The sequence below is a fragment of the Amblyomma americanum genome, chromosome 8, assembly GCF_052857255.1.
Source record: "Amblyomma americanum isolate KBUSLIRL-KWMA chromosome 8, ASM5285725v1, whole genome shotgun sequence".
Lineage (NCBI taxonomy): Eukaryota > Metazoa > Arthropoda > Arachnida > Ixodida > Ixodidae > Amblyomma > Amblyomma americanum.
Window position 1 is genome coordinate 118,184,804 of NC_135504.1, and position 72,089 is coordinate 118,256,892.

Here is a 72,089-nt window from a genome sequence, read left to right on the forward strand (position 1 = left end):
CTGCATGACAAGGTCAGGCCTAGAGCCCTTGGACACTCGTACATGACAGAAGTTTACTCCTGGGTGCGCCGTTCGAGCACTCTATACAAATGTGTGGACGAATGTAGAGCCTCTAAAGAAAATAAATTTTCTTAAAGACTAAGTTGATGGTAACGAAAGGGTGCTTCATTGTGATCAAAACTACCAACTTTCAGAACCCAATGGCCCCCCATATCTCAAGGCAACTGCCGGATGTTTTTATTATCTTCCGTGGAACCCCTCTCCCTTCCCACAGCATAAGTTCGCCGTTGAGAGACGAAAACCGCTGAATTCGAAGGTGTCACCTCAAGGCGCCGTAATCTGAACAATTTTCGAAAACTTATGCCTAGAGCAAGCAATAGAGAATAATGTGATGTATCCCCGCAAAAATTGCCTGGATTGGTGACAAGTCATGGTAGTTATAAATCTTGCCATATTGAAACATGTCACCAAAAAACACAGTTTATTGTTATTTCTGTGCTCTAAAGACACGTCTTCTCAAGGGACACAATTCATTCTTTGTCTTATTGGTCTCGGACCACAGGCAGTCTTCGAAGCCGTGGACATAAGTACAGCGATAGCACGCAGTAGCGAGGGAGCAAAAAGATGTGGAGAGCCTGTTTCCCACCTCCAATTTGACCCGGCCCATCTTCACCAACGTGCGTCGGGACAACACCCGTTGGTCGAGGAGGGAAGTCTCCCTCATGGGGGAAAGGGAACGGCGACGGGAGCGCCACCTCGTAGGTTACGCGTAATTCTGCGGGACCGGAGAGAATCTCTTCGGGATCCGGCCAGCGTCGTGACCGGTTGCAGCGACGCTCTCGTCACCTTCCGCGGCAGGCGCACGGGGATCCGTTGTGCCTTGCCGCTGGGCTTCTGGTTCCAGGCAGCGAAGCGAGTGCAGCAAACGCGCGCTCTGGTCGCCTTCCCCAGCAAATGCTAGGGAATGGCTTTGCCCCAGGAACCCCCGGCCGCCATTATCGGCGCATACAAACGTTCGCCGCCGATACCTCCAATGTACCTCCGATAAGTCGGAAGTCCTTCTTACGTAGCCTCTATTTCCGATGAATTCCTCGTTGATGTTTTGTAGCTAGCTGGCCCGCTCTGTGTATTGAAAGCAAGTGTAATAAATAGCATACGAGTGTTAACGCTGTGTCATCCCTTCCCTTTGTCCCTCGAGCACGAAATCAATCCGCGGTTAGCGAGCGGGAACGCTGCATCCGCGGAGTGGGAGTGCGGGTGGGGCGGAAGGCTGTCCCCCCGTATTCCCACAATGAACACGCCTTTTTTTTCACGGTGCACATCTCACATTCGAGCCAATTTGTGTGTTTTATTACGAAAATCCCCGTGTGAACTCATTAATGTCAATTTAAGCGCGAGGTAGCAATATTCCTGCTAGAGAAACACTACCACTTATTTAAGACATATAGTGCCAAAATGTTGGCCTCATAATAAATTCAGAATAAATTAGGCATATTTTACTATCAGGTTAGAATTTGACGGTTGATTTGTAATAATCGACTTCAAGCAGAGCATAACATGCCCTGCCATTTCGTCAGCAGCTAATGTTTTCGTCACTACTCACATGATAACTTTGAACATGTGGTAAGCGCCCGACTTCTTTGACATTGTGATAGATTTATGCTAATAGTATTTAAGAAAAAATTTTTTGCTACACTATAAGTGGGCGTTGTTAGTTTTCTACCAATAAAAACGACGACTGGCGGTTGCAGCGATGAGATAACAGTTTTAGCCGTGTTCGTACTTTTTATTCGAAAAAAAAAAATCAAAGATCAAGAATATGCAATGCGCCAGCTGCGTAAGTTTTGTCCCTACAATGCAAATAGATGCTACCAACGCCCGATACCCTCTGACATACAGAGTGTAAAAGCTTTCGTCTAGAGGGAAACTATTGGTTTTTGCAACTACGCCGTCATGTCTTTGTTATGTCACATATTATTAGGTTAGCAGAGGACTTCAGTAAACATTTCTGCTGCAGCTAATACCGCAAAATATTTGTCAGCCTCGACGCCACCAAGCCCAATAACAATTTTGATTGACATGATACTATTTCACATTCGCGCTCTGTGTGAAGTCATCAAGTTTCTTCCTGCGTAAAACTTGATGTTCCAACGATATTCACAGTCCGCGTAGTTCGGATAACTATCACCGATTTCAGTTTTATTTCTTGACACAAAAAACAACCAGCAGAACCTGATGCAAGCATTTATGTCTTACCGCAAATGCTTCAAATCTGATTATTAATACAGCTACAAGCTAGGGTCAGCTGGCCAACAAAGTTTTTTTTTTTTATATAACCTCTTTACCATGATGCGGCAAGGCAACAAGCTGGAAGCGGCTGGATCGAAAAAGAAGCATTCATTTAGAAATAGTGTCTTGGAGCCATTGGTCTGAAAATTATCCATGCTTTCGGGGGCCATACCATTAGCGCCTTACTGGCCGCAGATGCGTTTCCAGTGCCGCCAGGAAACGAGAAATACTCTTTTATTTTGCATGCACCGTCAAAGTTAACTGTGTGGGCCGGGTAAGATGGGATTAATGGTTTTCCGTAATGGAGCTTAAGGTCATGCGAGAAACGCCCGTGAATACTGCCATTCGCGGTGCTGCAAGGTTCGTTGAGCAGTTCCGGCATGATGCGAAAGGGGGGCACAAATGACGCAAAGCACAGCGCGGTACATAATGGCTTGCGACCCGCATAAGCACCACTTTATGATTAGCTGAGAAAATGACTGCGTTTGGTCCATCCCTGAGGGCGCAAGGGAACGGTTCCCCTCTCAGAACCGCAAGAATGAACCGAACTAGAAAAAAGAGTGGCTACTGTAGGCTACGGCCTTGGTTAAACATTTGGCGAGAGCCTTCATTTAGTTTATTTCCCTTTTCTGTCCTTCCTCCTACTTCTCCTTACAACCCCAGCTAGTCAACCGACAGTCTAGCCCAACTTCCAACCCTTACGCAGCGTATAAGTGAGCGCTTTACGGGCTGGCATATTACTTCTAAAAATATTGCTTCATACGTTTGGGTTTATACTTGTGTCTGTCCTAACTTAGCCATTCCGAAAACCATTCTTTTTTAATACAATTTAATCAGACAGTACTGCCCTGCGTTGAGCACAGGAAGGTCAACATAAAATTTATGAAGAAGCTTCCTTGGACTACTGTTCTAATTGTTAAATTTCAATCAATCTGTTCTCACGAGAAGAACCTCTTTAGGAAGAATCGACAATTGTGGTGACTTCAGGTTAAAAATATACGGCGCAATTTGTGGCTCACTTTGAGCTTGACTGCGCAAACGTAATGAAGGCGCCGTAGTTATACGTCATACCTTTCATTTCTTGCTGTGCCAGTCTTTGGTATTGAAGGTACGGTGATGTACTGTTGACTGCATTCCATAGACGTACACCTATAAGCAAACAAAGTGAATACTATAGGAGTGCCGTGGTCGCAATCGGAGATATAACACTGTCAATAGATTTGGGCAACAATCATTCCAGGGCGGTGGCACTTCGCTCGACATAGCAGCAAACTTTTTTCTCTCAACTGCATCTTCTTACGGTGAACCTTCGCTTTTATCGATCTTTTCCGTGCATGCAGTCGTCGTGAACGGGAGAAAGCCGATGTCCTCCAATCAATGACAAGAGTTACCCGGGGCTCAATGAGCATTCCCCTGAGGGCCCTGTTTATGTCGGGGATCTCTTCCGGTTCTTAGTGGGAGGCAGGTAAGGCATCCGCGGTGGCTTCGTGGTTGTTCCGTAATGCGAGACAGTGCTCAAAGCGGTTTAGCGAGCCTTACATCCAGCAAGGGAATGCAGGTACGATAGGTAAGAGGCCAATACGAATGGTCCTCCAGCAGGAGAAAAGAAGGAATGCGTCCTTTTCTTCCCCACTGCACAAGTGATTTGTTGCGGATGCCGTGGGACCAGTCACAGGGCCAGGCAATTACTTGGAAGCTCTCTTTATATGGAGTATTGAAAGGAGGAAAGAGTTGGTCCTTTGGCTCTTGAATTCTTAGTAGTTGCCGTATTAGTGTAGGAGGCCCGCTCTGGAAACGCTTCCTTGAGAAAGACATTGCCAGAATCACAAAATCGAAGAGAATAAGAATGAGTTATGTCCTTAAAATACAATTCAATTATATATAAATTATCGGTGCAGGGCCTCGATAACGTCAGAAACACCACGCGAAATATCTGCTCACTGATGTATTGCTAGGTTGTTTTCGACATGTTCCGAGTCCTCGTAGAAAGGGGGCCCTAAATTCGACACTCTCTGTCCCGCAACATGTGTTGATATATAATACTAGCCATGCATAACAACGCAAATCTATTTATACCTTAAAATTCACAAATAAAAGGAGCGGCTCACAAGAGGTAAAGAGGATCGAGTGACAATGACCGTTCTTGGTCAATGCGTTTTTGTGTGGAAATAGTGTTGGTCAAAAGGTTGAGCTGGTCAACCAAAATAATTTATGTCGCAGTTTCTCGACAAAAAAATTGAAAATAGTAAAATTGTAAGGCACTACTATATAAATATTGAATGCAATGGTCCAACATTCTGATATTGAGAAAAATATCTCTTTTAAAGTGTTTCCAGCAATCGCATCGAAGAGTTTAGCCTGCCATGAAAAACCAGTAGGGTATGATTTGGACGGTAGCAGAAAGATTAATATGAAAAAAATACAAGGCTGCCACAGGTTGATCTGCGGAAATTTCGATTGTTATAGTGAATTTTTACATTATATGAAAATGTTGTGTTCATAAACGGTTTCGCGCTGAAAAATGCTTTTGTCCTGAATTGTTGGGTATGTACCTATCATTTAACTTGCGAAGGTTTACTGCGTCGTTCAACCTCCTATTTTTTGTATGTGTTGCACACTTACACGTGTGCAAATTGCGATTTTCATCCAAATTTCTGATTTAACATGAGAAAATGAACTTTTTCTAGTGCCCAATAGAAACCAACTGCTAGCGTCTTGATTTCGTTTTGACCATCCCTCAGCTTTTCTATGCTAAGTTATAACCAAGAAGTTGAAATTCACTTCTCACTGTGGTACCAAAAATGTCCATCTTTTCGGAAAACTCGTAAGGGCTTATTTTAGCAGATCTGCAAAATTCCAAGTTCTGGAGATACAAAATGGCTAGATCAACCTCTTATATGCGTTCATGAAAACCATAAATACATACTCCTAGCGTTCTACGCAAGATAGATAAGCCGATATACGCGCGCGGCGCATCCCGCAGGGCTACCTAGCGCCATAGCACTAATTTAGGCTCCGCTCCAGGGTGTTTCTGGGGAGAGCAGATTTCAGTGAATGGCCAGAGGAATTAAGCTGATGCGAGGGTGAATGACACTTAGAAATGACACTTAGGCAACCGCAGCTATCGATCAACGCCCACGACGGTCGTATTGTTATATCACAAGGAATTCAGTTAACATCTCTCTGACATCCCAGAGGACGCAAATCACTATGCATTCTTCTTAACTGCTGGAAAGCTTGGCGACAGGTGTGCAGGGTCTTTTCACTGCCCTTATGAGGTGATAAGTTTGATCTTTTATAAACAACAACGAGTATAACCTCCATGCGAACTCATAAATAAAAAAGACCCAGCTGCCGGAAATGGCCAGCCAAAAATGATAGGACAGAAAATGATTTTGCTGATACCCTCGGTTGTAACCAACATGATCATCTTCAGCGTCGAATTTCAACCCTTAGTATATTTTCTTCCTTCATCCCATATTGCGCGTTCCAGCCCACTTCGAACGCGCAAACACTTTTAGTGATTATTCTCTAGTTCACGCGGACGCGAACAAATCGAAAAAGTTTCGAAGTTGTGGCCTCATGCCCGCAGCTACTAAATTAAACCATTTTTCTTCCATTGTCTATCTTGGTCGTCAGTATAAACCGTGCCCTTATTTCGAAGCGAGGTGATGACAGTGCTACATACAGCGCGATTTGTCGCCAAAACAAAGCTCTCAGTAATTTTTGAAAAACCGAGCATGCATATATTTTCTTTCTACAACCAAAAACACTAAAAAAGTTTAAACAGCTTTTGCATTCAGTGTTCAATAAAAGGCATGGTCGTCTACCTCTCGCCGTTCGCGGCAGCTAAATCTGTAGGTCATCCTCCAACTCTCTTTTTGGCAGCCAACCAGATCTTATTCACTTGATTGGCTCGTCCCTGCTGCAACAGCATCAAAGCCAGAAACACAACCACGAAGTCCTGCCGCTCGTTCGTAAGGATATGATAATCTTTACCAAGTCTACTGGCAACATTCCTACAAAACTTGCTCACACACCTCTTCCTTTTAACCTTTCCTCACATGTAAGCACGTTGACTGATAATTCAGGTAACGCCGCCCAACGAGCGTGCTTTCGGTTATGATCTTCTAACGCATTGGGCACTGCTCTAATAAGGCACTAGTTTTGTCTTTAGTTAGACCAAGCTGCACTTGGAAACCTGCATCATTTTCAGATGACTGCTCTGGCGGTTTTTTAACTATTTTATCGTTAGTTGTACGGACTATTTATCACACTGTGGGCTTAAGCCTCTGGAGGAGTCTGATACGCTTCGCTGCTTCAAGCAGGAAGTTATGACGCCCGTCCCAATGTCACCGTTGGATGCCCGCCGGTAGGCAGCGCTTTAGCCCGAAAGCCGGGACACAGAACACGGTAGCCTGAGATGTTGTGGAGCCGAAATTTGCATAAAGTTGTGTGCGTGATGTTTTACCGGCGATCTTTCTGCGCGGTAGATTAAACAGCAAATGCAGCTTTGTCAAACCGTGCGTAGTAGCATTATATGCTCATATACAGTATATGTATCAAATTTATATTTTTAGTTTTTGTAGAGCGACTTAGCCCTTAATTAGTAAGAGACCTGTTATACAGCCTAAAATTTAGGTATTTAGAATTTAAAAATTTGGGAATTTCTTGTAGGCGTTTCTCTTTGTTATTTTATGAAGAAAAGTTGCCAACTGGTTACTTTTATATCCCGCCAGGTGCTACTATATGAACCTGGCTACGACGACTAAATATGGGCTCATGCTCCGTATTCAGGTGTCTTCTGAAAGGCTAATAATAATAATAATAATAATAATAATAATAATAATAATAATAATAATAATAATAATAATAATAATAATAATAATAATAATAATAATAATAATAATAATAATAATAATAATAATCAATCAATCAATCAATCAATCAATCTTTATTTTTCGGTGCCCAGGAACAACCCAAAGGTCTTGGTGCTGGTACACCATTCACATAATAATAATAATAATAATAATAATAATAATAATTTCATTGCACAAAAGAATTCAAAGTACAAGAAACGGGCCTGTCAAAGCCACCAATGGCTTGAAGGAGTTGGCCCGGCAAAATCAGCGGACGAGTGTGCAATATTCACTCGACACATAACAGGGTGAATGCAGGGGTATTAACAGTTAAGAGGCTAAACACAAACAACGAGCAAATCACGAGACAAGAATCAATACACATAAGATAAGATGAACATATTTCAGAAGTGATGACCAATACTTTTTAGAAGTATTGAAACAACCGCGTTACAGTGAACAAATAATCTTTTTCAATGCCTTTTTTGACTGAATCGGAAATGTCTCATTTGGCAAATCGTTCAGAATTTTCGGCGCATAAACACAGCGTCTAGCTTCACCATATCTTGTTGAGGATCGCGGCACTACATAGCGAACACTATTACGAAGGCCTCGGGGGGCTGTATAGCACGTTTTAAAATCACTGAACCAAAAATGCCGTAGCACCACAGTTTGTACAAACAAAGACCAGAAGCAAGGCAAGCCAAGCGCCGAGAAGTTATGATTTTTGAGTGACGGATTATTGTAGGCTACATTTCTCAGTATGTTCGTTAACAAAGAATCCACGCGGATTTGCCATCGGGTAGGGCAAAAAGCAAAGACGGTAATCCCATATCGAAGGGTGCTGTAGACCAAAGCATGTGCTATCATTTTTTAATAATAATAATAATAATAATAATAATAATAATAATAATAATAATAATAATAATAATAATAATAATAATAATAATAATAATAATAATAATAAAAATAGTCAGGTGTGTTGAAAAGGCGATTTCGAGGGTACGGACTCCTGAACGTAGCTGAAAGATACCCGATATAAACGTGCATTGCACTTTTTCTTTCACTGCAACACAATTGATATTCGTCGCCAGCGGCTAAGATTGACCCTTGTCGGTATATAACACTTACCTCTCGTATACGACGAGTGGCGAGCACTCCCATCTCGTCTCCCTTGGAGAGAAACTACAAATTAAAAAAAGGCATCCCCTACGCTCCTTGGATTCAGTGACTGCTAGCTTACGTCATGTATGTCATAACAATCCCCTCTTTCCATTGCTTTGTCTTCTGCTGAATAATTTGTCGATGGCCTTGAATCTGGCAGCCTTGATGGCGTAGGTAGTATAGGTGGGTTCTCGCACAGCTTCCGCGCTTACCGATCGACCACGTTCCTCCGTGGCACTCGCAGTAATACAGGACGTACTACGTCCGCCGCTATGGACGAGGGTGGCGCTGGTGAACACCCTCAAGGTTAGGTTACACTGCATATAAATGCCACGAAAGCAGAAGATTGGACAGTAGTTACGTTGGTAGAGCACCGGACGCCAAATTCAGAGGTCGTGGGTTCGGATCCCACCGGCAGCATGTGGTTGTTTTTCTTCTGCTTTTATTAATCTCCCCTTGATCGATACTACAAATTAAAAAAAGACATCCCCTTTGCTCCTTGGTTTGAGTGACAGTTAGCTTCCCTCATGTATGTCATAACAAGCACCACCTTGCACTCCCTTGCGGGCTGAATACATTTCAACATATGTAACATAATGATACGTTCTCCTTGGCGCCTTCTCCGCGATGTCTCTTGGGAAGTAAACATATAAAAAAGGAAGCAGAGCACACAGAGTAACACAAACTGGAGAAACCACGAATATTCTCCAGCCGCTTTCGAGACAAACCGCTGACAAATGCGAAATGCGAGAATCGAATTTTGAAGCGTGCGTTGTTACACCAAAGATTTTCCGGACACAAAAGACGCGCTTCGCCTGGCGTTTAGTGGCAATTCAGGCAGGTCAGGTGCACGATGCGATTTAAGTCTCAATGTTCACAATTTCTGGTATTGGTCTTGATACACACAACATACACATTCCCACGCAAGCATGCTTCGAAAATTGCGATGACCAACCAACCATGAAATAGGAGCTGTGCGCTTGTATTCGATGCGATGCGCGCGTCGCTATGAGTGATGAATGGAGGTTAGACGCTGAGTGAAAACGGAAACGGGCCGTAGCTGAGGTCCGCTTTAAAATAGGTGGATGGATTTGCTTGTTCACACATATAATTTCCTCATATGTGCAGTTGCAGAAACTTTGTTTTGAGGGCTGATATGAAAACTGAGAGCTGCATGTTTCTGTAAACATTGGAAAGCAGCAGGTGAATCGAAGTTTAGAACCTCAAATTTTTTCCTGCAAAAGCAAAGTTAGTCAAAGAAATCGTAAAATGCATAATTCGCGTGCGCGCAATGCTGAAATATTAATTTATATCGGCTCGTTTGCTCTACAAAATATTGTTTCATCATAATGTTTTTGCTTACTTCGTACTTATTAACCGACATCGTCAAGGATGTACGCGGATCTAGAAAACGTTTTATATGCTCACTTTGCAAGAATCATAATCAAATTATGGATTCAAAATTCGTAATTGTAATGCGTTTGCCTTCGAGTAGAACTAGCGCAGATATTGATTATTAACTTTTCGCAAGGTAGTCTATGCATAAATAAGAAGATTTAATGATCCAAAATAACATAATATTTATTTAAACACGGCTTATAACCATTAACTTCAAGGTCAAGTTAACCATACCTGTATTTTCCGGTAATCGTGTAAACTTCCCGTTACTATGCATACCGTCTCTCGCGTTTCTGACGCAGCAAATGAAGAAGCCGTTTGTGTATTTTATGAAGTAACAACAGTTCAGGTGATTTCCGCGACAAGACCACTCGCAGCGACGACATTTTATAAATATATAATGCTTTAAAATGCGTTTATTTTGAAGTTCGATATTTCGAAGCACATAGCCAATTCAGAATATTTAAAAATTATAATCAACTTCAATCTTGCCGGCCTTCAATTTCTCCATACAATCTCGTCTCCAAAAATCAACACTAAGACGTTTATTGGATCAATTTCGTTAAATAATAGTATAATTATAAAGCTGTCACAGGTAAAAACCGTCCGCTTGGCTGTACAATTAACTTGCACAAACAGCATTGTTTTCTCCCTCACGCTTTGTGAAAAAAAAATTGCATTGAATAATTTGAAACACCCGATATGAAACAACCTGTTTTCCTTATCACAAGTCCATTTTCCTTAATGTGGCAAAACATTGACTACTAGGAGATTTAAATTTCTCTTTCCACTGACAATGTACAGCCAAAAGTAAAATCATCACGAAAGTGGAACCGGGTAATGCTTCAAGAGCTCCTAGCGCCTCAACTGCCTGACATTGTTACCTGGAGATAGAGCATGCACATCCTCTTACAGTTGAAGGCGATCAGGGGATTAGTGATATTCGGTGGGTTTAAATAATTTTATTCAGCGCACCGACATACGACACACTTTTGCTAGGCAGGGCTCCATTAAAGCCACGCTGTGCGTTTACCTTTAGTCTAGTAGTTCGAAATAATTAGCCCTGGATCTAAGGTAGAACAATACAAATTTGCTTGAAATATTTCTTAGATGTCGATTCCTGCCCCTCGAGAGAAATTTTAGCTTTTATATTTAACGGCGGTCACTCTTCTCGTCGGGCGTGCTTAATAGCGTCTGCTGTTCAAAGCAACGGCGTGTGGAAGCTGACATTGTGGTGCAAGTTAAAAACTCACCCACTTATTCGTTCATTTGAACTCTGACAACAAATTTTCGCGACTTGCTTTGCACATTTCAATACGATAGTATCATAGGCCCTGTTCTTCAGAAAAGCCGGCCTCCGTCAATCCCTGTCACTAAAAAGAAGGGATGAGCTCATAATGGTCGGGAGATTGACCGCCTTGTCGACGAGTTATCTGGGCTAAAGTGAGGCATGTGCGGGCGCTTGGGAAGAGCAACCTGTGTGTCTCGCAAACCCGCCACGGTGGCTCAGTGTTTAGGGCGCTCGACTACTGATCCGGAGTTCTCGGATTCGAACCCTACTGAGGCAGCTGCGTTTTTATGGAGGCAAAACGCTAAAGGCGCCCGTGTGCTGTGCGATGTCAGCGCGCGTTAAAATCCCCAGGTGGTCGAAATGTTTCCGCAGCCCTCCACTGCGGCACCTCTTTCTTCTTTCATCCTTCATTTATTCCTTTCCTTACGGATGGTTAAGGTGTCCAACAGTATATGAGACAGATACTGCGCCATTTCCTCTCCCCCAAAACCAGTTAATATTATTATTTTATTATTATTATTATTTTGTATTATTATTATTATTATTATTATTATTATTATTATTATTATTATTATTATTATTATTATTATTATTATTATTATTATTATTGTCTCGCAAGTCACACCGATGGCTGTCTTTGAAACAGCCACTTTTTGTGTTGTGACGAATCGCTAACTGCTTCGCCAGTAGTCACATGACGGCTCCCCGTGATCGTGGAATTTATGAAAGACAGCGAAATCTTGCGTGGGGGCGCTAGGCATCTCAAATGCTTTCGCGCTGTACACTCGTGAGCAGCTTATGAGTCGTCTAAGGTTCTTTCACGCATTTTCTTCCTTTTAGAACTCGCTGCGCGGAACAACGCCCACCTCTAGCTTGGTTACGTGTGTCCACGCTTTTAAAGGCGACAACTGATGCACGAGTTGGTGTAACAAGAGTGTGACACAGCGTAACATCAAAAGGCCAAAGAAAATAACTCAGAAGACTTAACACCACCATGTTTTCAATTTTGTTTCTTTCTCTTTTTGTTGTTGTGCTGTTTCACCATCAATTTTTATGAGAGGCTGCTACATTATAGACGTTTTCAGAAAGGGGCGTCATCATCAATGTGGATTAGAATAATTCGCCAATCTCTAGGAACGCATTTTGAGCTGCTATGTTTCGTTCTGCGTGCTCGTTAGGCTCTGCGATCATACCCGCCATCAGGACCAGTGAGAGCAAGCCGAAGGTCTTAAGTGCGACAGTTAAGCATGGTTTCAGCCATCTCTGTCTTAGGTATGATAACGAACAGCCGAAGCCTTGGTTCCTGTTGAAGACAGTTAAGCTGGCAGCTAAGGACCTCTGGTTCTTTCGCCCACCGAAACACGAGCTGGGGCCGAGTCCCCATTGGCAGTTCTAATCCCTTGATCCTCCGATTATGAAGCGCCTGACTACTTACAAGGTGTTTACGACATCCAGATGTGCCGTGGAAAGGGCGGACAGACAAAACGGGAAATTGCCTTCGAAGCGAACTATGCCATATCCGCTCACAGTTCGTGAGCCACGAAGCCTTCATATATTTGTTTAAATTGTTTCTTTTTGATTTCTTTTTTATTTTACGGAAAAACAGCGTCGCGCCTGATGAAACATTTTACTCGGCCTTCAAGTTTTTATTAACCAATCTACATCAAGTTTTCATTAACCAATCTGCCGAAGATTGCCCTCATCTCTAAATGCGAGTGCGACACCCAAAGTGGTCAGCGATGTGGATTGCTGCAGTTCACATGCGTGGAAATGCATTTAAACAAAAGAAATATAAATATTCCAAGCGCATACTTTATGCCCATGCTAATCATTCTGTTCGCGCTTTCTTCACTCTTATAGTCGTCAACGCAATAAGAAATTGTAGGCATTAAAAAATATAGCTGGCGACTGCATTCTTGCTTCTAGCGAAGATGTCAGGTTGGTATTGCGGCATCAAATGATTTTGAGGACAAGCTCAATCACGGATGCAAATACGGTAGTCTTTGTAAAAGCATATTAAGTTGTCCTATTCGCAACTTAGTGTAGCTACGACCACACATATATCACTTACTTTCTAGCTGCGGCATTCATCGCGGCTGCCTTTCTTGAATAACGCTCTTTAATTCTGAGTACGCTTCGCCATGCACCGATCTTGCCTTCCCTGCCGAGCCAGGAGAGAAGAAGCAAATTGAAGCGGAGGCTTGTAATGAGTTTTATTGGACTTACTAGAGCTTCATGCATGCTTTAAAGGGAGCCTGAAATGATTTCAGTGGGCATATTCTAGTGCAACAGGAGAAGGAAGGGGAGTGACTTTAATGAAACAGGAGTGGTCTGTCTGGTTTCCGGCCTGGCATGCTACTCCAATAGTGAAAAAGATCAGTAGAGGTGGTCCTTGTGAGTATTCGACTCAGATTTGAAAGCTCTCTGTGGACCTATAATTTACAATTAATTTAAAAAATCACTGCTCGAAGTAGCTCGCAACCGATTACGACGACCACCTCACCGCGCGTTCCCTACCGTGATGACGTCAGTGGGCAGACGAGGCCAGCTTGAAGGATGGCCCTCCTGTCCACTGACGTCATCGACGTGTCGCCCTAATCGGTTGTGAGCTACGGCAAGCAGCGATTTTTAAAAATATATTTCTAAATTATAGGCTATGCGCAGAGCTTTCAAATTTGACTCGAATACTCACAAGGACCACCTCTACAGGTCTGTTGCACTAGAATGTGCCCATCAATATAATTTCAGGGTCTATGTAAGCTTGAGAGTAATATCAGTTTTCGGCTGTAGCAAAAGTACTGAAATTAATTTTTTCCAATTGATACAATGCATTCCTTTAGCTCGTCTTGATCCCGGTTTTAAACACATGCAGTCTACACTGACGAGGCGCAGCAAAGAAGGCAAAGAGTGCAGTATGAACGAAAACCAACCAGCCCGCTTGTAGCGTTATTAGGCTGATAGTTTAACTAAGCAGTTGTAAACTGTTTTACGAGGTGTATTCCTGGGAGAACGAGGGACGACCAAATGTATACAGTCTAAAAGGGCTGTACATCATGCAAGTATCAGTTATGTGTAATTGAAAGTGAAAATTTCGCGTGCGTTACTATAAACTGAGGAGAATGCAATGCCGCCGTTTTTGAGGCTAACAACGAATGTTACGTCTAAATATATGGCGGTGAAAATGAAGATAAAATGTAGGAGAATCTTGAATGATATGAGTTATTTACATTTCCCATGTTTGTCTATTAGAAACCGTTTATTGCTCTCTTTCACCGCCTCCACTTTATTTAATAAACGTCCAGAGGAAAGGAATGCAAAACGGCGTGGGGATGCCGATGCCGATGCCTTCTCGTAGAATTGTGAACCATGTGCAGAGGAATTATTTTTTCGGCTTGTATAATGCGTAGTTCAACCGCTTCAGTAAAAATGCATTTTTTAAAGGAGTAAATGCCGAACGTTTAGCACGCAAACAAGAAATATTTGTTTTATGGGCGTGAGGAGGTCCCTTCTGTTAAGGTTTCGTCACAGTGTTGAGTCGAATGTCGATTAGTATTACTTTCAACGTTGCCCAAAAGAGCCACTCTGCCTTTCGTCCCGGATTGACTGCGTCCGCGAGCACTTCCCCCAAAATGTAACGTCACCGTTCACAAGTAGTGCTTGCTGGCAATGCCAACGTCATCAGGAATGGGGTAGTCTAAGCTGGCCGGTCAACTGTGACGTAAAGGTGCACTTAAGCGGAGGCGCCGACTTAGATCAAAAATGCCGATTAAGAGTCATTTGTAATTAATTATACACGCCGCGAGCTGTTATTTTGAGGTCATCTCCGCTTGCACCTGTCACAATTAAAATGTAAAGAAGTAAAGTATGCCCCGCGTACTGGTTTTACATGGTTCGTGCCGAAAACTTGGTCGAATTATGGTCGCCAATTGCTTTCTTACACTCATCCGCGCTCATTAAATAAGGCATCTAAATTGATGTATACTTAGGTACCATCGGCACTTCATCCAAATGAGATTTGTACTTATGTTATGTATTTTTTTCTCTGTGTGTTTACATGCTGTTTTATTTCCATATTCACGTATCACAGTGATCCTGTTTTGAATGTATGCCACAAGCTGTATGCCATTCTGGTGCTCCTGTCAAGTCATTGTAGGGTGCGTCAACCTCTGTCAAGTCTTTTCTCTGGATTTTGTCGGCGCACCCAATATCCTCAAGATGTTGAATAAACATGAATTGAATTCAATTACAAGGCCCGTAGGTTTGTCTCAGGACAAAATATAGGACACCTAAAAATTTTGTGTCGGTTCGTGATGAAGCTATTCAAAGCCATGTGTCTTTTACACGTGCGTTTGTCATGAGTCACGTTTTCCCTCACGTCAATGACAATGGTAGTTATAACACGTTTGTACACGTCTTCAGTCGCTAAATTTCTCATCGCGTTGGCAACTATGGCCGTGTTTATATTTTCGCGCTTTAGAAGTTTCTGTTAAGGGACATAGTAAACGAGGATTCTAAATAGTGCGATACCATTATAAGACACACCATGGGGAAAACCCGGTGTTGCGGTCAGTCACAAATATAGCTGATCGGTCGACACAGTTTTGACGTCACCAGGTTACGTGACATGCTACCTGTCACTTTTTCCCTTGCCTGTCTCACTTCTGCCAATTTCAACCCCATCCTCCTCTCCGACTGCATCACTGCAAACAGAAGCCTCATCATGAAAAAAAAAGCCCGGCGTTAAGGTTTCTCATAAAATCGGAGGGGAAAAAAGGTTGACTCGGCGGTCGGAAATGTGTCACCTCGGCTCCGCAGATTCATGTGGAAATCGGAAGGTTTCTCTGCCATCGAGAAGAAACATATTCGTGCGGCAGAAGGTACCAGGACCAAGTGGGTACCAACTTTGTGGAGGGGTGAGCCGAATTTGATTAATTATCAGCCTTTTTCTTAAAAGCGGCCGGCCGAGTTAAGCCTAACCGAGGCGCCGGAGCGAGCATGAAGCGAGACGCCCGCCAGGTGCGACGACGAGGCGGCAGCGGACGTAAAGGAAGGAAGAGACGACGTAGTAATCCCGAATACTAAGCAACATACCATTATGGTTGCTAAGACAAGCGTCCAGAGAAAAATGAAGTATGCAAGTCTCAAGACTTTGAAAAGTGAAGGGAAGAAAGTCCCTGTTTTCGCATACGTAGCCACACCGGAGGACTGTGGCAAGGGCGTCATACATGACACTGACGGATCCTTTTCGGAAGCGGATCTTATGGATATGCTGAACAATCAGATGAATCCTGAAGTTATCGGAGTTAGAAGACTCGGAAAGGAGTCGACGACAGTCTTGGTCCTTTTCGAGGATAACAAGGTGCCCTGGACGATTATGGTGGGAGGCTACCCAAGCAAGTGCTTTCCTTACAAGAAGTACGAAGTTTGCGACGCTGCGGTAGACTTGGTCACAAAGCGGACGTCTGCCCGGATCTGAGCAGGGTCAAGTGCAGGGGCTGTGGTATGGAAACCCCACCTGATGGCCACACGTGTACACCGAGATGCCAACTTTGTGGAAAGGAGCATATTCTTGGGGACAAGAAATGCCAACAAATCCATAGGACTCCCTACGAGCTCAAGAAGCGGCAATGGGAGAGGAAACAGAGAGCAGAGGAGGAGGCTGCAGCGAGATCCAGGAATCTGCAATCTGTCTGTTCCAGAGACTCGAGGAGGTGCGCCAACGAAACCAGTCTAGGGGAAGGAGTACCTCGAGGGGAGGTGCGCCTGGAGCAAAGGCGGGTGCGAGAGGACTTGCTACCTGTTGCGACGTCGTCACAGGACAAGTCCAGAAAGGTGGGCAATCCAATGGCAAGGCTTCCCAGGCAGGGGTAGAGATGATAAAGACAAAAAGATTGAAATCTTAGAGAAATAGAATAGGGAACTTTGAGACCAAGTGGCGACCCTAAATAAGAAAATGGATGAGATGATCATGATGATGAAACATGGGAGATGGGGCAGGATCAGTAGCCTGCCCAGAAGTCCTAATAATCCTACAAGCCCGGCACCCTTAGTTAAGGAAGGAATGGGGGATATTAGGGTTACTACGGGGAGTACCCCTCTCCCGCAAAAGAGAAAAACTAGAGAGGAGAAGAATGGCGAGGAGGAGTCTCTTGAGGACAAAATAACCAGAATAGTTGGGACCATGGTGTCGTTGGAATCAAGGCTTAAAGGAGCCTTCGCTAAGATAGATTATAGACTTAATTGCATAGACGAGAGCACAAGACGAGATGAAGAGATGGCTGCTATGAAGAGAAGACTAGATGAAATCACCATTCACATTCAAAATGGATAGAAGACCCAATAAGAAGTGCGTGGCTGAAATCTGGCAGTGCAACTGTCGTGGCTTCCGGCGCAAGCGGGGAGTGATGCAAAAGGTTTTATCAAGACTAGAGGAGAAGCCTCTCGCTATAGCCTTGCAGGAGGCAGGGGGGAGGTGGAATTAATGGGGAACAAGGGCTACCATAGTGATAAAAGAGAGCACTCGAGAGTTACTACCTTTGTATTACGTAATGTTGCCACAGTAATGCATTACCTGGGAGACAAATATGTGGAAAACGTCTTTGTTGAAATTCTTACTTGCAAGAAGGGGGACTCTAACACTTTCATTCTAAGCATATATAGCCCGCTTAGGCAACGAAAGACTAGGTTTAGGGCCATTATTGGAAAAACCTTGAAGATAGCGAGGAAACAACCCCTGATAATTGTGGGGGACATTAATGCATGCCACCCTGAGTGTGGGTATGACAGAGATCAAATTAAGGGGAGATTGTTATGGGAGGATTATCACAATTTGGGATTAACTCTCATGACAAATCTGGAGCTCCCAACGAGGGAGGGTAATAGTGTGCGCAAAGGCACATCCACAGATTTTACTTTCAGCAAGAACGTAGGGGAATGGGAGTGGCGCAATACTGGGCAAAACCTTGGAAGTGATCACATGGTACTGATAGTCAGGGCGGATTTGAAAGGTAATTTTAGTCCCAGGAAGGAGACCACATTGTAGGTGACAAAGTGGGATAGCTTCGGGGAGATTAGGAGCAACAGAGATGATGAGTACGAAATTCTGGACTATGAGCTCTGGTGTAAAAACCTCAAGAATGATGTTAAGGGCGCCACTAAGAAAATTGAGGGGGATAGTGTCACATATATAAGGAGCCTAAATTAAATTTTAAAGCAAAATGGTGTGAAGAAGACGACGTGAATTAACCGAAGAATAAAGAAGAGGAAGAAGCATTCGGTGAGGTGGAGAGAGATGATTGGTGGAGAAGCATTCGGCGAGGTGGAGAAAGATGATTGGTGGAGAAGAGAGGAAGACGACGAGAAGGCTTACGTGCACTAACACCGAGGCTATAAAAGGGCGAGTGAGAGCGAGGCACGCGGAGAAGAGCAGAGAAGCGGAGGCTCCGGCGGGTCAGGGACACTACTGCTCCGGTGAGATCGCGTTCTACGTCATCGCATCGTGGACTTCCTGCCGTGCCTGAGCCCGTTCCGGGGAGTCAGCGGAGGACGCTACCACCTGCTACGGCCAGCCCGGGTATCTCCAGCGCTGTTGCCATCCATCCGGGTGGCGCCCCCAACGACAGCAAAACCGGCATCACCTCCACGGGCGCTTGGACCTGGAGCTTATACGACGCAGCCAGCGACGCCGCCACCAAAGCCAACAACACCGGCATCAACTCCACGGGCGCTTGGACCGGGAGCTTGTACGACGCAGCCAGCGACGCCAGCCCGAGCACGTCGAACACTGCCAGCAACGCCAGCTCAAGCACGGCGAACGCCGCCTCGACGCCGCCTACTGGATCCATACAACGCCGCAGCCACACCGAACCAACCGTGAGAACGAACGCCGACTGCTAATAGAAGAACACTAGTAGTAGACGCTAGTAGCAGTGTGCCCGGGTCGTGTGTATTTATAGTCTGTGTTTTGTGTTAGTTTTGTTAGTTGTATTCTAGTGTGTGTGCCACGTAGGATATTAAATGTGCGTTAGTGTGGGTACACCCGTCGCCTAGTCCATTCTTTCGGTCCGAGTGTTCTCTGGAGAGATCCGTGACAAAGATAAGTGGCGAGCCTGTGCCAGGATACATTTCCTTTTTATTGTTTGCTTTGTCTCGAATTTTTCAGATCTCTCGACGGCAGAAAGTATGGACTTGACAAAAACGTTAGAGCTGGAACTCAAGCTATGGTTAAGCAAGGAAGAGGCGATGCGTCTCTGTGACGAGGAGAAAGAAGAGGCAAAAAGGCAGAGAGAGGAAAGGGCGCAAGCACAAGCAGACGCTCGTGATGCAGAAGAGCGTGAGGCGAAAAGAGCTCGCGAGGCGGAAGAGCGCGAGGCGAAAAGAGCTCGCGAGGCAGAAGAGCGAGAAGCTAGAAGAGCCCGCGAGGCAGAACAGGAGAAAAGAAGGATAGAACGTGAGAAGGAGTTTATTTTGTGGAAACAGGCGTATGTCGCGGGAGGATATGAGGAGATCACGGACAATGATCAGCGTTCCTTAGCGGGTACAGAATCTCCTAGACCAGCCAGAGTTTGCCCACGGAAGCTGATGGCTCCTTTTGATGACAAGAGAGATGATTTGGATGCATATCTGCAACGATTCGAGCGGAGAGCTTTGGGGAAAGGCTGGGAGCGCTGTGCATGGGCCACGGCATTGAGCATGTGTTTAGTCGGAGAGGCGCTGAATGTTTTTGGAAGGATGCCTGCTGCTGATTCCATGGACTACGAGAAAGTCAAAAAAGCACTCCTCCAAAGATTCAGGCTTACGGCAGAGGGTTTTCGTGACACATTTCGCACCGCGAATCCTGAGGATTCGGAAACCGCTAAGCAATTTTCATGCAGGCTATCCAATTATTTTGATAGGTGGCTTGATATGTCGAACACAGAAAAGAGTTTTGAAGGGGTGCGTGACAAGCTGGTCACAGGGCAATTTTTAGCGTGTTGCAGCTCAATGCTGGCGCTATTCCTGAAGGAAAGAAAGTTGTGTTCATTAGAATAGTTCGCCGACACTGCAGACTAATTCCTCGAGGCTCAAGGGCTAAGAAATTTGAGTAAGGCAAAGGAGGAAACCCAAAAGGCCCTAGAGACAGATGCGGCAAAACCAAGAGATTATGGCGGTGCGTCTAAGGCGCCAGTAAGGCGTTTTCTCTGCGTCAAGGTGGGACACCGTGCAGCTGACTGTCGGTCTAGTAGCGCTGCCCAGAAAACACAGGATGTGTGTGAAGGTTGTCAGAGGAGGGGCCATACTCTGGATGAGTGCCGATACAGAACGCAGGACCGAGCTGCATGCGTTGTCGACTCAAGGGTAGATCTTGTCACGCCACCCGAAGTTCCACAGCTGAAAGGAGAGAAAACGCCGCTAGAAAATGAGGCAGTGAGTGGAACACCCAAGTCGAAAGCAGCAATGCCAGTGATGGTTGGGCAAATAGGGGACCGTCCTATACTGGTGCTTAGAGACAGCGGAGCTAACACGGCCTTCGTTCGTAGAAGCCTAGTGAAGGACGAGGATCTTACAGGGGAAGCGTCTGCCGTCACTCTTGTAGATAGCACAGTGAGGTACCTTCCTGAAGCCAGGATCCTAGTGTCCACGCCATATTATACTCTGGAGGTAGTGGCAAAATGCGTAGATCAACCCATCTACGATCTCATCTTGGGGAACATTACGAGTGCAAGAGGTGTCGAAGACCCCGATCCCGAGTGGAGCATGCTCGACGTTGAAGAACATCAAAGGAGGAAAGGCCCGTGCTAGCTCAAACGGGTGCAGTCAGTTTCTCGTCGGCAGTGGAGACAAGTGCTCAAGCGACAGCCCGAGCAACGCAGCGTCCGCTCTCTGCTCCTCTTACGATGTGCCTGAGCGTAACACCAGGCGAAATTGCAGTTATGCGTAGTGGCGGTCTGTGCAACGATTTCGACCAACAGGGGATCTTTGGCGTGCACTGGCGTCACACAGTAGAGGGGCGCTTTTTTGCACTTAGGCCTCTAGGAGCACTGCCGATGGACGCGGGCGCTGTGGTGGTTCACTCTTAGGGCGGAGTTTAAGAATATACAAAGCTTCTTTTTCTGATGGAGAATGACAGCAAGTGTGAAAGATTTTTTGTCGGCACTTTTTCTCTCTCTGCCTGCTATCTATACTCCTTGAGCATGGTTGCCTTCCATGGCCATTTCTATTCAGTGTTTCATGTCAGGGTTATTTCCCAGTTTGCTACATGCACTGCTTGTTTGCCGGTTGCTTGATCTCTTGATCTCCTGCTTGCTATGTTGCTCTCATTTTCTTATGCATTTTCTTATGTTTTCATTCTTACTCATACCTGGACACATTTCTTATTGTGTAGATAGTTTGTACATATTACTTCTCCCCCTATCCTCTCTTCCTCTCTCCTCACCTCTTTCATTTCATTTCTCCATTCTGCCTGCTATCCTTTATTTCCGCTGCCCCAGCTCAGGTGCTTCAGTATCGATGGCAGATGCCGGGGCTAGCAAAAATCTTTTCCTTCCTTTTTACTATTATTTTTAATAAAACCACTACCACCACCAAAAGGAAGACCCGAGCCTGAAGACCTGCTTCGAAAGAGTCGGGGAAAAAGAAAAAAGAAACAAGAGTCGCACGTCCTTCGAATAACAATTGGTAAATGTTCTTCTGCACAGGGAATGCATATTTAGTTCAGGAAGGCGTGTCCAGCAGCTGGTGTTACCGAGAGATATGCGAGAGACCGTGCTACGCTTAGGACATGACGCCATTATGGCCGGACACCAAGGTGTTCAAAAAACGGTGTCTAGGATCACCGACTTCTTTTGGCCGGGTGTTCAGAGTGACGTTAAGCGCTTTGTGCGTTCATGTGATGTGTGCCAGCGCACAGTTCAGAAGGGACGAGTTGTTCCCGTACCTCTGGGCAAGATGCCAGCCATCGACCTACCGTTTCAGCGAGTTGCAATTGACATTGTGGGACCAATCTCTCCAGTATCCATAGATATGTGCTTACTCTAGTTGACGTGGCAACACGTTATCGTGACGCTATTCCGCTGAGAACTATTGACAGTATCCAAGTGGCGGAGGGTCTTGTGGAAATGTTTTCGCGTTATGGGTTCCCGAGGGAAATTTTGAGTGACCGGTGCTCGAACTTCACATCGGAGTTAATGAAGGGGGTTAACCGCATTTTGTGAGTGAGGCAGTTACTGACGACGCCTTACCATCCCATGTGTAATGGGCTTGTAGAGCGGTTCAACGGCACTCTAAATAATACGATAAAGAAAATGTTCCAAGAGAGACCTACTGATTGGGATAGATATCTCCCAGATCTTTTGTTCGCTTACCGCGCAGTACCACAAACGAGTCTTGGTTTCTCGCCCTTTGAGATGTTGTATGGGAGAACCGTTAGAGGTCCACTTACAATACTCAAGGAGCTGTGGGCTAATAAGGAGATTGCATCAGATCTCAAGACAACTTACACATACGTTCTTGAGTTGCGCGACAAGTTGGAAGAAACATGCAGGCTTGCCCATCAAGGCCTGGAAAGGGCGCGCGGACGCTATAAGGGCTACTATGACAAGAAAGCCACTCATAGGAGTTTGAATCCGGGAGACAAGGTTCTCATCTTGCTACCCACGGATCATAATAAGTTACTGATGCAGTGGAAGGGCCCTTACCTTGTGACGCAGAATAAAAATGACATGGATTATGAGTTACTGATCAATAACACCAAGAAGGTGTTCCATGCAAACATGTTGAAAAATTACGAAGAAAGAGTTCCCGTTCAGTGTGCCCCCAAGGTAGCATGCTCGGTAGTAGCCGAGGAGACAGATGATGATGTCGAGATGCCCACATGCAGTGGGAAGAAAACTGTAGGTTGGGATAAGGTGTTAGTAAACCCCAATTTGAATGAAGACCGAAGTTCACAGATAAAGGCCCTACTCCAAAGCAAAGAGGACGTGTTTTCAGATGTGCCGGGCAAAACGGATGTCATGTGTTGCAGACTAGATCTCTCTACAGATAGACCAATCAGCGTGAAGTAATACCCACTACCTTTAGCAGTTAAAGAATCAATAGAAATGGAGGTTCAGGTTATGTTGGAGCTTGGTGTGATTTAGAGGTCGTGGTCGGCATACAATACGCCTCTTGTGGTTGTCAATTGGATTGGAAAACATTTAATTCGTCAGAAAAGGGAGAATGCAGACGATCCGTGCTCGGTGGCTATCAGTCCACGGCTGACAGCGACATGGGTAGCCCATTCAATGACCCGGGTTTGAACTCCCAAGTCTGAGCTGACCAACACGGCCTCCCACTGCTCGAGAGTAGGAACCTGTATTAGAGATTTCGGGGGCGGCTCCTCTTTACAATTCCACAATAGGTGATCCTAACTGGCTAAATCACCACATAATGTACATGCAGGGTCGTATTCACCGGGGTAGAATTTTGACAACAGGTAAGGCGTCATGTAAGGCTGAGTCACTCAGGAGGTGAACTGCAAATCATGATCAATGAGTTAGAGAGGCAGAGCAGATCGATGGGTCTAAAAATTAACATGCAGAAAACCAAGGTAATGTTCAACAGGCTAGCAAGGGAAGAACAGTTCAAAATTGGCAGAGAGAGCCTAGAAATTGTGACGGAATACGTCTACTTAGGGCAGGTAGTGACAGCTGATCCGGATCATGAGATGGAGATAACTAGAAGGATAAGAATGGGATGTAGCGCATATGGCAAATTCTCGCAGATCATGAGTGGCAGTTTACCAATTTCCCTCAAGAGGAAAGTGTACAACATCATAATCTTACCGGTACTCACCTACGGGGCAGAAACGTGGAGGCTAACGAAAAGAGTTCAGCCTAAGTTAAAGACAACGCAGCGAGCCATGGAAAGAAAAATGATAGGTGTAACGTTAAGAGATCGGAAGCGGGCAGAGTAGGTGAGAGAACAAACACGGGTTAATGACATCCTAGTCGAAATCAAGAGAAAGAAATGGGCTTGGGTAGGGCATGTAATGCGAAGGCAAGATAACCGCTGGTCCTTAAGGGTAACGGAGTGGATTCCAAGAGAAAGTAAGCGTAGCAGGGGGCGGCAGAAGGCTAGGTGGGCGGATGAGATTAAGAAGTTTGCAGGCAAAGGGTGGATGCAGCTGGCAAAGGATAGGGCTAATTGGAGAGACATGGGAGAGGCCTTTGCCCTGCAGTGGGTTTAGTAAGGCTGATGATGATGGTGATGATGATGATGATGAAGACGTCGTGAAAGATCGCGTCTGGAGTCGCCTCCAAGTGGTCTCCTGCTCCTTATTAAAGGCGTTGTCTGGAGGAGGGAATATCCTCCTTTCAAGTTTAAAATGATTAGTAATATCTTGAAAAGATGATATACCGTCCTTCGAAAAACTCAGCAACGACAGCGTCCACTGCTCGGCTGACGAATCTTCGAGCTGTTATGTGTGCCGCTTCGTTACCAGGGTTCTCCGAGTGAGCCGGGACCCATATCAATTCAATAATTCTGTCTAAGTCTTTGGTTTTACCCAATATGCTCATTGCTGCCTGAGAAATTCTGCCCCTCGCATAATTGCGTATGGCAAATTTAGAGTCGCTGAGTATGGTTGTAGCTTCTGTGTTAATGATAGCAAGGGCTATTGTCGCCTCTTCTGCCGAAGATTTCGTTATGGTAGTGCCGGAGACTATCAGTTTACCTTGCGTATCAACCGCCGTTAGTGCGAACGCTTGTTTCTGGGGATATTCTGCGGCATCTACATATACTGCATGTTCATCTTGGTTGTATATGTTGTGTAGAGCTTTTGCCCTAGCCCTTCTCCCCTCGTGGTGAGCAGGATGCATATTCTTAGCTAGTGGCTTAACTCTTATTACCTTAGCGATGCGCTTAGGTATCTGTGTTTTGGTACCTTGGGGTGGCAACTGTATGCCTAGTCCTAAACGATCAATTATGGTTCTTCCTGCTTTGGTGCGGGAAAGCCGGTTCCTGCATTGTTAAGAGTGCCTCTGTAAGCTCGTCTAAGGTGTTGTGTACTCCCATGCCCCGAAACCTTTCGGCGGAGGTACAGTTCGGTAGCCCTAATGCTACCTTGTATGCTGTTATAATCTTAGACTCTACATTGGCTTTTTCACTACTGTCTAATTTTACGTATGGGAGTGCGTAGACAAGCCTGCTTATTACAAATGCTTGTACTATTTTGCAAAGTTCTGTCTCCTTCACTCCTTTCCTTTTGCTTGCAATTCGTCTAATTAGTCTTACCGGCATATTGACGGTTGTCTGGACTTTTTCTAGTGTTTCCTTGTTCTTCCGGTTCGACTGAAGGAAGAGTCCTAGGATTCTTATAGTTTGAACTTCCTTTACAGGAAGCCCTTCCACCCAGATTTTCTGTGGAGGCGGAGGTTTGTAATTTTTTGCTCGAGGGCCCCTTGGTTTGTATCTGATTAGAAATAATTCGGACTTGGAGGGCGAGCAGGTTAGCCCTGCTTTACCCGCCAGGTCTTGTTTTATGTCTACAGCTTGTTGCAGGATATCCTCTATCTTACCATCGCTGCCAGTTGTGGTCAATAAAGTTATATCATCTGCGTAGAATGTGTGTTGCAGCCCCGGGATGGCAGCTAATTTAGAAGGAATTTTAATTAGTGAGAGATTAAAAAGGAAGGGTGACAGGACTGAGCCCTGTGGCGTTCCTTTACCTCCAAGTGAGAGTCTGATTTAATCTCTCCCACTGCTATCTCTGCCGTTCTGTTACTGAGAAATGACTTGATGGACTGGAAAGTTCTTTTCCCTGGGTTGATGTCCGAGAGATTCCTTAAGATAGCATCGTGCGTGACGTTATCAAACGCCTTGTTCAAATCCAAGCCTAATATGGCTTTAGTTCCTCTGCTGCGTTCCATGTCTATTATGTCTGCCTTGAGTTGCAGCATAACATCTTGGGTAGAAAGATTAGCCCTGAAGCCCAGCATGGAGTTAGGGAGTAAGTTATTGTCCTCATCGTATTCTTGTAGCCGATTGAGAATTATATGTTCCATTAACTTTCCTAAGCAGGATGTTAATGAGATTGGGCGTAGATTCTTTTTACACAATTTCTTGCCTGGCTTTGTAATGAATGTAATCTTTGCATGTTTCCATTCTTGTGGAATGTTTCCGTCTGTCCAGTATTTGTTCATGAGATCAGTGAGTGCTGTCACTGACCCTGCGTCCAAGTTTCTAAGTGCTTTGTTAGTAACACCGTCAGGCCCGGCTGCAGACGTGGTGCGTAGTTGCCCCATGGCAAGCCACACTTCCGACTCCGTAATCTCAGCGTCCAAGTCATCGTTTGGTGTTCCCTGATAGTTTGGCAGCGGTCCATCTGGGGTTGTTTTAAGTATCGATCTCGTAGTTCCGTTAAGAGCTCCTCTGTGGTGCCTTGATACTGATGCACTAATCTCATAAGTTGACCTCGTTTAGTTGATTTAGCCTCTGTGGGGTCAAGAAGGTGCCTTAGCAGATGCCAAGTTTTCCTGCACTCGAGCTTGCCATTCATGCGGTCGCAAATTTGCTCCCATTGTTTGTGTTGAAGCTCTAGAGTATAATTTTCAATTAGTCCCTGCAACTGTGCAATTCTCTTTTTAAGATTTTTGTTGTGTTTGTTCCTCTTCCAGCGGTTTTGCAAGCTGAAATGTGCTTCCCACATATGCAATAACCTAGAGTCAGTGACTTGTCCTTATTTCATGCCGATTTCGGCTGTGGTAGCCTTAATGTCCATTTTTAGTGATTCCACCCAGTCCCCGAGATGTTCAATTACTGGGTCTGTGCTTTCATCTTTTTGTCTTTGTTCTCTTATTACCCTGAACTTGTCCCAGTCCGTAATTTTTACTTTGTTGAAGACTGATTTATGCTTTGCTGTCTCAAAGGTGGTAGATACAATGTAATGGTCACTGCCTAGTGTGTGTCCAGTGTTAGTCCATGTTCGGTTTTGTATGTTCTTTGCCAGGGTTAGGTCTGGCGACGTGTCTTTACATATACTGTTGCCTGGTCTCGTGATTTCTTGGGGGTTCTTCAGGACAGTTAGGCCTAGATTTTGGACCACCTGCCATACCCTGTTGCCTTTGGGACCGGCTCTAGTGTATCCCCATTCCGGGTGTGGTGCGTTAAAGTCCCCTACTATTAATAGCTGGGCTTTAGTCGCTAGTTTCAGAGTCTTAATAAGTAATTCCGGTATACCGGTACCCTTATCTTTGGGTGGGCTATATACATTAAGCAGAAACAAATTTGTATCTCCTCGTTTCTTGGGTAAAATCTCAAGGAGGGCGTAGTCTTCCTTTGAACTTTCTATGGAGTGCTGTAGAGCAGTAATATTGCGTTGCAATATTACGGCGGTGGACACGCCCGTAATTGAGCCGGCATCATATCCTGGCGAAAGAAACGCCTTATAGCCCGGTAATTTGATCGCGCCACTAGCTTCTTGTAGAGCAATAATGTCTGGTGGACGTTGTTGTGCTTGAATGTGAAACTGCAGATTCCCCCGTTTGCGCCGGAAGCCTCTGCAATTCCACTGCCATACCTCAATTTGTTGCGACGGGGCCATATTGGTGATCCACTCTTTGCTGTAATGATGTTAAGCTGTTCTCCAATGCGGTCAGCTTCTCCATCACTTGTTGGAACATAGACATTACTTGAGTTTGGAACGGTCTGAATTCCACTGCTAAGGCATCTACCTTAGCCTCTAGGTTTCCTACTCTAACCTCTAGGCTGTCTACCTTGTTATGAATGCTATCCACTCTTGTAGTGATTGCATTAGGGTGAGCTCTTAATGGAGCGGGCGTAGCCGGCTGCGGTACATCGCCTGCAGAGGCTTCGGCAGCTCGTTTGTGTTGGGTATTCTCCGCGGGGGGAGGGGGTCTTTTAACTGCTGTGCGTTTGTCTGTTTCCATAGCCTCGCATGCGGGAATGGGTGCTTTAAGAGGGGCTTGCACAGGTGTTTGCTGTGACTGTGCGCTTTGCTCGCTCGAGGTCATGACAAGTCGACGAAGCTCAGCCACTTCTTTCTTTAGTCTGGCGTTTTCCTCGTCACGCTCCTTAAGCTCCTTGTGGAATTGTTCTATAAAGTCCTTCTCCCGAGCGCTCATCTGTTGGGAGGCCGGATTTGGCCAGCTCACCTTTTTGTTGGTTCGGCTGCTGCTTCTGCCTCATTCTGAACTTGTGCTCGTCTCTCCATCAGCCACCCCACTCAGTGGCGGGAAGGAACTGCAGCTATCTCTGCCCTGGTTACATGTTTGGTTCCTCGCCCGGCTCGACGATCGGGGCCTGGAGCTCGGGTGATGCTCCACTGATGTTGGGCCGCACCTTCCACGTGATGCTGGGCCGCACCCTCGTTATGCCTATGTGGTTGTTGTCTCCGGACCACGAGGCGGTGCTTGCAATTCCGGCTCCCGGTGTGGTGTGCCCCATGGCACACGATGCAGTTGGGTTTACATGTGAGTGGCTCCCCATCAGGAGGTGCAGGATGGTTCTCGCCACATCGGTGGCACAGGTTGGCTTTGGGTCTGTAGCAGACGTCGGCTCTATGTCCGACTCTCCTGCAGTTGTAGCAGGTTTCGAATTGTTCCCAGTAAGAGTGCACATGGAATACGGATCCCCAATAGTAGATCTGGCTCGGAACTTTGTTCCCATGGAATGTTATCTGGATCGTTTTTGAACGACCCAGCTGACGAGCGTCGAGGATCACGACCCCCGGGTTGCGAGTAATGATGCCTTGTCGGACTTCCTCCGGCGAGCTTCCGTCGTAGGCTTGATAAATGACACCTCTGACTGAGTCGTCTGGCGCTGCTACATACGTCGCCACTTCATAGGTGTGATCTCCAAGCTGGAACGCTTTGACTTCGGAGTACATTGCAGCTCGCTGGCGTGCCGGGGTGCTTAGAGTGAGCGTGTTGTTATTAGAATTAACACGCATGGTGTCTTCAGTTAGTGCGGCCTGAAGAGGAACCTTGGCTGCCGCGCATTGGCGAGTTCGAGTTGGCGTGGTGCAAAGTCGTTTAAGTTCCAGCCTCGAGGACGGCAGACTATTTTGTAGTCGCTCTTTTGGGAGCTGCGGTAGCGGCACTCGCCTTTTGATAGCGGGCGGCTTCCGTTTCTTCTTGGCAGGAACGCCGGAGTCATCGTTGGCGGCGTCTTGCTGCTGGTGCCGGGCGCGGTCTTGTAGGCGAAGAACGGTTTCCCATTCTCCGGACGCCAGCTCCGCGGGCGAAATGTCATCCCCCAAGACGGTGTAGTTCATAGTTCAGGTCGTGTGAGCGGCCGGCCGGCTCGAACAAGCGAGCGCAGGGCCCAGGGCCCTGAGGGCACGGCAGCGTGTAGAGAAGTCCGGGAGGCACACAGAAAAGGGCGTTGACTTGCCAGAACTGCTGTTCGCGGGTACGGGGCAATTCTCCGAAGATTTCCTCAAAACGGCAGCTCAGAGAATGCAGTATTTGCGCCAAAAGTTGGCTGTGAGCAAGAGCCCATGTAGAATACGTCCACACAGCTCGGTGTCTTCGTCTTCTCGGTGTCTTCTTTGTGGTTGTCAAAAAAGCCGATGGTACTAACCTACTGTGTGTAGATTTTCGGCAGCTAAATGACATCATAGTACCCGATGCAGAACCCATACCAAGAGCGGACGTGGTGTTCGCTAAGGTGGCTCACAAAAGGTTTTTTCTAAATTTGACTTAGCTAAATGGTATTGCCAAATACCAATGGAAGATTTATATAAAGATAAGACTGCCTTTTCGTGCTCGGCGGGTGTATTCCAATTTAAATTCATGCCTTTTGGTTTGAAAACAGCATCTGAAATATTTACGAAGCTGATGAGGAAGGTTTTGGATGGGCTCCAAAATGTAGAACACTATATTGATGACATCCTGGTGGCAACAGATACGTGGGAAGAGCATGTAATTACATTGGAAAAACTATTTGATATAATTCTGCTAGCCAGGTTGACCATTAAACTGGCGAAATGTGAGGTGGGCTTTAAAGCCATTTCTTTTCTCGGTCACAAGCTGTGGATGGGCCGCATCGCGACGAAAGACATCTTGGATAAAATACAGCAGGCCCAGACACCGACGAACAAGAAGGAGGTACAGTCGTTCCTGGGGTTAACGGGATACTACAGGGACTTTACTCCCGATTATGCCCACATAGCCGACCCGCTTGTCGAACTCACTAAGAAGGGGGCAAGCAATAAGCTGACTTGGACTGCTGAACATGAAAATGCATTCGTGATGTTAAAACCGCCCGTTCTGCTTGCTCCGAATATGGATAAAGAGTTTGTGCTTCGCACTGATGCATCCGACCGAGCTTTAGGAGCCGTACTCTTGCATGAAGAGAATCGCATGCTACATCCGGTATTTTTTGCAAGCAAGAGATTATCGGCTAGTGAACGCAACTACTCCACCGTTGAAAAGGAATGTTTGGCGGTGGTGTGGGCGGTAAAGAAATTCCACATTTATCTGTATGGGAGACATTTCAGTATTCAGACAGATCATCAGCCGCTTGAATATTTAACCAAGGCCAAAATGAACAATAGTAAAGTTATGAGATGGAATTTGGCCTTGCAAGAATACTCATTTCAGGTTGAATATATTAAAGGCAGAGATACCGTTGGAGCGGACTTCATGAGTAGAGCCAACTGAACAGCTCTCGGTATCTCTGGCATGTATCTTGTTTTTGTGTTAATGTATCTCTAGGATTTATTTTGTTGTTGCTGCTGCTGTTGGTGGTACGTGATTATACAAGAAAGTGTGTTGTGGACACGAACATGTTTATTAAGGACTCTGTGCGGACAGCGGCAGTGGTGTGTTCTGGAAACGCAATTTGGTGTGCGTTTGGTGTGTGGTGGACCTCTGCGGTGTGTTGTCTGCTGGGTCCAGAATAGTCACAGAATATAGTCGGTTGGCTGGATGGCTTGAAGATGAGGATGACGTGAGCAGTTTTTCATGAAAACACTTGAGAGAGGGGGCCCTTGTCACATATATTAAGGAGCTTGAATTAAATTTTAAAGGAAAAAAGGGCTGAAGAAGACGACGCGAATTAACCGAAGAATAAAGTAGAGGAAGAAGCATTCGTTGCGGTTGAGAGAGATGATTGGTGGTGAAGCATACAGTGACGTGGAGAGAGATCATTGGTGGAGAAGAGAAGAAGACGACGACAAGGCTTACGTGGACGAACACCGAGGCTATAAAAGGGCGAGTGAGAGCGAGGCACGCGGAGAAGAGCAGAGAAGCGGAGGCTCCGGCGGGTCAGGGACACTTTGGCTGGAAGAGAGCGACGCCGGCTACTGCTCCTGTGAGCTCGCGTTCTACGACATCGCATCGTGGACTCCCTGCCGTGCCTGAGCCCGTTCCGGGGAGTCAACGGAGTACGCTACCACCTGCTATGGCCAGTCCGGGTATCTCCAGCGCTGTTGCCATCCATCCGGGTGGCGCCCCCAACGACAGCAACACCGGCATCACCTCCACGGGCGCTTGGACCTGGAGCTTATACGACGTAGCCAGCGACGCCGCCACCAAAGCCAACAACACCGGCATCAAATGCACGGGCGCTTGGACCGGGGGCTTGTACGACGCAGCCAGCGACGCCAGCCCGAGCACGTCGAACACCGCCAGCGACGCCAGCTCAAGCACGGCGAACGCCTCCTCGACGCCGCCTACTGGATCCATACAACGCCACAGCCACACCGAACCAACCGTGAGCACGAACGCCGACCGCTAATAGTAGAACACTAGTAGTAGACGCTAGTAGCAGTGTGCCCGGGTCGTGTGTATATATAGTCTTTGTGTTTTGTGTTTTCTTTTTAGTATTCTAGTGTGTGTGCCACGTAGGATGTATTAAATGTGCGTTTGTGTGGGTACACCCGTCGCCTAGTCCGTTCTTTCGGTCCGAGTGTTCTCCGGAGAGATCAGTGACAGATAGCTCCCCGGATGTTGCAGACAGTCAGCTGCTGCATATGTGGGAGGCCAAGCAGAGCATGGAGCGCCGTATGAAGAGGCAAGGCAGGCGGAATCGCAATCTGAAAAGGCCCTTCGCCAGACTGAACAAATGATTGAAGACTATGCATTCAAGCTGTGCGAACAGCATTGGTACAGTAATTGTGGAGAGATGGAGAGGGGCATGGATCTTCCTAGGACTTGGAACTTGTTAAGACACTTGCTTGACCCGGAGAAATCCAAAGGTAAGACGAGGGTAATCCTGGCCAAAGTTAGACATGCGTGTGGGGATCTTAGTGATCAGGCATTCATAGAAAAATTGGTGGAGACATATAGAGGAGACACCAGCTCGGTACAGCTACAAGACTACGAGGGGGAGGAAAATTTGGCATTGGATTCGGATTTCACTGAGGCGGAGGCGAGGGCCGAAATAGTTATACTAAATGTTAGGTCGGCACCGGGGTCCGATGGCATTACTAACAAAATTTTAAGAAATCTAGATAATAGCTCTATTAGGGATATCGCTAGATTTATGATTTTATGCTGGATGGATGGGAGAATTCCGGATCAGTGGAAAATGGCGAAGGTGATACTAATTCTTAAGCCAAGAAAGAAACCTGCAATAGGTAATCTTCGGCCAATCTCATTGACCTCGTGCATCGGAAAATTGATGGAACATGTAGTGCAGACAAGGCTGTCTAGGTTTATGGAGAGGAAGGGGCTATGGCCGGAAGAAATGTTCGGTTTTAGGCCGCATCTTATTACGCACGATGTTGTGCTGCTCCTGAAGCATGACATTGTGGATTCTAAGGCAAAGGATGCGAAGGTGACTTTAGGGCTGGATCTAAAGAAGGCCTTCGATCATGTTAAACACTCGGCGGTCCTAGAGGGGCAGAATGAGGTAGGAGTAGGTGTGAGAACCTACAACTACATGAGGGATTTCTTGCGAGAAAGGAGAGCCGAGGTAGTGTGTCAGGAGAACACTTCGGAGATGCTCCTGCTAGGAAGTAGGGGGACACCGCAGGAGGCGGTTCTGTCGCCACTGCTGTTTAATATGGCAATGAGGAAGTTGCCAGGGCAGCTAAAGGCGCTTGATAACCCGAGTCTTAAATTCAGCTTGTATGCAGTTGACATTAATTTGTGGATAGATAAGGGCAGGGATAGAGAGATTGAACACTCTCTCCAAGCGGCAGCCGACTGTATTGTAAGATACGCGGCGGAAAGGGGGCTGGAGTGCTCTCCGGAAAAGTCTGAATTATTCACATACAAGGACAGGGCACTTAGAAATAAGCCTCCTTCAAAAATTCAAATTCTGGTAGGTGGGGCGCAGGTTCTGGAGGTGGAGACGATTGGGATCCTGGGCTTACACCTGCAGGCGAATGGCCAGAATACTGTTACCACCAAAAAGTTGGAAGGCTACGCCATGCAGACTTTGGTTCTCCTTAGAAGAATCTCAAGAAAGCGGGTCTAAGAGAAAAAAATTTGACTAAATTGGTTCAGGCCTTTATTACAAGCAGGGTGAGCTGTGCGACGCCTTACTTGAACTTAAAGGCGGCAGAAAAGGGGAAAATTGATGCGCTTATGAGAAAGTGTATCAAGAGGGCTCTGGGGCTGCCTATGACGGCGTCTACGGAGAGATTGTTGGCTATGGGAATGCAGAATACTTTGGTGGAACAAATTAAAGCGGTAAATGTCTCGCAGTTAGAAACGCTCAGCACCACAAAGTTGGGGAGGGCAATTCTGGAAAAAGCGGGTCTGAATCCGGAGAGAGGGAGGGGCAGCCAGGCCACCATAGGGCGGAAGCCACGAGAGTGCCTTAGAGTTAGTTCCCCCCTCTGCCGAGAAACATGCACCCAGAATATAATAAAGAAGGCAGAAAAGGGCGGAGGCGCTGGAACGCATATATTCAAAGAAGCCGAGGGATCAGGTCGCATTTGTGGATGCGGCGGGCGGAAAAAGAGGAGAAGGCATCTTAGCGGTAGTGGTGGACGGAGGAGGGGGCCCGATCTCGGCACTATCGGTTCAGAGTGGTGATATTGATGTGGCAGAGGAGGTTGAAATAGCTCTTGCTTGCGTCGGCACAAAGGCCACGTATGTGTTGAGTGACAGTAAAACTGCAATTCAGAATTCTGGTAGCGGGAGGATATCTCCCATGACACTCAAAATTCTAAGACAAAGAGAATTGGATTGGACAATCAATCTAATTTGGACCCTGGCGCATGAATCTGTAAGTGGCAACGAGGCTGCTCACAACCTGGCTCGAGACCTCTACTGCCGAGAAGGTCGGCATGAGCAAGCCGAGGAGGGCTACTACAGAGAAGGGCGTCTGCTGGCGTATTATGATGTGACGCAATATTATAAAAGGCAGCGTCTGAAACTCCCCCCTTCAGACAAGACTCTAGACGGAAAACAGATGACGGCATGGAGGTGTCTGCAAGCAGATAGTTATCCAAATCCGGTCTTGAATAAATATATATTCCCAGATTTTGAAGATGAGAGCTGCAGGGTTTGCGGGGAGAGGGGTACCCTGAACCATATAATATGTGAGTGTTTGCATTCCACAGGCAGGACAAACAAAATTAATAGTAGGGAAGCCTGAGAGGCCTTGCTGCAAAGCCCAACCCCGGAGCACCAGCTGCTAGCTGTTCGACTGGCTGAAGAGGCCGCCAAGATCCAAGGGATTTCGGCCAGCATCTGAAGCGGATTCCCACCTGGATTAGGGTGCCTCTCCTCTAGGGGGGAGAACCTGGGGCAGGGAAGAAGCCTTTTCTGTTGGACAATAAAGTTGATTCACTCACTCACTCTGTTTTGGCCGCGAAAGCACAGGTGGTGGTAGTGGTTATATTAAAAATAATATTAAAAAGGAAGGAAAAGATTTTTGCTAGCCCCAGCATCTGCCATCGATACTGAAGCACCTGAGCTGGGCCAGCGGAAATAAAGGATAGCAGGCAGAATGGAGAAATGAAATGAAAGAGGTGAGGGGACAGGAAGAGAGGATAGGGGGAGAAGTATTATGTACAAACTATTTGCAAAAGAAGAAATGTGTCCAGGTTGTGCCCGTGATAAGTTCATTTTAGAGGAATTAAATCACACACGCGCACAGCACTGTGTTGGTTACAACTGGAGTGGGGCGTCCAGTTATTAATCGCTCAAGGTAGAACTCGCGGAGCGTTCGGTCACTGCGTGTAACTACCTGACGGAGAACAGACGGGACGTCAAGCCCGTGTGTTCGAGGAATGCACAGAGACTCACCAAAGTTCGCTCACGAGTGCGCGCACTGCCCTGCGGCCACAATAGCGTCTTGATGGAGTCTGGTAGTATGCCCTGTGCCCTATAGGCCACGAGCAAATCGCGACGAGCATCGGCGAACGCGGCACAGCGAAGGAGCAGGTGTTCTAGTGTTTCCATTGCAACGCATCCGTCACACACATCACTCGTCGCGATTCCGTGACGCACCCGTCGTTCCCCGGGCCACACGCAGCCAATGCGCGCGCGGAGCACAGGGAAGTTTCTATTAACGTAGAGCAGAGGAAAATTAATAATAATAATTGTTTTTTTGGGGAAAGGAAATGGCGCAGTATCTGTCTCATATATCATTGGACACCTGAACCGCGCCGTAAGGGAAGGGATAAGTAAAAGAGTGAAAGAAGAAAGGAAGAAGGAGGTGCTGTAGTGGAGGGCTCCGGAATAATTTCGACCATCTGGGGATCTTTAACGTGCCCTGACATCGCACAGCACATGGGGGCATTAGCGTTTTTCCTCCATAAAAACGCAGCCGCCGCGGTCGCGTTCGAACCTGGGAACTCCGGATAAGTAGTCGAGCGCCCTTACCACTGAGCATCCGTGGCGGGATTGGTTTTGAGGAAAGGAAATGACGCTGTAAATGTCTAAAATCTCGGTGGACACCCGAACATAATAATACTAATAATAGTTTTTTTGGGGGGAAAGGAAATAGCGCAGTATCTGTCTCATATATTGTTGAACACCTGAACCACGTCGTAAGGGAAGGGATAAAGGAAGGACTGCGAGAAGAATGGAAGAAAGACGTCCCATAGTGGAGGTCGGAGTAGCGACAACCGTCTGGCGAAATTTGACGAGGGAACCGACAACTCCCAGCACAAGGGAGCATTTTTCCTTCGTTCACTTTGGCAGGCTTCCTTCGCTGCCACTTTACTCAGTACTTTACCTCACTGCGCGGTTTAGGTGTGCAACGACCTCAGTTTCTGCGCCTTTCAAATGCTCGAGCCCGCATTTTGCTACTCCGCAACGCCACTTTAAAGATACTATGTTCTTAATTTATTACGATAGATCGGATTGCAGTGTCGAAACTTTCAATCGAAAGCTTTGCTGGCGTAGTCAATCCAAGGTCATTGGTGCGACAATATGACCGTGAAATAATAATAACAATTGGTTTTGGGGAAAAGACCGTGAAATGGAGAAACGGCGATGGTAGAATATCTGATACGGGTCCCCATGGGACTTATTTTGGAAATGTGGCGGAGAGATTGAAGGTTGCTTCACTTCCGCCATCGGTTGGCCCGGTATTGCACTGCCTCCGGGATCGGCCTGGGTCTTTATACCGCGTCTCTTTACTATCCTGTCTTTCTATCCCATCTTTCAACTCTCATACTATCTGCACGTGGTAGCGACTGTAGCTCGGTTTGAGCTAGTGGGCAAGCCTGTGCACTTTCATTTTCTTTCTTCCTGGCAACAACAGACAGACAGACAGAAGCGGCGGTGGTGTCGCAGCCACATGACATACCACGTCACTCCTTGCCAGGCCGGGAGCATTGCCTCTGGGTGACAATGCGTCGCATCGAACACAACAGCGTTCCACTGAACACATCAAAGTGCACCGGCGTTTTATAATAATAATAACTGGTTTTGGGGGAAAGAAAATGGCGCAATATCTGCCTCATATTGTTGGACACCTGAACCACGCCGTAAGGGACCCTTAGGGATTTTAGGAGGGAGTGGAAGAAGATAGGAAGAGGTGCTGTTGTGGAGAATTCCGGAATAATTTCGATCACCTGGGGATTTTTAACGTGCACTAACATCGCATCTGTCTGTTGTTGCCAGAAGAAAGAAAAGTGCAGAGGCCTGCTCACTGGCTCTAGCCGAGCCACAATCGCTACCACGTGCAGATAGTAGGAGAGTTGAAAGATGGGATAGAATGACAGGATAGTAAAGACGCGCTAAAGACAAGGCCGATACCGGAGGTAGTGCAATACCGGGCACTCCGATCGCGGGCGTGAAGCATCCTTCAAACTCTCCGCCACATATCCAAAAATAAGTCCAATTGGACCCATAACGGATAATCTACGGGGCAGGACATTCGCTATTAAAAAGAAAAAAGCTGACATCGCACTGACATCGCACAGCACACGGCCGCCTTAGCTGTTTTGCCTCCATAAAAACGCAGCCGCCGCGGTCAGGATCGAACCCAGGAGCTCCGGATCAGTAGCAGAGCGCCCTAACCACTGAACCACCACGGTGGGGTGGTGGTGGTGAAAAACTTTATAAAGTAGAGCAAGCCTTAATTGTTACAACCTAGTGATGGGATTGCTCTTGGATGCGTGTCGTGGCCGGAAGGTGATGCTTCTCAGCCACTTCCAAAGCCCAGTCCACTAGCTGCCGTTGGGCAGCCGGGTCAGCCCTGGACACCGCAGCCTCCCATCGCTCGAGGTCTGTGAGTTGCCAATCGGCTGGTGGAAGGAGCTCAGAGCAAGAATAAAGAATGTGTGCAAAATCCGCTTTCAGAGCGCCGCAGAGGGTGCACACTGGCGTGAACAGTCCCGGGCGAACCAGGGCAAAGTGGGCAGGGGAGAGGAAGGTGCGGGGTTGTAGCTGTCGCCACGTCACCTGCTGCAATTTAGTGAGGGACGTGTGCGGAGGGGGATACGTTAGCCGTTGCTCACGGTAGTGTAGAGTGGTCTCGTGATACGCGACCATTCGATCTCGAGCGTCTCCCCAGGCGTCGGCGACTCCTTCTCGGCTGTACGAAACCACGAGCTAAAGAATGAGCCGCCTCGTTACCTGGGTGGCCGACGTGGGCCGGGACCCAGAGAAGCTAAATAGGTCGGGTAGGGGCGGGAGACCGGCTTAGAAGCCGGAAAGCGGGTTTGGAGATGCGGCCTTTCGCTTAGTTACGGCCCGCTGTCTGAGTCGCTGAAAATGTGGGTCGCAGATGTAGTAGCGATGGCTAAGGCTACGGCGGCCTACTCCGCTTCCGCAGGAGTGGAGGCAATGACAGTGCCTGCCGTAATAGGGGTGTATGAATTGGACACTACCGCCAGGGCAAAGGCGGAATAGGAGGTGTAAGAGGCTGCGTCGACATAGACGCTCTCCGGCTGTGCGCCATAGTGTTTGTGTAGGGCTGCAGCCCGAGCAGTACGACGAGCCGCCTGATGCTCGGGATGCATGTTCTTGGGGAGGGGGTGAATGGTGATGAGGTCCCGTGTGCGGTGTGGGAGGGAGAAGGTGTGGGCATAATAGCCAGAGGGGTGTGGGCCAATGGCGTCAAGAATGTGACAGCCGGCTAGGGTGGAGGAGAGCCGATCAAGTTGGGCAGATCGATGGGCCTCAGTGAGCTCGGCGAGGGTGTTGTGTACGCCCATCTTAAGAAGACGTTCATTCGACGTGTGCTGGGGGAGGTTGAGGGCCGTCTTGTACGCCTGACGGATGAGGCAGTAGACTTTGTTCTCTTCTACTCGGGAGAGGAAGAGATAGGGCAGAGGGTATAACTACCCGGCTAAAGACGAAAGCCTGGATCAGGCGGCGGAGGTCGTGTTCCCGCATGCCTCGGTGTTTGTTAGCGATTCGTCTGATGAGGCGAACGGTTTGTTGAACGGTAGCAATGAGCTTGGTGATTGTGGCAGTGTTCTTGCCATTGTTCTGAAGAACCATCCCCAGGATGCGAACTTTGTCTACCTCTGGTATGCGGGTGGCATCAATGGTGACATCGATGCCAGGTGGGGGAGTTTTGTCCAGTCTTCCCCGAACGGGGCGAAGGACCAGAAGTTCCGATTTTGTAGGAGAGCATGCAAGACCGACCTCATGGGCACAGAAGGTCACCACATATTCCCCCGCTTGTAGTGTATCTTCAATGGTGCCGACATTACCCGTGGAGGTCCACAGGGTGATGTCGTCGGCATATAAAGAGTGCGAGAGAGCGGGAATTGCTGAAAGTGCCTTTGCCATGGGGATTAGAGTTATATTAAATAGAAGCGGGGAGAGTACCGATCCCTGAGGGGTACCTCGGCTACCGAGGGTGAAAACAGGGGAGGAGAGTGAGCCAAAAGTGATTTCAGCTGTGCGGTGGCAGAGGAAGGCTGAGATGTACTGATGGGTGCGAGTGCCGACGTGTAGGGACGACAGGGCGTCCAAGATGGCCGAATGATGTACATTGTCAAATGCCTGCTTTAGATCCAGGGCCAGGACCTCCGCCGGAGAGATGTCCGCGTCGAGTTCCGGATTTGGTCTCCCGTGTACGGGGGGAGGGGGTGGGAGGAATGGTGGTGAGATATTGATCTTCGAGGGCTTGGAGGAGTGCATCGTCTGAGAGGGGGAGCTGGTGCAAGATGCGTGTGACATGCTTGCGTTGGGTGGCCTTCGTGTGATCTGGGTCCAGGAGATATCTGAGGAGGGCCAGGTGTCTTTGAGGCCTAAATTTCCACTCATGGGATAGCAGACCTGTCCCCATTGTTGATTGGCCAGGTCACGTGCATATGTTTCAATCTCGCATACGAGATGAGCGATACGGTGTTTGAGGGGCCGATTGTGCTTTTGATTGAGCCAGCGCCTTTGCAGGCTGGCATGTGCTTCCCATATGTGGAGGAGCCGGCTGTCAGCAACCGACGTGTCCTTAGGTTCGGGAATGGTGGAGGTTGCGCGGGCAACATCGCGGTTGAGACTGGAGGTCCATTCAGAGAGGTCCGTGATGGTGTTCCGGGTTAGGCGCCGATGTTGGCGGAATTTGTCCCAATCCATCACCTGCGTCCCTCGTCGTTTTGGCGAGGTAATGGAAGAGATATTGACCTCTGTGGAAATGATATAATGGTCGCTGCCAAAAGAGTGTGTCGTGTTGATCCATCGGCTGTCGCGAATGTGTTTGCTAATTGTGAGGTATGGGCTGGTGTTGGGCTGAACACTAGAACCAATACGGGTGGGGATCGTGGTGTCATTCAAAACGGAGAGGCCTTCGTCCTGAATGAATGACCACAGGGAGGTGTCTTTGCGACAGTTCTTGCGGTACCCCCAACTGATGTGATTGGCGTTAAAGTCGCCCACTACCAACAGGAAGTTGTTCGAACTGAACGAGAGCGTCTTGCGGAAAGCCGCAAGAAGAGGGGCAGGAGGATCTTTTGGGGGGCTATAGAGATTGAGGATCAAGAGGCTAAGTTACTTGCGTGCGGGAGGGAGAAGCTCCAGAGGAGCCCGTCTATGTCGTCTACCTCTAATGGGTGCTCTATCGCAGTGAGATTGCGATGTACGAGGGTGGAGACCCTGGTCTGTGGCTGGGTAGAAGGTTTGTATGCGGTTTAGTTTCGGAGCTTGACTGACGTCAGAGTTTCCTGAAGCGCAATGACTGCGGGGGGTCGCGGCTTGAGAAGGTTTGTAAGTAAAGCTGTAGGTTGTCTCGCTTTGAGCGAAAACTCCTGCAGTTCCACTGCCACACCTTAATGCGTTGGGGTGTCGCAGCCATGTTGGGCAATGACGGAGAGAGCGAAAGATGCAAGGGGTGGCGTATGACCTCTGGGGAGAGGCTCGTGAATCTTAGTTTGGAACTGCGCGACATTGGCCTCCAGATTGCTCTGGCGGGTTTCGAGGGCCGCCACGCGGTCAGAAATGTTCTTCATCCACGTTTGAGTTTCGGAGCGGAACGTGTTTAATGTTGCCATCTTCCGTTTCTCAAAATCTTGCATGAAAGACGTCACCTGGTGTACAAGGTTGTCAGTGACTGGTTGGGAGGGAGAATTGGCGTCATCGGCAGAATTGCGTTTAGCGGAGAGCCCACGTGCCGCTGACGTGGCGCGCGAGGAGGAGCCAGAGAGGGAAGAAACGGAGTAGGAACGGGACACGTTAGGATGTGTCGGGGTTTGCACCACTGGGGGCAATGTCGGTGGGGAGTGTTCACGCCTTAAAAGGTTTTGCAGTTGCTCTTTTAGAGCAGCAATTTCGCGACCCTGGGAGGACAATTGTGCTTTTAGCTCCGCGTTTTCCTTCTCGAGCGAGGAAGACTGCGGCCCCCAGCTCACCTGTTTCAAAGAGTCCTGGCCCCTTTGGCCTGGAAGTAGTGGGAAGGACACGGAACGGCTGCGACTGCGACCAGTTCTTGTGCGGGAGGTGAAGCGTTGGCGGCTTCGCGACGCCCTGGGACTATTGGGTGGCGAAGACGGTGGTGGACTCGCCGGGGGCGTTGTCCGTAGAGTGGAGATCGGCGTGGTGTTGCCGGAGCGCTCGAAGCGTACTTTGCACTTGCGCGTCCCTGTGAAGTAGGTTCCATTACACAGGATACATTTGGGAGTGCAATCCGGCGTTCCTTTGATGGGATGAGACGCACCGCAGCGAGGCCAAAGGTCGGTGCGTTCTTTCGGACACACATCAGCACGATGGCCTGGCTTGCGGCAGTTGAAGCATGCTTCAACTTTCGCCTTGAAGGGATGACACGTTTAGACGGTGCCGTAGAAGACGAGCTGTCTTGGAACTTCCGTGGTGACAATAAAGGTGACCAAGATGGACTTGGTGCGGCCTAGTTGGCGGGCGTCGGCGATCGTGAAGTGGCGGCTGGGGTTCAGTGCCACGAGGTCGGAGAAAATATCTTCTGGAGTCTGGTTATATACCGCGTTGTAGAGTATCCCTTTGACGGCGTTATCGGGGGACGCGACGTATGTCTTAATCGGATACTGTTGGTCGTGGAGCCTGAGTTCTTGAAGTTGGATATATCGTTTCATTCGGGCTTCCGAAGGCGTACTCACGGTGAACGAGTTATTGTAAGGGTTGATTCGGAGCTTGTCCTGGCTCCGCGCTTGCGCGTAGTCGATCTCTGCGCCAGTGCAGAGAAGCTGGAGAAGAGCTCCGCCGTTCACGGGCCGCCGGTCGAGACCACCGCTCGGGCGGAACACAATCTTGAGGTCTGAAGCTGGTAGACGAGGAAGTGGAGCGTGTTTCTTGATTTTCGGTGGAATGGACTTGCCTTGCGGCGCTTGAGCGGGATTGCCTTGACCTGCCCGGGAACTAGACGCTGCTGACGCGCCATTGGACGATAACGGCTTCGTGGTGGGGTAGAGCTTGTTGTGGGCCCGGACGGCGCGGGACCACCGTGGATCATTTTCGAATTCTTCTGGGGAAATCACTTCGCCATCGACGCGGTACTCCATCTGTGACGATGTAGACCCGGAGACGAACAGGGCAATGAGCAGCAGGCGGCGTTAGGCCTAACCGGTGACGGCTTTCCATGCCTGGCGCGACAGGAAAATCTTCCAAAATCGGTTCCACTGGGCGAAAAGGGCCGAAAAATGGTGCGTACAGGTGCCCAACACCTTCACTGACTGTGTCCGATGGAAAGCAGGTCACTTCAGGTCGATATTCCGCCACCACGAGCAGACGCTGACGGAGCGTATGTGATGCACGTCCTCATCAACTCGCTGCCCGTTGACCTCTCCCTGCGGTGGGGCGCGCCGTATGGGAAGGGGTAAATGAGGGAGCGGAAGAAGAAAGGAAGAAAAAGGTGCCAAAGTGGAGGGCTCCATAATAATTTCGACGACGTGGGAATCTTTAACGTGCACTGACATTGCACCGCACACAGGGACATTAGAAGCGAGCTTAGCACCGATGAGCTAGCTCGATTCGGCGAAATTCTGCAAGATTCTTAAATGCAAAATAAGTCAGCAAAATTTCGCGAGGACGAAGTATGGATTGCAGAAAGAAAGATAATGAAGCTAACAGACGAGGCAATGTACTTGAGGATGAGTGATGCGAAGAAAAATATATGTGGTTTGTGAAGTTTCAATAGTAATAGTTGTTTTGGGGGGAAAGTAAATGGCGCAGTATCTGTCTCATGTATCGGCGGACACCTGAACCGCGCCGTAAGGGAAGGGATAAAGGAGGGAGTGAAAGAAGAAAGGAAGAAAGAGGTGCCGTAGTGGAGGGCTCTGGAGTAATTTCGACCAAATGGGCATCTTTAACGTGCACTGGTATCGCTCAGCACAGGGGCGCCTTAGCGTTTTTCCTCCATAAAAACGCAGCCGCCGCGGTCGGGTTGGAGCCCGGGAACTCCGGATCAGTAGTCGAGCGCCCTAACCACTGAGCCACCGCGGCGGGGCGGAACGACAGATTTCTCTAACACAAAAAAAATATTCCATATGCAAAAACGCCATCTATGCAACGTGTACAATGCTGGTTATAATGCAACCACTGAAGAATTCATTCACAGTGTAGACGTTATAAGAGCTCACAAGCTATACCGCTACCGCTTGAGTGCTTGGTTGAAATATGAATGAAAAAAATATTCATAGCCTCGATCCTTTGGCATATTTAGAATGAAATGAGAAATGTTAATATACTAGACGTGGAACAAACTGGAAGGTTACTTTACCACGCAAGAATTCTGGTATGGAACGTCTGTGTTATTCTCTGCCATCTCTGTTAAAGTATTATCAGTCACTGAATTTTGATTTATTTAGTTGTTCCACCGTAAAACTTAGAGACCTGTTTGCTGTTTGACTAATGTGATTTCGTCTATTCTGGTGTTTGTTTTATTTACCTCAGGACTTTTTCTTTTCTTCTGCACTGATCAAGTGTCTTGCAATGCTTATCACTTGTAATCTCTTTGATGCTGACGGTGTTTGTTTTATCTGGCTTAGGACGTTTTCTTTTGTTGTGCCTTGATCGAGTGTTAGATTTGTTTATTAATTGTTTATTGACAGGTGCTGTCTAGACGCTGCCTTATATATGGGGCTGCGAACTCGTCAAGCCACCAAGTGGCCGCTTTTTTTCCGTAGCCCCTCCATCTGTAGCAGCTGATGGAAAATAAAGATTTGATTTGATTTGATTTGTTTTCTCTAAACCCCAGGAATTCAGGGAGAGTGACTGCGCCTGCATCGACATCCACATGGATGCCGTCACATTCTAGTATAAAATGTCCCATTTTGTTCTCACAATTACTACATGTTTCACATGTGTCATCTTCTTGCTTAAATTTCGTCCTGTTGCTTTACGTTCCAGACACCGTCATCTAGCATCAAATAGTTGGGCGCTGGCTCTTCGGTTATCATAGGAAGATTCCATCCTAATTTGCCTTTTCTATTTTCTGTACAGTTCTATAGGCTGTTTCATTTCCATTGAACGAATGCAGTTCTTTCCTTATTCATTTTTAACAGGCTCAGTGACAACACCAGGTCCCAGGGATATCCAAATCATAGCCATATATCATAATACCTTTGAGTACTTGCGAGAGAGGTCCATGGCAACTCCTTGTTTTAGACATCCGGATACGTTATCCGGTGGATATACTGTCTGAGTGATAGTACGAACTCTACCTTGGTGTGCATATTCTTTCTCTAGAGGTGTCCGGCATATCTTGGATATTACGTTTGGATGATATCACGAGCATTTAGTTCAATCACGTCTCATTGCGTCTACATAATGTTCGCGACGAAGATTTCGAAGTGGACTCTTTATCTGCAATATGGTCCGCTCATTTTCATTTTGTTTGTTTCTTCACAGATTAACAATTGAATGAAATAATATTGCTTAAAGTGAAGGAGACACGGTCTTCAAAAGGAGGGTCTTAGATTTGCAGTATATAAGCATATGGAAATCCTTCGTTCTGTGAATGTATGTTGAATACGTTGGTGCTGCATGACTAGTTTGTAGCGTTTGTGTTGCCAGATCTGTGATTCGCCTGTCATTGTTGTTAGACATGTTCGCGGTAGCAATACGTGATACTAAGCAGAGTTTACCTGTAAGAATATCAGCACTCGGAGAAGGAACTATACCACTGTAATCAGCTGTATTCATTTCTTCACGGCGAAATCGCACATGATGTAAATCGGAGATTGCAAATATTTGTCACGTGGGCCGAGCAAGATTTTTGGGCCAATCAGAATATCGTGCAACCGAAAAAACGCAGATCTGAAAAGGGCGACGTTGTAGGCATAGGTAAAAATACTAAATTCCGACTGATCACGTGAGAATCCTGGAATAACTTCGGATGTGATGATATTAAGGCACAAAGCTTCGAGGCACAAAGCAAAAAAATTGCAAGTTCGCACTTGTATGCTTATCATCAGTCCTCTGTTGTCTGCTTATCAGTCCTCTGTTCCTGCACCCATTTTTGAAAAAATTCTTTGCGTTTGTTGTTTTAGTTGTATTTTTGTTTTATATTTTATTTTTATTTTATTTTATTTGTTTAATTTCCTAATTTTTATTTCTTCTGTTCGTTTTTCTTTTTAATTTTCTATTTTTCAGTGATTTTGTTTTTGTTTCATACATGGTTTCATACAGTATTCTTGCTCCGTGACTACTACCCTCCGTAGCTTCTTCGCCGTGTGAACGTTTGACCTTGAACCGAGGAGAAACCACGTGACCCATCTAACACGTCTCTCGGCGGCTGCCGAAACTGAGCGCTCGCCCCTCTTCCTACAGGTCGTCGGCGTTCATTGTGTTTATTGCCGTTGGCACCGACAATGTTCTAGACTCGGATGATTTTGAGGAAAGGAAGGGAACATGTCTGGTCCTCTGAGTAAGTGGACGCCACAATCGCATTTTGAGGTACATGGCGGTGATGAAAGGGATGTGTGCTGCATGCATTAGCGCTGACAATGTTGTGGCGAAGATGCGACACTGCAGCAGCACGCTGCAGTTTCACCAGGTGACAAACCTCTCGCGATCAACCATTAACTACCACCTGAGTGTGGCACGGTGGATGCGCCGACTATCCAGTGTGCGGAACGCACTCAAACGCGTCTACTTGCCCGATTCACCACAGTATTCGCTCTCTAATGCGGTTCAGCATAATACCAATAAAAACAATAAATGGCGCAGTATATGTCTCAGATATCGCCGTACACCTGAACCGCGCTGTAAGGCAAGGGATAAAGGCGGGAGTAAAAGAAGAAAGGAAGGAAGAGGTGCCGTATTGGAGGGCTCTGTAATAATTGCTACCGCCTGGGGATCTTTGACGTGCACTGACATCGCAAAGTACACGGGCGCCTTAGCGTTTTTCCTCCATAAAAACGCAGCCGCCGCATCGGGTTTGAAAAAGGGAACTCCTTATCAGTACCCCAGCTATCTAATCAATGAGCTACCGCGGCGGGGCAGCTTCAGTAGTAGTATAATGGCTTTTGGAGTAAGGCAATGCCGCAGTATCTTCCTCATATATCGGCCGACACCTGAACCGCGCCGTAAGGGAAGGGATAAAGGAGGGAATTAAAGAAGAAAGGAAGGAAGAGTTGCCGTAGTTGAGTAGTTGAGGGCTCCGGAAAAATTTCTACCACCTGGAAATATTTATCGTGCACTGACGCTAAGGCGCACACGGGCGTCTTAGCGTTTCGCCTTCATCGAAACGCAGCCGCCGCGGTGGGGTTCGAACCCGGGCAGTAGTAAACCGGGCGGTCGTAACATATACTTGCAGTAGTGAACCGCAGATCATTTTTGATGAAAGGAAACGGCGCAATAATTCTCTCACATATCGGTGGACACCCTACTCACGCCGTAAGGAAAGGGAGGATAGTAGGAAAGCAAGAAAGAAAGAGCGGAGGGGGTGCCGTAGAGGCGATGCATTGCACAGCACATGGGTGCCTTTGCGTTTAGTAGGCGAGCATCCAAACCACTGAGCCACCGCGGCGGGCACATTTACTGACAACCAATCGTTTTTTTGACCGCATAGAAGGGAGTACTGCGCCTTGCCTCGTCATTTATTTCACGTTGCGTAGCGGGTATTTATTTCTTTTTTCAGAGTACCAATTTCTCTGTATGTGCAATTCTATCTTCTCTGCTCGTTAGACACGACCGCGTTGAGGCGTTATCCAGGCGTGTATCCAGAGTGTGCATATCCGCCGCGATGAATGAGTGGTTAGAGTGCTCAGCTACTGATCCGGAGCTCCCGGGTTCGAACCCGACCGCGGCAGCTGTGTTTCAATGGAGGCGAAACACTAAGGCGTCCGTGTGCTGTGTGATGTCAGTGCACGGTAAAGATCATCAGGTTGTCGAAATTATTCCAGAGCCCTGCACTACGACGCCTGTTTCTTCCTTTCTTCTTTCACTCCCTTCTTCATCCGTTCCCTCACGGCGCGGTTCAGTAGCTCACCGGTATGTGAGATAAATACTGCACCATTTCTTTTCCCCCAAGACCAATTTTCATTTTTTCCAGTGTGTGCAAGATAAGTGGGCTTTGTTTATCCAAGTGTTTTTTGCTATGTTTTTCGGTTTTTGTGCAATGCTGAGTAACGAAACATGTGCGCTGGAAGAATAACAGGCCAGCAATTAGTTAAGGGTATAGTATATAAAGTGCTTGTGAATGTAGCAGTAAGGAGCTCTCGTAGTTACCGGTACACAAAAGGAGGTTTCTTATCAGGCAATGAGGCCCCTGTGCAGTATGGAGGTGACGCCTGTTACCCTTACTTCAACGTGAACCTGCCTACCTGAGAATATCGCGGATTTTTTGCTCATGCCGTTCGTAAAAGGAAATTAAGTGTGCCGAAGTCGCACGCAAATGTACGTGCTGTGAAAGGCCTTAAACTGCTATATTTCCTTTTGTCTTTGTCCGCAAATTCTTACCGGTTTCTGTCCGTCGAACAACGTACCCTCTATTCGGGACCTGGATATTGAAAAAAAAAAATATGCAGCCACCGTAGAGAAGATGTTGAAGTAACGAGCATTAACAAGTATCTGCCTCATATAATAATAATAGAGATTTGTTCATCACAACGATGAAAAGGGCCGAGGAAAAAAGCCAGCAAGGCTTGACGAGCCCTCGGCCGCTACATATACAAAGGCATCAGCGGAACAAAGAATACATATTGTGCAACAGTATCACAATATCAAAATTAGTACTACAAACTTTTGATGCAAACACTGAATAAAAAGGAAAAATGAAAAGATTATAAAAGCAGACTAATTTTTGAAACACAGGAAATGTTTACAAAGGTCACGGATCGGCGTACTAATTATGTCAATATTTTTATGATGTAACGTGTTTAGGTGTTTAGGCAACTGGAAGGCAATCATTTGTAATCCGTAGTTTGTTCTTGGAGTTTTAGTCTGCCACGGGGAGTGTTGTCTAGTGTTATACAGCTTCTCGCTCGGCGTTAGGGAGGCCAGTCTCCTCAAATAATCAGTATGACGAAGTAGCTCCTTCTTATATCTCGAAAGCAGTTGAAAACTATAGATGTCAAAAATTTTCATAATACATGCATCTTCAAAGTACTGGTTTGTATGCTGGTTGAAACTAAGCTGGAATATGCACCTTATCGCTTTCTTTTGAAGTAGATAAATTTTGTCTAGATTTTTCAGAGTGGTCATGCCCCAGACAAGGTGACAATAATTTAAATGGGACAAAAACAACGATTTGTATATGAGCTCCTTAATCCTCGAAGGAAGCATTGTTTTCAGGCGATATAGGTGTCCTACGACTCGAGCGAGTTTAGGCAAGATAGTATCTACATGATGGTCCCATAACATTGTTTCGTGAAAGACGACTCCAAGTGTTTTAAATTTTTCTACTATCTCAATCTCCTCTGAATTAAGTAGTAGCTTTTTATTTGTATGCAGAAGTTTATTCCTTGGTCGGAAGATAACAGCCTTGCTTTTATTCACATTTATTTTTAACCCATTTAGTTCTGTCCAGGTGTTTAGTTGGCATAAAATATTGTTTCCTTTGTCTATCAGGGAATCGCAGTCATTCGTTGAGAGTCATTCGTTGAATCGCAGTCCCCGCAGAAAGGCCGCACTGGTCCTGGGCACAATGCAGGCTGGATCCGCCCGCTTTCGTTGACGCAGTTTCCGGACACCAAGGTGCAGCAGTTGGCCCAACCGCGGAGAATTATCCGGACACTGCACAGAGCAGAAGTTTAGTGTTGCGTCCTCGCGCCTTCGCCGCTGCTGCCAATGTGAAGAATCCGGGGGGTGTGTCCCAACCAGCTGTAGATGCCAATGTTGTCTGTGCTTGACGCTGTTGGCGCGAGATTTGGGCGGCAAAGTCCAAGAAAGTCCCCGCAGAAAGGCCGCACTGGTCCTGGGCACAATGCAGGCTGGATCCGCCCGCTTTCGTTGACGCAGTTTCCGGACACCAAGGTGCAGCAGTTGGCCCAACCGCGGAGGATTATCCGGACACTGCACAGAGCAGAAGTTTAGTGTTGCGTCCTCGCGCCTTCGCCGCTGCTGCCAATCTCGGCGGACTCCAGATCCGCGTCGTAAGGGAAGGTATAAAGGAGGGACTAGGAGGTGAAAGGAAGGAAGAGGTGTCGTAGTGGAGAGCCACGGAATCATTTCGACCACTGTGGAATAATTACGACACCCTGGGTATCTTTAACGAGCAGTTACATCGCACAGCACGCAATTTTAGACGCAAAAGTTTTTCGACAATTTTGACGGCCATTTTTCCTTACCTCAAGGCGGTAGGTGTCCGATCACCATGAGGTATGTAATTGTGAGCTGCCTAGTGCAGACGTCACGATCGCCATGCTAAGCCTAACCATCGCTAAATATTAACCTAATTAGGCAATATTGGTGTTTAGCATGTTCTACCCATCGAGCGCATTACGAATATGCCATTAGTTAGGCCATGACGTCATCTGTAATTAAGTATAAGCAAATAAATTTGAGCCTAACTTGTTCTACTCATCTGGAGAATTATAAATATCTAATTCCTTTAATGATAACCTCATTATTGCTGAGTTATAACTGATTAAACACAGTCACGTGACTAGTTAATTATGACGTCAAAAAATCAGTGACGTCGCCAGTCGAAGACCAATTGTGTTGCTATATCCATTTACTAAGGGTGCTGCCGTCTCGAATTCCTCGGATAGAAAATTTCATGCCGAAAGGAGGTAGTAGCAGGCCCCATGAAATCGAGAAACGTGATGAATAAAAGCTAACAACGGTCTTAAAACTTCTAGGGCTGCAGTGATAAATGAAATTTCTACAGATACGGTCTCAACTGCGGCTGGTTTTCCTAAATTTGTAAGGCATGCTAAAAAGCTAAAAAACTCGTTAGATGTGCAATTCATTTGTAAATAATGGTCTCGTATTGTTTAACGAAGAAGGTAGCGTTGAGATAGCACACTGAGAAAGCGAGGACAGGACGTGCGCCTTTCTCTGCGCTGTCTCACAGCTACTACTTCTTTCAGATATACATGACCAACTGACCCACGGAACAGACCCCACTGACCCCACGGAATTTGTTAACAGACCAGTAATTATGGCCAAAGGCAAACGAGGAGACAAGAGCGAGAGGATATCATATGAGTTTGCAAAACGAAAGAATTTTTTTGGGCGCAATACCTAGCAAGGCGAGTAAATCTGGATGTTTTCGCTCAAAAATCGAAACAGATCGTGTGAGGTGCGATATGTAGCCCAAAACACTGGACAGCTACCAATTTCATTAACCCTTGTTCATTCTTCGCCATTCCACGACCACAAAGTACACGTTTTTGGTCTTGGAGCAGTAAAATGGTTCATGTGTAATTCACGGGCCATGTCTTCCATTGCCGCCCTCACGCGGCCCTCGATACACAGCAATGTGCGGCTTAAGATTGATGCAAATGTTACGCCAAGGGTGGCGTGTCTCAATGCTTAAAGGACCTTTCTCGAACTTCGAGCTCTTTTTGTATCGTCGTATACACTTTCATTAACCCAGTCGCGTTGTACAATTTTGAACGCCATCATGTGTATGAGCTATATAAACGTCACCACACGACTGAACCATGTCAGTGCGCTTAACCCTCCTTTTTGCACAGTCCGAACACAGCAGCACGATGCGACGAGTTGGATTGGAGCCTGTTTTAGAAACGCTTGTCGGAAAGAACTACGGCGCACCCCCTTCGAACTTCATGCGAGATAACTGAAATCGGGCACGGCTATTCTCCCGGCCGCCTTGAGAATTCCGCTCCCTCAATTCTCACGGCACTCACCTCTCATTGTGTGTACATGATCACATGCGCGGCAAATTATCGTCACACGCGGGTAGTGCTTGTCGTTTACTAATAATGCCTTTATTACATTGGTATTGTCATTATTTGTTATTATTATTGTCCATATTGTTATTCATCTATAACTTTTTATTTACAGCTTTAGCAAAGCCAATGAGAGGCGAGTGCTGTGACATTTGCAGAAACGCAATTCTCACTGCTGCCGGGAGAATAGCCACTTTTATTAAAAAATATTGCAGAAGAATTCGCATTGGAATCGTTTCGAGCAAAACTGAATGGGGAGTATTTTATTCGTGCAGTGAATCGAATGGGACGGTAGTTGATTCGCTATTGGAATATTTTGAATATTCGCAAGTCGGTATTTCTTTACCGTGTAAACACACTAACAGCACACTTGATGTTATCACGCATCGATCGCAACCTCCATCCAATTCATACTGAGCAGACGAATGAAAATCAGGAAAAACTCGCCCAAAGCAGCAACACGAAGGCGTTTCACGAATTCCGTTCGCCTCCATGAAGAGCAGACAAGTTGAGACTCTTTCGGCTGAGCTGGTCTTCTTCATCGATATCATTGAGAATAAAACTGCACCTTGCAGGGACGATCTGTCACCCATGTTGACGGGCATTACTATGGTCTTGCCTACATTGAGAGTGAGTGTGCATTTGGCAGGGAAGTATTTGATATATCGGTACGCCCTTTCATCACGGTTCGCATTCTGCGCTGGACAAGTGTCCCGTGCTTAAAGCGGTCGTTTGTTCACAAACCGCTCCTGATAACAGCGAGAAATGCAGCTGTTTTTGAAGGAAAAGAAAGGCAAAGTAATTATCCTACTCTCCTTGGATGACGCCTGAACTCCGCCGATAGAGAAGGGTGTAGAAGGCATGGTAAGGACGAAGTGCTGCCCAAAGAGTGGCCATATCTCTTTTTTTCGGTAGACAAGTTTTTTATTCATTCATGTGAGAGAAGGATGTACCTAGAGGTACTTCTTTCGAGGTCATGACTCCCTGTGTTTCTTCCTGTTCTTCCTCGTTCGGTGCAAGCGCCAAGGGATTCGCGCTAAGTTGGGTTTGCGGATAGCTTCACTAATGCATTCTTGCCACTGGTGGGTTACCTTACTAACTGTACAAAAAACCTTCGGCATGTCCAAAAATGTATTTTTTTTATTCCGATCACTAGAAGTTTGAATAATTTATTTGAATTTTTTACCAGGTATTATTCTTTTTTCTTGTCTAACTCATTCCATTATTCTACTTGCCGCCTCTCTTTATCCAGTACAAATACTGTATGATTTTCCTTGGCATAAATAACTATACATTAGCCAATCCCACTCGTGGGTATGTGCCATGTTTACAACAACAAAGTGCCCTACCTTGTTAAAATCTATCCAGAGCACACTACTACAGCAATGGCTACTCTCTTCCTGTACATTCACTTGCTGCACCGCTGCGCTTACACGTGGCCGCGGAGAATTCATTTACGTCGGCTTTCGTTTTGCTCATAACCAATTTTTTTGCCTTCCCTCCCACTGCCTCCCGCCTTACCAAGCTCTCAGATTCTGGCACTCGATCGCACAAACGTCCCGTTAGGTTTCCATGCCATTGACAACGATGAGCGTGAAAAGTATGTGCTGTAAGGGAATGAACATATGAATGTCTTACAGCTGGAAGCGATTACAGTAGCATTCATAGAGATTGGAGGTAGTTCTTGACCTGATTTGACAACAGAGTCTCGTCAATATGTAAGCGACCCGTCTTGCACGAACGAAGCACCATTCACAACCGTTTTGCGATTCTTACAGTATACACAATCATTCAATAATGATCATCTCGCTAAGGGACAACATTTTTTCCAGAAATCTTGTGCATCATATTCTCTTCTGATTTCAATATTAGTGTAATTAAAATATCAAGAAGTTAAGATTATCTCACTATTGATTGTGAATCGCGTCTCTAACATAGCCCCGCTATCGTTGAAAAGTACAACCGTTACATTCCTGAGTACGCATAGCGCTTATTAGCTCAGCTCTTCTGAGACGTGCTGTATAGCATGTGCGGAAAGACAAATTAAAGGAACTCTTTTTGTCACAGTGCACTGGGGATTTTAGGCGGCCTGATTTTGTGCTTCGTCTCATTTACAACGTGGTTAGTCGCCTGCGTCCAGATATGCATTTACCCAGTCTGAGACACAATTTATTGCATTCCTCTGGACCACCAAATTTCTGGTCATGCGAAAGGGTGGAGCTCTATGAAAATTTTTTTCGCTGGCTTTACAATTTCTCTCTCTCAAAGCTGCGATCGCTCGTACTAGGCCAACACTACATTAGGCTTAGCTTTGTGTCCAACGTGGCAGATCAGTGGTATTTCTGGCTCCATAACTGAAACTTCCGTGCACTGGATAGAATACGGTATATGAATTTGCAAGAAAAACAGTTTTGATGACAGGCGCAAAAAAGATGAGAGCAGCTACCAGAGTTCATTTGCATCATGTCGAGGTAGCGAATCAGCGCCTAGCATATCACGAAGCCGCACTTACTTCACTCTGTTCCTGAACACCACCTTCCGCTACATTGAAGGTTGCAACCTTTGTCTGCGATAAACCATTCCTAGGCTACGAAATAAAGTCATGTAGGTTGTCTCGCTAAGTCTAGTTCTCACTGCAAGCAACTAACTTTGTCATTACCATGAAATAAGACCGGTGTTATGTAGCGGCCGAGCACCACCACACGTTAGAGCTTAGCACCCGAGGAAACAGTCTAACAGATTGGGTGTTCTCTCCTAGTGTTCGCGCATCATGCCTCGAGCACCGCTCCCTCAAACTAAAAAAAAAAACAACGTAAAGCCTCGTGTAGGCAAAAAAAAACAATTTTCGCCTTGGAAGAAAATGTCAAAAATGGCGAAGGAACAGCGCTAAGTACGCGACATGAGACATACATGGAAGCACAAACACAGGCGCTGACTATCACTTGAATATTTCAGAGCACAAACATATATCAGGTGGCAGAAAGGGGGGAGGGGCGCGGCACATTGAGGCATGCGCGATGACAGGGAAGCAGTGGATAGTCACGTCAAAAAATTAATAAAAGCCTGAAGCTGAGAATGACGGATGGGTGAAGCAGAAAGAACCGATAAAAGCTGCACGGTGTAGTGGTCGTCACGCATACTACGAAGAAACCGATGAAGGATTCAACAGGATGCGAAAGTATGGCGCAAAAGGGGGTTTTGGGTGTTTTAAACTGATGGAGATGCATAAATATCAGGCTGCAAGAACACAAAAATAAAGTGAGCAGTATTGCTATCTCCGGGAACCTTGCCAAACTCTACAAGAAATGTAAAAGCGACACCTGCACCCCAGTGTTCGATGGATCCGCGATGGTCGGCAAAGGAAGATATCGTTTATCTAGGTGATAATTGATGCCATTGAAATCCGTCGTGCCAAGGACTACGGTGTTAGCACTCCGTCCATCTGCCTATCTGCAGCTGGGCATGCGTTTTGAGCGGTGACTTGACCCTTGGTTTTTCTGTGTTTTAGCAGCCAACTTTCTTTGTTTTTGGTTTTAACCGACTTTTTAACCCCTTTGGCCACTTTTAACCTTCAGATTAGTTGAATGTCTTTTCCCTTTTATGTGTTTGGCCCTGTAAACAAACATTTTTATCGTTCTTTTACTATCGTTTCCATCATTTTTAAACACTCAAAACCCTCTTTTGAGACATACTATCACATCCTGTTGAATCCTTTATCTATTCTGAGTTTGCGTGACGGCCTCTACACCTTGCAGCTTTTATCGGTTTTATCGCCTTAACCCATCCGTCATTCTCAGCTTCAGCTTTTAATTAGTTCTTTGACGTGACTATCCACTGTTTCCCCGTCACCGCGTATGCCTCAATGTACCCCCCCCCCCCCCCCTTCTGCCACCTGATATATGGTTGTGCTCCGAAATAAAGATTCAGTTGATAGTCAGTTCCCGTGTTCGTGTTTCCATGATTGTCTCCTGTCTAGTACTTAGCGCTGTTCCTTCACTATGCAATACCAACTAGCCCGTCAACTCGCTCTTCTAAACGTCAAAAATAAGTCAAGGTCGCGCAAAATTCCATGCCATGAAGAGCTAAGAAGCATGTGCTTTAAAATGCATGGGCGTAAAGTAAAATATTTTGGCGTGGCCAGCTATGAATACATTCCCGAATTTTTTCCTTGAACGAAAATTAAATAATGACGACATCAGCTGCTATTCGGTTCCAATGCAGTCCTGCAGTTCACCATCGTTGTCTAAACCACGAAGTAAGTAAGACCTGTGTCATGCAGTGACGGAGACCCACCACACGTCAGAATGCATTGCCCGAGGAAACAGTCTACTAGACTGGGTGTTCGCACCTAGTGTCCGCTCCCTCACACTAGAAAAGAAAAAAAACGTATAGCCTCATGTAGGTAAAAAAAAATACAATTGTCGCCTTGCAATAAAATGTCAAAAACAATTCAAGGTCGCGCAAAACCTTAAGCCATGAAGAGTAGCACATGAGCTAGGAAGCATGAGCATAAAAGTGCATGTGCGTAAAATAAATAATTTTGGCCTCAGCACCTATGTATACATTCCACAGTTTTCTCCTCCAACGCAAATGAAATATTGACATCAGCTTTCATTCGGTTCTACTGTAGTAACGCAGTACACAAAAGTTTTGCGCTGTATGCGGGTTGCGCTTACTGCGCGCCAAATAAGCCCTCGCCGGTGCTGACGGCGATATCGACGGTCTTGTTTTGCAGCAAGATATGTTGTTTGATAAGTTGGTTCATGGAATGGAAAGGTCGGTTGCGCAGAAGAACACATTCACAAATGACGAGTTCGCTCAGTCCTGTCGCAACTTGTGAATGTCTTTCATTGCGAGACTTCCCTTTCCATCATCCTACTTCCAAAGCAGTTACAGATCAAACAGATCACAGGTCAGAAGGTATTGGCAGCAATGTAATTTATTATAGAGATATAAGATTTCGAACGGAGATCCACTACAGCACAGATTGGCATCAAAGTTTTCAAGCGAAAGCTTCACTACGCTAGTTAAAGCCTATTTCGCCGTGCAATGCCGGTTGACCTTTAAGTGAGCCAGAGGTCAAGTGTTGCTATAGGCCTTGCCTTATGTGGTCCACCATTGTGCCGCACCGCTTGATCTTTTACCTTGACATTGAACTTTGATCTTTCGATTCGCCGCTAGACGGCGTCACGTAATGTCGGGCGATGAAAACTGCCGTTATGTCTTTCGGGGGAGAGGGGGGAGGGGAGGATATAGCAGGAGACATGCGTCCAGTAGTGGAAAATTACTCGTGATCAACCATTAATTTAACTGCCACCTGCCAGGGTGGGGTGCGGTGTTCTCCAGTGTGCATAGCGCACTCAACGTTGGAGACACCAAGCCGCGTCTAGTTTTGTTGCCCGATACACCACAGCTTTCGCTCTTCAACCAGGTTCAGTAGCATCTAAATAATAATAATAATAATAATAATAATAATAATAATAATAATAATAATAATAATAATAATAATAATAATAATAATAATAATAATAATAATAATAATAATAATAATAATAATAATAATAATAATTGATTTTTGTGGAAAGGAAATGGCGCAGTATCTCATAAATCGTTGGACACCTGAACCACGCCGTAAGGGAAGGAATAAAGGAGGGAGTGAAAGAAGAAAGGAAGATAGAGGTGCGGTAGTGGAGGGCTGCGGAATAACTTCGACCGCCTGGGAATCTTAAAAGTGCACTGACATCGCACAGCACACGGACGACTTTTGAGTTTTGCCTCCCCGTCAGGTAGTTACACGCAGTGACCGAACGCTCCGCGAGTTCTACCTTGAACGATTAATAACTGGACGCCCCACTCCAGTTGTAACCTACACAGTGCTGTGCGCGTGTGTGATTTAATTCCTCTTAAATGAACTAATCACGCGCACAACCTGGACACATTACTTATTGTGTAAATAGTTTGTACATATTACTTCTCCCCCTGTCCTCTATTCCTGTCCCCTCACCTCTTTCATTTCATTTCTCCATTCTGCCTGCTGTCCTTTATTTCCGCTGCCCCAGATCAGGTGCTTCAGTATCGATGGCAGATGCCGGGGATAGCAAAAATCTTTTCCTTCCTTTTTACTATTATTTTTAATAAAACCACTACCACCACTAGTTTTGCCTCCATAAAAACGCAGCCCCCGTGGTTGGGTTCGAACCCGGGAACAGTAGCCGAGCGCCCTAACAACTGACCCACAGCGGCGGGTTGTAGCTAAATTTCAGCTAATGTTTTCGATCAAATACTCGCGGTATCGCCTTCATTGTTAAAAAACAGACACAGCATAGTGTGTTCGTGCTAATACGGTCGAAATACGAATTGTGGGATTCCTTTCTTTTATTTGCATAATGGCAATGTATCAAAACTGGTCGTTATTTTCACGTCTCAAGTTGTCCTCACTGCTGCTTTTAGTCGTCTCTCATCGATTGTCTTTTATTTTGGAGAAGGCAGCGGGAAGGTAGAGGAAAAGGCACTCGTGCACGACGCCTCGATGAACATTTGGCTGCCCAGATTCTTGTAGAAGTCAACGATCTTTCTCAGCGCCTTCAAGCGGCTGTTCTCGCCGAACTTGTTTATCGAGCCACACTCGTTGGCGTAGTCGTCATAGTCGACGTCATAGGCAGCGATGCCGAAAGTGACGTCCCGTTCCTGATACTTCAACTTGCACAGCTGCAATCAGGGAGTAAGGAAGACGAAAGTGTCACTCGCCATTATTCAAATCGGATTCCACACTCCTCAGAGAAATACGGGGAAATTTTTTTGCGACTATGAAAAAAAATATAAAAATTTGTAATAAGCAAACATGACATAGAATTTGCATGCAATGCATCTGATCTGCGAAGGCTTGTTAAAAATTAACCTATCGAGGTTAACAAAGTGAACAAGAGAGAAAAAACCTCAGGGCACCCGCCAACGTCTCGTTTCGCAGGTCAAATCAGTTTTGCAGTTTTGCAGTTCGCAGTTCTCTTGGTTGCAGGTCGCAGTTTTTCAGGTCAACTGGTTAATCAACTTTAGCAACCATAATACCTGGACAAGATATATCCTCCCCGCCCTAACACCATTCCCACATCGCACCCTCCTTCCTCTCACCTGGCCTTCCTCCTCGGAGGGATGATCTTATTTAAATCCCGCCAATGAATGCTTTGTCCAGGCGAAGACAAGTATACTGGTCGAAACGTTGGTAAGCGCTCCGTGGTTTTCCCTCCGTTGTTCACTTTGTGATTATCACGAACACTCTGACCAAGCTCTCTCTACCATGGACTATTGACGTTCAGATGGAAACTTTTCTTTGATAACCTACGAGAAGGACCACAGGCCATAACATTCTCGGCCAGCACATTAACACAGGTTGTAAAGACTCTCTGGAGGTGGCATAAAGTAGCGATGTGGACAGAGTATACTAAATTGGTCCATCTCGTTGTCCGGAGTAGGTGCGAGTATGGAATGCGTCGCTCAATAGGCATAGCACATTTTAGAACAGATCACTCGATAGTGGCAACCTCACACTACTATAGTCGAGGAGATTTCTCTTTCCAACGAGCCCCTATGTTAGCGCGCTGTCTGTGGCGGCTCTCCCTGCTTGAGGCGCCTTCACCGTTAACTGCTTAAGCATAACAATGCTGGGCAACCAACGCCGGTTTTGTTGTTTTATGTGCTGCCACGCTCAACCGCTTTTGCTTTTTGAGATTATTATTGCCCTCAGTGTCCCCCGTTGTCTTCGATATTTATGCGCCGCAGTGGTTGATCGCATTTCGCCCACCATAGCTGCCCGTTGGGCTACCGAGGCCGCCCTGTAACCTTGGTGTGAGGCTAAAAAAATCCGCCCCTGGCCACGCGTAGAGGACTCCATGGTTTTTACTCAAACGACTACGCCGGAGGAGGACGGCAGCAGCTGAACTGTCTCCGTGCACTTAGAAGCGCCGAACAAGCAGACGAAAGACGACGAAGATGACATGTTTAGCGCGAGACGCTGTTAATTATAAACATCGTGCGAGAGGCAGTGACGATGGACGACTGGTACCAGTCTCTAGATAAATAGTTAGCGCCGCCGTTGGTTTGAATCCTGTTCGCGGATAAGCTTGTTTTTCTACTGGTTACTATTCTAGATAAAAGTTCCGAAATTTCCGGTTAAGTTCGCCTTTATGTACGGATTCAAGTGGGCTAAGGTTCCTGCATGGTATTCCAGTGCATTTGTCGATAACTGACCGTAAAAACTTTTAATGCCCAATGCTGAATAAGAATTTCGAATTATGCAACTGGGCTCACATAAATATGTATTAATTATTTCATAGCATTGATATTTCCTACAGTAGTGCATAATAAATGTGCGGCGAATAAGAAAGCAAAATGCAACACTAGCGAGCCGAAGTAAATTGCTGTATAAAGTAACAGCATCAGTACTATGTCACGTCTACCTTAAAAGATCGGGCCTCTGCAATCCGACGAATAAAATTGCATGTACTGCTAGCCATTCCTTAAGAATTCAATGTATTTCGCTCGGATTTAGGTTTCTATTAAGACAGAAGGGGCCAAGCACTTCCAGCAACACCTGATTTATACTAGTTATCAAAGAAAGGACACTTAAACAATTTCTGGCCTGTAAATACTGTCATTTCGAACGCTAAATTAGATAAGGAGGAGTTCATTCCTGGACATCAAACTTAAATAGTATATATTATTCGATGGTATTATTAAGCAATTGTTAAAGATAATTTGATAATGATAATTTTCAAGGATAATTTGAGAGTACCCGGGTTCGAACCCGATCGCAGCGGCAGCGATTCGATGCTGGCGAAACGCAAAGACGCCCGTGTGGTGTGCGATGTCAGTGCACGTTAAAGATCCCCAGGTCACCGAAATTATTCCGGAGCCCTCTACTACGGCAACTTTTTCTGCCTTTCTTCTTTCCCTCCCTCCTTTTTCTCTTCCCTTACGGCGCGGCTCAGGTGTCCGCCGAGATTTGAGATAGATACGGCGCCATTTCGTTCCCCAACAACCAATTTAAAAATTGATATAATTTGAGAAAAATTTCCGCCAGAGGCATCCTTGTTAATGCCGCAAAAAATGCCTATGCAGCCCTGCAAAACATGAATAAATTCAGAAAGGTCCTCAAACAGGAAAAGGCTTTTACATTTCGCCGTATCACTTTTCTCTGAACACGACTATGTTGTTTACTGCTGAATGCGTCAGTCGTAAACCACACTATAGCTACTTTGAACATCCCAAAACTCCAGAAGAAAATCATTAACCATTTTGTGATTTATTTATTCATTTGTTGAATGACTGTTTGGGTACTTGGTTGGCTGATTGACTTTTTATCGATAGAGCAAATGTTCGATTGATCAGTTTATTAAATTGAATAATTGTTTGACTTAGCGTGTGAGTGAGGGAGTGAGCAAGCGAGCGCCTCAATCCGGAAGTATTAAAAACGGTGCTGGATGCCTGATGTTACAATTTTTAAACGTCAGTTTCGATGAAGTGCAGCCGAGATGCCTGGACAATATTTCTATTCATTGTGGGCTTGCAATTGAAGCATACTATGAACGACCTCTACAAAAAACAATATTTTCCCCAAAAAATGTAACTAAATCTTAACTAATGAAGTTACGGTATGCCTGGGATGTTAAAGCACGCCGCTTCACGAATATTGTCCAGGAAGAATTTTTCTAATGCGCTTTGTAGAAACCGTCATCTGTAGTCAAAATTTGAATTTTAGCGTCTTCGCGCCTTTCCTTCTCCTCTCGTCTCTTTTTGCATGCTGGAAGGTCGGCTCTCCTCCGCCGGCCCCTCCTCCGGGGAGAGTTTCCTGACCCGCCGGAGCTACGCGGCTTATGGACCGCGGCCATGGTAAGTGCCTGACGTCTGAAAGAATCTAACCAATGACCACCTCTCAACATCTATACGTAGATGCGAGCGACGGAGAGTGTGCGAGCATGAAATAGTCTCCGGGAAGGGCTTACCAACTTTCGCGCATGATTGTTGGTTCTCTGGTGCTTATAGAAATGTATTATTTGGCTCTGGTGTTCATGACAACACAATGCAGTGATTGAGCAAGTTGATGTCCTCTCCCCAGAAGGTGTTTCAGAGCCCCTTTAAGGAAGATATCCGGGAAGCCACTTACTTTGACGGCCAGTCCATCTTCGTTGTCGTACGTGAACGCGGTCCGGTTTGTGCTTTCGTAAGCAATCACGGCAGAGTGCTGGGGTTTGTACCTGAGGTTGCACTGGTAATTTCGGTCTTTGCACACCTGGTAGAGAAACGTATGAAAGTTTCATTCATCAGTGAAGACGATGTTACCGCTGGATGAACTGTGGAGGGACTTGAACAAAGCAATTTTTTAATAAAAATTCTTTAGTAAACTCTGTACACGAACGTTCACCTTGCACAAAGGGCTGACGAACGCAGCTTTTCTTACGCGCCCTGCATTTGCTATTTGCAAATGGCATGACGTTCGCTATAACGCAGTATTGGTGTCATTCAGGGAGGAGATGAGAAAACAGCTTTCCTCGTATTGCAGGAGCAGTGAAATGGAAGACCGATTCCTTCAAGCTCTTCGGCTTTCCAGTTTCGCGAAAGAAGAGCGCACACTTAAGGCGATGCTTTTTACACGAGTGTTGCGTAGTTGAGGCCAGTACATATGAAAGTGCCATTGTCTTGAGTGTGCTGTTTTAATTATTTTTCTTCTATCCGAAAAACTTTTTTTTTACTGCCAGTTTCTGTTCATTTACACTATATCTACGTATTGGTAATAGTGTAGAGCAAGGGGACTGGGAATATAAGTTGAGAGGGAGGAGGCACAAATTAGAGAGCAGGTTCTTTTCTAGTTGAAAACTGCAATGTTGTTTATTTTCTTCAAATATTGGTGTCGTCTATATGAATGCCCTTCAGTCCTATTGTGAATATAAATCACATCGCTGTCCTCGAAGATCATAAGTATGTTAAACAATAACTTAAGTCTCTCACAGCAAGACTCCCTCGAATTTGCTTCCCGTAAGAGTTACAGAAATAGTGCGGCCACACTTAAAGAAACTTGAGCTCCATTTTTCATGATTACATGCCCTGCCGAAGTCACTAAAACCTCTTTAGTGCGCTTAGTACACATCGTCGATAGCACAGCCATCTTAATATAGAGGCCATTTTTAGTAAAAACGCACGTAAATAAAAAAATTCCTTGTAGGGATACCATGTGCCTATAGTATAATATTTTATGGTATACTAAGACGCTAACGACCGCGCTGTTTCCTTTTGAGGACGCCTTTTAAATGCCTCTCGCAGGAATGGAAAGTGGTTTCCATACAACGACTTCACAGACAAGTGCGCACCCCTGAACACACGCAGACACTTTCATCATCATCATCATCATGTACAACAACAACGTCCTTACTACCCCTACTGCAGGGCGAAAGCCTCTCCTATGTCTCTCCAGTTAACCCTGGCCTTTTTTGCCAGCTGCACCCACTCTATGCCTGCGAACCTCTTAATCTCATCCGCCCACCTAACTTTCTGCGCCCCCTGCTAAGCTTGCCTTCTCTTGGAATTCACTCCGTCACCCTTAAGGACAACTGTGCACCCTTAAAGTGCGGTCGTTCACACATGCAGACACTTCCAGAGGGCGAACAAACCGTAGCAATGTCGACATCCCCATACGATGTCCACACCAGAGACTAGACCTGTAGACCACGCAGTTGCGCTCCCTAACCTCGGCGTAGCTACCGAACGACGTCGCTGAGGTGTTCAGCTCACACCGGGAGAAGAAATCTAGTGGCTGTCCCGGATAGACCGTCGTCCAGCGCCCCTTCATGGTGACGGAAAGCAGCGTGTGGGTGGGCACCTGTCGCCTCTGCAGCTCTCGTGGTGCCTGACGGTCAGCCCTCTGGGAGAAAAAAGATGCTCAGGAGATTACATCTCGGGGGTGCCAATAGAGTTTGCAGCGTATCAGGGCAGTAATCTTAGAAATCGGCTTTGGAAGCGCACAAATGGCTTTATCTGCATAGTTATAGTAACGAGAACTTACTGATATAAAAAGGGGGTAGTACTTGCTAATTCTACGGCTAAATATACGGACCGACAACAGACTAAAACGTCTCACGACACTGTGATACAAATGACAAATGTTGCCTATTATTTTAGGAATTGACTGCATCGAAGAACGAAGAAGTTGCCACACTATTTTGGCACTGGAAATGGCATGAAACAATCTGAAGCGAAATCATGTGGTTGAACCTTGTCATTATTGATGTATCCTACATTTTGATCAGTGCTGAGACAAACACTACTGATGTGTTATTACAAAATTGTGTTTTTAGTTTTCGGTCCTATTTGACAAAATATTATACTTTACGCTGTCTGCAGTGCGCTCTTTATCGTAAAGTAAGGCTTCCTTAGAATTGCGCAGTAAGTGCTCTGGGGTTTGGTTTAGCGGTGACCGAAAAGCGTTTTGCATCTGTTGATTGAGGCGGAGACCACGGCCCATTAAATATATGGTCAGCAAAATATATGCCTCTGCGCTGCAACAGCTTTTGTTGTGAAAAGTTTAATGGATGCAGTACTAGGTGTTTCAGCGAGCATTTCAAATATTCCTGAAAATGAGGAGTTCAAAAAAGAAAAAAAAATCATATATTTGCATCTGCTCTTGTTGCCTGCTTTTCGCCTCGGCACAGTGGCAACGCTGCTGCAGTGTGATCGAAAGCTTGGTAAACTTTAGGTCGAACATATCCGATCTTGGTGGTCCTCCATTTAAATGTCTGTGCTCTTCGGGGCAACACTCACACGCTCACAGTGGGAAGATCACGTCCGTAACAATGAGACGCAAGCTGAATTTTAGCTGGAAGTTTGTTACGTTTGATTTCTTGCTTGCCTCATTTAATTACAACAACAGTAGGGACTTTGCCAAACTGCTGTATTATTTCAGCGACCAATTCTGAAAATCACGCCCTATACGTACGGTACCTGCTATGCACAGAAGGCGCCGAAAGTTTCCAGCATAAAAGGTCTGCTTTTCTGCACCTTATGTTGACACTTGAAAGGCTAAGAACTCGTAACTGTTTTGAAGTGCGAGGATAATAGTTCACTGGTCTATAACATATGCGGATTTTGTGGTTCGAGATGGTCTATTTTATTAGGCTTCTCATGTGCAGTAATGGTACGTCTCCTATCTGTATAGTACGAAGCATTTGTGGTTCGAAGTTAGCGTAAATCCCCTCTACATGGTTCAAAAGAAACCCCTATCTCATTAAATTTCTTGCCACCCCCTTTTATCCTTTTCTCTTCAGCTCCTGTGTTTATCCTACTTGGGGCATTCCGTCCAAGATGGCTTAGGTGTCTACCAATTTGATGAAGTGAGCTTACGATACTTTACTGTGTTAATATTCTACTGCGTACAGATTTGCAATGACAGTAGTTTGCCTTAACGACGGCATTTGGTGTGGTCTTGCACAAGCTACTGTTGTGACAATAGAGCTGATCCTGTAATAACCACTCTGTAGTTGGAACAGTCCTGTAGAGATACCGTTCCGACACTAACGCAAGCACTATGCAGCAATCGGACAAACCTCCAAAGAAGCTGCTCTACCTACTGCCTTCTGAATGCAAGACTAAATGTTCGTCTTATCTAAAGGCGATTATTGTTTGTCCTCGTTCAGGTGCGCCTACTCACCAATTCGTAAAGGTAGGTCGTGCGGAGCTGAGGTGGCAAGGCGACCGCTGATAAAGAGGTGGGGGGCATGACAGCGCAGTTGTCAACCATGTTGTCGCCAAATTGGTAGTGGCCGTACACAACTATGTAGTTCGGAATAAACTGGAGCCGCCTGCAGATAAACACAACTAGTCAGTCCTGACGAAAATACTTTGTCGAGATATTTTGTACCCATATTAAATTGACTTTATTGAGTGCAACAAATGCGGCTCTGTGGAATATCTGTATCTGTGGCGGCTAGCTATTAAAATGTTTTGAAATGATCTGTTTACATGCAATGATCAACGGTTAACTACTGCATTTCAATCACCCAGGTAATAATCACGCAGGAGTAGCTTTCTCATGTTCGCCACCGCTGCGAATATTGTGATCAAAAACGCAATGCATGAGCTGCAAAAATCAAATTTTTACTTTAACTCAGTAATATCTGAGACACCGTACTTAACTTCTTGCATGGGCTAGGTTTATGAATTGGGAGTCCCTATGAAGTGTGCCCCAAATCTTTGTGCCTTTTAATTTTTTTTCTTTTTCTGGAGAACCTTTAAACTACCTTGTGTGTTATTAATATTTGAGCTCCCTACCTTTTTCTGGTAACTTAAGCCGGAGTTCCTTGCTGTATTTCAAGTACTTTGATAGGTGCAAGCACTTCATAGTTTGTAACCAATGAAAAATGACGTGTTTGTAATTTTTTACATGCGTCCATATTTAGTACATTCGAGCTCATAACACAGCTTAGGCCGACGATAATGTAATCGCGCATGCAATCAGCAAATTTCTCTGTTTTTTTAAGGTAGTGTAATTTAACGTGGAAATTCACTTTTTTTAATGTCATACGAAACGCCAGCCACAACTAAATAATTAACGACAGAGAATTCGTGTCGCCCTTCCTTAAAGCCTTTTAGAGCACTATTATGCAGGCTGCTCTTTTTATAAAAGATTAGAGACTACTATTTAGCCGCCGCGATGGCTAAGTAGATATGGTCCTCGCCCTGGTAATACGTTTGTTCGATACCGGCCGTGGGGACGCATTTCGATGGAATCTAATTGCTAGAGGCTCGTGTACTATGCAATGTTAGTGCACGTTAAAAAAACCCAAGTGGCAGAAATTATCCGGAGCCCCCCCCCCCCCCCCCCCACTACGGTGTCCGTTATGGCATGAGTCTCTTTGGGACGTTAAACCCCATAAAAGGATACCAAACCAAATGAAACTTGGCCAAGATAATATTATTTAGAAAACGGTGAGAGGTCAGCCAAGTCGGTGCCTGGGCATTATAAAGCAAAGTGTGCGCAACGTACGTGATAGAGCTCAACTAAACGACGCTTAATTAGCAAAAACTAAAGAGCTTTCTAATTTTTGGTTCTTAGGAAGCATATTTATAGCAAAATTGAAGGTCAGTAACATGAAAGTCAAGCCCAATTAGTAAATTTGCTGAATCAGCGCTGTGGTTGCAAAAAAGAAATACATCGTTGAACTCGCTTATTCACAGTCTTGACAGATTAAATGGCGTCGCCGCGCGTGGTATTATCGCCAAACTTCCATTAACTTCTATCCTATAAGAAATGCACACACTGTGTCTACCTACGGCATGAGAACTGAGAGAGGCGCAAGTTTATAAATGCGAAACGAGAGAAAGCCAACTCACTGAGCTTTCAATTAAAGGCACATTTTCAATACGGTATTCCCACTCGCAATGCCGATTCAGAAAATTTAGAAACTGGACTTTATTTCGATGTTGACCACCCGTAATCTCTCAATATCACCTGTGAGCCTAAAAAAAATAACTACGCACGTAATATTAGTTTGTCAATAATATGTAAAGGGAGGTGTATCTTTTAAATAATGCCCCCTTAATACACAATCTATATGCGGCGATGGCACAGACTTCTAGTATCCCTCATTGTGTCGAAATAACAATCTGTTTCAATGTTAAAAATAGGTAAGAACCATACTTGACAAAACCTCTTGTCTGTGGTCTTCACTCCTACGTGTTTTTTTCTGCGCGTCTGTGAAAAAAAAAAAGAAGACGCTCTCCATGCAAACTGTATGCCGCATAACTGTTAGCGCACCTTATAGCGCCCAAAGACGTTATTTTATCCTATATCCGCTTTCTGCGCGCCATGTTAACAAAAATTTCCAGATGGTAGTCAATGCCTACATTAAAACAAATGCTTCTAAATGGAAGCCAAATGCCGTCGCTCGTTCCATTAATGAAATGGCGCCTTTTGCGCAGAAGCCCAATGTTGGCGCGGGATCGAAATTTATGGATAACGGTTGCCTATTGTCCAGCATCGCTGCTGAGAACCGTGCTGCGAGTCTTTAGGCGATTCCGATATTGCCTCGTAAGAAACACAAAACTACTGATCCGTCTTTCAGCTTTGAAGTGAATGGCGCTGTCATTATTGTAAACTTTGTTAACGCTAGCATTCATCGGTATCTCTGGTGACAATGAGGTTATGTCTGAATGCATGACCGGGTCGGAACCTTTCCAAACAAAGATTAATCGCTGTGTTCAGGCATCTGTTCAGTTTCCTGTGTTTCTTTTACTAATCCTAGTACTCTCATTTCGCATTTTTACCAAGCCTATATCTCCATCTACATTACAGGAGAGGCTGATTTTGAATTTCTTCAAATGTGTACGTTTATAACATTAATTCTACAACTGCTTTTCTTGCGGTACAAATGTGGGAAATAATGTTTGTTTTTGCTACCTTATTCCAATAACTGATAACCATACTTTCTGTGTCCACACCGCGTGAAAGGTATTTCTACCGATCCCAACAGTTTTCTTCGAAGCACTTTACAGCTTTGAGTTTGTGTTTTAGGGTCCGCCCCGCCGCGGTGGCTCAGTGGTTAGGGCGCTCGACTACTGATACGGAGTTCCCGGATTCGAACCCGACCGCGGCGGCTGCATTTTTATGGAGGAAAAACGCTAAGGCGCCCGTGTGCTGTGCGATATCAGTGCACGTTAAAGATCCCCAGGTGGTCGAAATTATTCTGGAGCCCTCCACTACGGCACCTCTTCTTCCTTTCTTCTTTCACTCCCTCCTTTATTCCTTCCCTTACGACGCGGTTCACGTGTCCAACGATATATGAGACAGATACTGCGCAATTTCCTTTCCCCAAAAACCAATTATTAATTATTACTATTTTAGGGTCCTTTTCAACTTTCGTGAAATGTACTTCGCCTCGTGGCTTACGCTGATCAAGCTAATCTTACTAGGTGCATCTCATCATTGAAAACAGGTTTTAGGGAAAGAAAATGGCGCAGTATCTGTCTCACATCTCGGCAGATACATGAACCACACCGTAAGGGAATGGAATAGGGAGGGACAGAGAAGAAAGGAAGAAAGAGGTGCTGTAGTGGAGGGCTTCCGGAATACTTTCGACCACCTGGGGATCTGCAACGTGCACTGACATATCGCAAAGCACACAGGCGCATTTGCGTTTCGCCTCCATCAAAACACGGCCGCCACGGTCGGGTCCGAACACGGGTACTCCACATCAGTAGCCGAGCACCCCAACCACTGAGCCACCACTGCGGGTTCTGATCATTTGATCGCGCGGTTTCTCTGGTCTGGCGGCTCGTAATTAAATCATTGGCTTGCAGAGAATTCCTAAGAGGACATTTCCTTGCTGCAGCACATTGTGCACCGTGTGAGCGCTGTGATGTTATGCAAATATGAAAAAACCTTTCCTTACTCGTTCTAGCTGGCAGTGGTGAAATAAAGCGCAATGGGGTCACGTAAAATGTTCACGTTTTAAGTCACACGCAGATCTTAAGTGCGACAGTTTTGGTGGTTATCTGCCAATGAAAGTTGCAGGTTCCACTATGTTGCTGCATCTAGAAGGAAGTAAATCTTTGTCGGGAAAATATTTTGAAAATTTGTAAATTGTACGACACTGTTATAAAGATATTGAAAGCAATGGTTCATTATTCTTACATTTAGCAAATTTTTTCCTTTAAGGTGTTTCCTGCGATCCCATCGATCAGTTAAGACTACCATAGAAAACCGATGGGGAAGGTTTATGGCGATAGCAAAAATGTCAATAAAAAAATACAGGTATGCCGTAAGGTGGATTGCTGATATATTCATTGTTAAATTGAAAACTTACATCGTATGAAACAATTGCGTTCAAAAAAAACTTTCCGCTCAAAAACGCTTTTGTTCAGAATTACTGGTTATGTACGAACCCACCTGTGAACAGCAAGTGTGCCAGAAATATGAGACGTGAAACAGAATGTTCTGTGGAGCGCTGCTAACATGATATCTTGCTTGTTCTCCATACTTCTCCTACCTCAAATCTCAGGCTTTAAACTATGCCTGCAATAACTTGTTCGCAACACACCGAACGGAACTCACTTAAACTCTTCGTCCAAGAAGTACATCCACTGCCTGCCAGGAGCTGGCACGGCGAGAACTGTGAGTGGCTGGTGGCCTAACGCCTTCTGGGAGTGTTCAAGGTTATCCAGCTCCTGTGAGAGAGAAAAGCGCAGAGAAGCCAGCTGCTTCCTAATTTTAACTCATTTAATTTCACCGCGTGCCCATACAGCTGCCTTGTTTTTCAAGAACTACAGTCCAGAAGTGTAAAATTACATTGATCGGAGTAAACTTTCAGCAAGTATGACGCTTTAACATAGCCTCATAACATCTCCTCCATGGGTTTTAATTACTTCTCTCTACAAATATTTGAAGCATATTCAGTGGAAGATTACTGCTGTCCAGTTGCTTCTTGAGTTCTTGTTAATGTCACTAATGCAGTTCAGATACTTTGCCCTCCCAGTGATTAAAGGATAGACAAGAAACAGCTTTTCTACTCCCAATCCCCGATAGACAGAATCATCTGCTGCTGGCACAACGACGAATATGACACCAGTTGTCAGAATGTAGAGGGCACCTGACTGCAGATGGTTCGATATTTATATGCACATGTAGGGATGGGCGGAATGTTTTTTTTTTTCAAATATAGAATAGAAAATGGTTCGAGCTCTACTTCTCATGCAGAGCACCGGCAAGTGATGGACTGTTGTGGTCACAACGTGGATTCCAATGGAAGAGAGAGATGATGGGTAGAGTTGCGCTATCAGGAAGATTAAGTGGGCAACATTGGCGCCGGCAAGAGAGCATTGGACAGAATCCGGTATTATAGTTGTTATAGGACGGTCAGGAAGCCATGCGACAGTGAACGGTACCCTGAGCCGGTACATGGCCGTCGTCATTTGATTTCTGGACGCGTATGCGGGCGTGTTCAGTATTCCGGTGTGGTAGATGCCGCTGTGCCAGAACAGCTCCAGTGGACCCGGGTTGGTTCTCCTGAGATCGTTTCCCAGCCGATCCATGTGCCTGCATAGATGTGACGTGGTGCAACTGGTCCATAATTGGAATACGGTGGTAAAAAATTGGCAGTGGTTCAACTTGGCTAACCCTGCAATTCAGCGAAAACAAGCACGTTTGCAAGCGTCTGAGGCTCGTCCATGGCAGCTCCGCTTTTCGCTGGCGACAGCTGTTCTATATATACTCACCCGATAACCTGGCTATGGCGTGGTATCACATGGTTTTACGACACCCCCAATCGGATATCATCACGTGGCTTCACATTGCTCCATCGAATGTTCTTAAGCTTGAAGGTCAACCCAAAGCTGACCCAATGTCAAAGGTCAGCGGTCATAGATCAAAGGCTCGAAGCTCAGCTAAATTTTATGGGTCAAGGGGTCGACACCATAACTGTACCACTTATTGTCATGCATGGCTAACGTGGTTGGGCTGAATGTTGCTCAATGTCATTCTCCGGCCTACGCGACGACTGCTTTGCTTAATGTAGTGAAGCTTTTCGCTTCAAAGTGAAATAATAGGCAGCAACAAGACACTCGTATAAGTAAATAATTGTATAAAAATAACAAATTATGTTTTAGTGTTAACTACAAGGACACATCTGTGATTAAAAAATTGCGGTGGTTTAGCTCCGGTTAAACCTGGAGTGACGCGATAGCTACAGCTGAACGAGTGGAACTTGGCCACGTGACCAACCTCAAAGGTAAATCCAAAGTTCACCCAAGTTCAAAGGTCAAAGGTCAGTGGTCAAAGATGAAAGGTTAGAGCTCGAAGATCTACTAAATGTCATGGGTCAACGAGTCGACACCATAACTGTACCACATATGGTCAGGCATGGCTAACGTGTTTGGGCTGAAGGTCGTGCAAGGTCATTCTCTGGCCTACGCGACGACTGCTTTACCTAATGTTGTGAAGCTTTTCGCTTCAAAGAGAAATAAGAGGCAGCAACAAGTCAACGCAATAAACAATTCATTAAAATACAAATAACAAAATTATATTTTGGTGTTAACTACAAGGATATATCGGTGATGAAAATAACTGGCGGTGGTTTAGCTCTGGTTAAACCTGTAGTCACGCGGTAGCTACAGCTGGCAGAGTGTAACATGGTCACGTGAACAACCACGTGACGAATCACGTGATCAGCCACGGCGCCGCATCGCCAGCAGCTGCTCCGCATCACGTGACCAACCACGTGACAGCGTGACGGCGCAGGCACAGGGTGGCAGTGCCGCCACAGGGTTGCAGCGCCGCGACACGGTGGCAGCGCCGCCATCGCCACCGCGCAGCCACGCCGAAGGCTCGGAATGCTACCTTATTGTCGCTATCGCTAGAAAACATTGCTCTCGGAGCTCGTGTCGTACTAAATCGAGAAGCTCAGAACGCCCTAACAACTCACAAAATCGTGGGTGCACTCACTGAAACGCAAACGCCACACCCAGAGTTGTCCGAGTGTATCTTGTGGCAGCCCGCATGAATGTGACGAGATCCGACTCAAAAGGACTACCACTGTAGAGAAAGTTTGTGTTGATCGCATAGATGGAGTCGTAGAAGGCGACGTCGCAGAGGCCGTCGCTCGCCATCACTGCATCTGACGTTGTTCTTCGGCCGTACGTGCAGAACAGCTTCTCGGGCCCGACACCTGCACACGTACGGGCCAATACCTAAGGCCAAGCGCGTACACCGTGCTACGAGGTGAAGAAAACGCTAGAATGCTAATGATCATCATAATAATCAGCCTGGCTACACCCACTGCAGGGAAAAAGCTTCTCCCATGTCTCTCCAATTAACCCTGTCCTTTGCCAGCTGGGCCTACCCTATGCATGCCAACTCCTTAATCTCATCCGCCCACCTGACCTTCTGCCGCCCCCTGCTACGCTTGCATTCTCTCGGAATCTACTCCGTTACCCTTAGTGA